A 72,089-nucleotide genomic window follows, 5' to 3' on the forward strand; every position below is an offset into this window, starting at 1 on the left:
CACTGACATTTAGTGTTATCATGACAGATAACACTAAATGGATGGATGGGTGGATGGATGGATGAACGGAGGGATGGATAGGTAGATGATAGATAATGGGTGGATGGATAGATAAAATGAGATAAATGTAGATGACATATAAATGCACTATGTATATCAGATGATACAAAAACCACCTCATTAAGCATGCAATATCTTTTGGAATATTTTTAATATCTGCTATACTCTGAGGTAGGTTGCAGATGCAATTATTCCTAACTTTATAGGCTACCATTTATAACACTGAGTAACCCTAAAAGGTTTCACGACTTACTGATGTATATAGGAGGAGATAGGTTCCATTTTCTAAGACAGAAATGCATTTCACCATAGAATTACTTTAAAAACATAATGCAGGGATCCCTGGGTGGCGCAGCGGTTTGGCGCCTGCCTTTGGCCCAGGGCGCGATCCTGGAGACCCGGGATCGAATCCCACATCAGGCTCCCGGTGCATGGAGCCTGCTTCTCCCTCTGCCTGTGTCTCTGCCTCTCTCTCTCTCTCTCTCTGTGACTATCATAAATAAATAAAAAATTAAAAAAAAAATTTAAAAACATAATGCATTGCTAGAATGCTAAAGAAGTTGAGATATTATCTACCTTTGGATTAAAATTGAGAGCAAAATAATGATCTGAGAGATAAATTTATTCTGTAAGGAATGTACCAAAGTGTTTATTTTGATAACATCAAATTATATTAGCAATATATGCCAACATAAAATAATTCATATAATAGAGATTAAATCTAACCAATAAGATTAAAAAGTAAATGTTTCCTAAGTCATTAATACATCGATTGACTATCATGTATCATGTGCTTTCTTGTCCTATTTCCTGGCATTTAGGGGCTCAATACAAAATGTGTAAAGGCATATTTTACTACAATGTATAAAAATACAATATTGTTCTTAAATGTATTCCAAAATAATGACTTTGTTTTTTTTATGAAGTATTATACTATGAAGAATTCAACCAATACAATTAACAAATAAATGTTCAAACTATGCCACCCAGAAATGACTATTAGCTCTGAGTAAACTCTATTTAGTCATCTGTATGTATTAAACATGAAATGTTAGGTAGTTAGGGATGGGAAGACAAAAGAGTTATATAAAATTGATGCCATGACAAAAGAGATTCCATGCTTAATTTTTGTAATTCTTATTCAGATGTCACATACATAAAACAAAATTTGCTGAAGTTGTTCAATTGTATGTGCTTTGGCAAATATATAGAACAGTGTAAATAAACCCCACTACCATCATGGTATTGATCACCTTTTATGGCCTAAAAATACTCTCTCGTGTCTTTGCTGCCAGTTCTATCCACTGGTCATCACAAATTTGTTTTCTGTCTCTACAGTTTTACTTTAATATAAAAATTCCTATATAAAAGAAATCACACAGCATTTTGGCTTTGTGTCTGAGTGCTTTACTTAGCATAATGTATTTGGCAATCACTCATGTTGTGTGAATCCATAGTCCATTCCTTTGTATTGTGGAATATTGTTCTATGGTACAGGTGTACCATACATCTATACATTACAGAACAGTTGATGGATAGTTTGTTTTCAGTTGTTGCAGTTTTTATCAGTTTTAAATTATTATGAATAAAGCTGCATTTGAGAAGACTGTGTGTGTGTGCGTGTGTGTGTGAGAGAGAGAGAGAGAAAGAATATTGGGGGCATTGGTAATACTGAATACTATTGAAACAGTAGTAATCTGAGTTATATGGTATATGTATATTTAATTTCATAAGACACTGTCACATTGTTTTTCCCAAGTGAGTATAAAATTTGCTATTCTACCCAGCAATGTGTGAACTCTATTAGCTCCACATCTTTGATAATATTTAAATTCTTTTATTTTTGTGAATGCATAGTGGTTTCTCACTATGGTTTACTCTGCATTTCCCGAACGACTAATAATTTTTACCATCTTTACACATGCATATTTGTCATTTGGATGTGGCTATTTTTTGTCCTACTGTTGGGTTGTGTATTGGTGTTCTAGGGTTGCCATAACAAAGTATAACTAACTGGAGAGCTTAAAATATCAGAAATGTATTTGTCTCACAGTTTAGAAGCTAGAAGTCCAAAATCAAGGTGTGGGCAGAGTCACACTCCCTCTGAGGTCTGTAGGTCAGAATCCTTCCTTCCTTCCCCTTAGCTTCTGATGGTCGGCTTATTGCTGCGGCACTTAGGTCTCTGCCTCTAATGTTGTGGTGCTGCTCTCCACCCAGTCTCTGTGTCTCTTCTTCTCTTATAAAGACATTAGTAATACTGGATGACAGGCCCACTCTACTCCAATATGACCTCATTTTAACCATTCCACATAGAAGTTCTGATTTCTAAATTAGGTCATATTTTGAGGTAATAGGAATTAGGACTTCACAATATCTTTTGAGAAGTAATAATTCAACTCATAAGGGTTTTTTTCCTTATAATTAAGGCATAGAAATTCTTCATAAATTATAGATTAAAGTCTTTTTTTCACTTATCTATGTTTAACCTGACAGCTATGAGATATAATCTTGTTTACTGTTGCTTTATATTAAGTCTTAAAATTAAGCAGTAAAGGTCATCCAGTTTTGTTCTTCTTTTCAAAATTATTTTGACTATTCTAGAACCTTTGCATTTCTATATAAATTTTAGGATGAGCTTCTCAGTTTCTCTCTCTCTCTCTCTCTCTCTCTCTCTCTCTCACTCTCTCTCTCTCTCACACACACACACACACACAAACCCTTGTGAATTTTTTTAAATAATAAATTTATTTTTTATTGGTGTTCAATTTACCAACATACAGAATAACACCCAGTGCTCATCCCGTCAAGTGCCCCCCTCAGTGCCCGTCACCCAGTCACCCCCACCCCCTGCCCTCCTCCCCTTCCACCACCCCTCCTAACCCCAGAGTTAAGAGTCTTCATGTTCTGTCTCCCTTTCTGATATTTCCCACACATTTCTCCTCCCTTCCCTTCTATTCCCTTTCACTATTATTTATATTCCCCAAATGAATGAGACCATATAATGTTTGTCCTTCTCCGATTGACTTACTTCACTCAGCATAATACCCTCCAGTTCCATCCACGTCGAAGCAAATGGTGGGTATTTGTCATTTCTAATGGCTGAGAAATATTCCATTGTATACATAGACCACATCTTCTTTATCCATTCATCTTTCGATGGACACCGAGGCTCCTTCCACAGTTTGGCTATTGTGGACATTACTGCTAGAAACATCGGGGTGCAGGTGTCCCGGCATTTCATTGCATCTGTATCTTTGGGGTAAATCCCCAGCAGTGCAATTGCTGGGTCGTAGGGCAGATATATTTTTAATTCTTTGAGGAACCTCCACACAGTTTTCCAGAGTGGCTGCACCAGTTCACATTCCCACCAACAGTGTAAGAGGGTTCCCTTTTCTCCGCATCCTCTCCAACATTTGTGGTTTCCTGCCTTGTTAATTTTCCCCATTCTCACTGGTGTGAGGTGGTATCTCATTGTGGTTTTGATTTGTATTTCCCGGATGGCAAGTGATGCAGAGCATTTTCTCATGTGCGTGTTGGCCATGTCTATGTCTTCCTCTGTGAGATTTCTGTTCATGTCTTTTGCCTATTTCATGATTGGATTGTTTGTTTCTTTGGTGTTGAGTTTAATAAGTTCTTTATAGATCTTGGAAACTAGCCCTTTATCTGATACGTCATTTGCAAATATCTTCTCCCATTCTGTAGGTTGTCTTTTAGTTTTGTTGACTGTATCCTTTGCTGTGCAAAAGCTTCTTATCTTGATTTTAAGATTTGTGTGGAATCAGAAAAGACCCCGAATAGCCAGGGGAATTTTAAAAAAGAAAAGCATAGCTGGGGGCATCACAATCCCAGATTTCAGGTTGTACTACAAAGCTGTGGTCATCAAGACAGTGTGGTACTGGCACAAAAACAGACACATACATCAATGGAACAATAGAAAATCCACAAGTGGACCCTCAACTTTCTGGTCAACTAATATTCGATAAAGGAGGAAAGACTATCCACTGGAAGAAAGACAGTCTCTTCAATAAATGCTGCTGGAAAAATTGGACATCCACATGCAGAGGAATGAAACTAGACCACTCTCTTTCACCATACACAAAGATAAACTCAAAATGGATGAAAGATCTAAATGTGAGACAAGATTCCATCAAACTCCTAGAGGAGAACACAGGCAACACCCTTTTTGAACTCGGCTACAGTAACTTCTTGCAAGATACATCCACAAAGGCAAAAGAAGCAAAAGCAAAAATGAACTATTGGGACTTCACCCTTGTGAATTTTGACTGAGATTGCATTGAATCTATAAATAATTGTGGGAGATTAGATACTGTAACAACATTGAATTTTAAAATTCAAGACCAACATATATTTCTCCATTTACTTAGATCTTTAATCTCCTTCAGAAATGTTTTAGCCTTAAGGTAATAGTCCTGCATACTTTTGTTAAACTTATTACCAAATATTTTATGTTTTTTGGTTATAATCACAGGGGTGCTATTGATTTCAAAATTTCAATTTTCAGCTAAGTCTTCTGATCCATGAATATGGTATTCATCTCCACTCATTTATATCTTCTCCAATTTCTTTCAACAATATTTTGTAGCTCTCCATTACAGGTATTACATTTATTTTGTTAAATTTGTTGTCTGGTATCTCAGTTTTTATGTTATTATAAACTACATTGCTCTTTAATTTTATTTTCCTTTACTACTGATGTTTTAGTTTTTCTATTGCTGATTATTATATTACCACAACACTGGTGACTTAAGACAACACTTATTGTACTATATTTCTGTAGGTCAGAAGTCCAGCCCATGTCTCACACAGTGTCAGTTAGGCTGTTCTAGGGAAGAATCCATTTGTTGCCCTTTTTAAAAAAGCTATGAAACTAAGAGATGAATTTAGCAACATCTTAGAGTACAAGTTCAATATTAAAAAATCAATTACATCTTCATCTTATTTCCATGGTAGGCAGAATAATACCCCCCCCAACAATTTCTACACTCTAATCCTTGGAATTTGTGATATGTTACCTTATATGACAAAAGCAACTTAACAAATGTGATGGAAAATTGTCCTGGATTATCTAGGTGGGCCTACTCTAATCCCAAACTAAGTGGGATCAAGATCTAAATCCTTAAAAGTAAAGAGTCTTTTCTGGGTGTGTTTGGAGAGATGTGAGGACGGAAGAAAGGTCAAAGAGATGCAACATTATTGGCTTTGATGATGCAGGAAGATGCCAGATGAGAAAAGAATGTAACCAACCTCTAAAAGCTAAAAAGGGCAACAAATGGATTCTTCCCTAGAACAGCCTAACTGACACTTTTTAAAAAATAGAATTAGGATTTTCTACATAGACAATCATATCATCCTCAAACAGTTTTACATCTTGCTTTCAAATATGTATAGTTTCTATTTCTTTTTCTTGTCATGTAGCACTGGCTAGGATCTCTAATAAAATGTTGAGTAGAGTAGACATCCTAGCCTCATTTCCATTTTTAAGAGAACAGCTTTAAGTCCTTCAACATCAAGTAGGATGGTAGCTCTAAGTCTTTGTAGACTCCCTTAACCACGTTTAGAAAATATCCTTCTAATTCTAGTTTTTTGGTATTTTCCCCCTGAATAGATGTTGAATTCTATGTGCATTTCCTTGTTTACAAAATAAGGACATCTAAATTCACCTTAGAATAGAGATTACAATAAGATAATATATGGAAAAGAGTCTAACTTTTTTGTGAGGCAAAGAGGGCATAGATGCATATACTATTTGTGCCAGTATAAAGTAAAATCATATTTGTTATGAACAATGTAGACAGAAAGCAAAGCACATTTATTTTCTAAGCTCTTATTCTAAATAAAGGATTATTTCAGTGGGAAGAACAGACCAGCCTCACCAGGTGAAAGGCTCTAAGAGGGACACTCAGCATCTATACACCATTAGCATACTGAATAGTGGAAGGGAAGTACAGTGTAAGGGACACTTAAATAATTGTTTAACAATGGGGTTTCCTAAGTAAGAAAGCATCCTTGCTGAAAGGGAACATGTCCATAGTTCAATGGTTAGTATCATCCTTTTCTTTTAATCTAACCCAAATGGCCATGCCAGCCCCTTGGTAAGTTACTGAAAAAAAGGTATAAAAAGTAAATACCTCCTTCCAGGACACTCAAATTTATCTCTGACATTTCAAGTATGCTTTCCATAGTAATCCCCTTATCTCCCTCTTCATCTACTCCCAGAAAATTATTAGTGTAACGCCTACATAAAGCTAAGTAAACAGAACCATTCTAAAAAACAAAGTTATTTGATTGGCACATTTTGTGCAATAACAAATGAATATGGCAATTTATAGCAATTAATAAAATTACCTGGTCTGTATACTTTTTTGGTAATGTTCTACACATGGAACTCATTATTTCATTTTCCCAGTAAAAAGAATGAAGTAAAGAAGGCCAAGATTTCACGCAATTGTTGAGTTTAAGTTAATTAGGCGTTTGGTTTTTGTCATTTGACAGATTTCCTTTATCCTCACTACCTTAATTTGACCTCTTACAGTTTCTTTTCACAAGAAGCACTTCTTTCAAATGAAAACATCTCAGGCAGAGAAGTGATAAACAGGGTGGGAAATGAAATCTATTTCAGTGTCTCCAGATGGCAACATCCTAAGTTTGCAGCCACTGTGACAATGGAAATTCATACAGGCTATGATGGTTAATTTTATGTGTCAACTTGACTGGCCTAAGGGCTGCCCAGATAACTGGTAAAACATTATTTTTGAGTGTATCTATAGGGTAATCCCAGGAAAAATTAGCAATTGAATCAGTAGACTGATTAAAGATTTCCCTCACCAACATAGATGGACATCATCCAATCCATTAAGGGTGCCAATAGAACCAAATGGCTGAGGAAGGGTGACTTTGTTCTCTTCTGAGCTGGGACATTGATCTCTTGCCCTTGGACATTGACACCTCTGGTCCTCAGCCTGTGGACTATGATCATTGGTTCTTCCCATTCTCAGTCTTTTGTATTCAGATGGGGACTAATATCACTTTACCCTGGTTCCTGGGCCTTTGGACTAGTGCTGAAATATATTACTGGCTTGCCTGGTTTCTCCAGCTTTTAGAGAGCAGATTATGGGACTTCTTGGCCTTCATAATTATATAAGCCAATCTCCTTATGTATATGCATGAAAATACATGTATAGACAAACACATATATATGCAAACGTATATATAGAGGGACAAAAAGATATCCTACTGCTTGTATTTCTGTGGAGAACCCTAACTAATACATAGTCCAAATTAACATTACTGTTTAGGAAATACCAATAAAGCAAGAGAACCATCCCAAATCATAATTCTCTAGCTCTGTATCTCCTGAAAACTTCTGGTGAGTGAAAAAATTGCTTCTCAATAGATTGAATTTAAAAATCTTTCCTTAGGATTAGGAAAACATTACAAAGTTGTGTCCTTTCCTCCTCCTTCCCTTCCTGCCTTCCTCCCTTCTTTCCTCCTTTCCTTTCTTTCTTCTTTCTAGCAGCTTTTTATTTTGATATTTAGGAGCGTATATATTGTTCTAGTGGCTGTATTTATGCTAATACCCTAATATAATACTTCAGTTCCCTATATTATATCTAACTAAAGCTGACACACATAGCATTAATTATTATCAAAGCATCAGTCATAGAGCATTTTTAAAGTTGTGATAATTGTTAAGCAGTCAAAAGTTTTTCTGAACAGAAGCCAACTTTGGAAATCTTTTTTAACAGTTTTAGATGGTGATCACCAAGGAGTCATAATTATATCTCTTGCTTTCATGATCCATTTTTATGAGGTGTTTATACATTGCAACAAACCATATTAAAATTATACCATTCCCCCCTTTTACATTTAACTGAATAAAAATATTTCTTAGAGAAAGAAAAATCTAATTTCAGGTATCTCTTCACATGCCTGCTCACATGATTGTGTATGTAGAGCTCATGTGATCATATTCATCGTGGCCCTTAAACAGCGTGTTGTACTTTTTTCATACAGTTCAGCATAAAACAATTTTCTATATTCAAAGCATTACTTTCTATCGACTACCTTGAACCATCATTTTAAACCAGAATTTTGTCATCTTAATGAATTTAAATCATAATTGAGAGCAAAACAATTCTAATTTCACAATCCTTTTATGGTGAATCTAATAGCATTTAAAGGTCCTCAGGCTTGTGTTCTGCTTTTATTATCGCAATACTCCTGGAGAGCAATAGTAAGCCCCCAAAGCTTTTGAAATACGATGGAGATTTCTACTGACCTCAGATTGCCTTAACACTTGTAATTTCATATGCAAGGTAATTGCTTTCATACTCTTTGTTGGTACTTTTGCTATCCTTTACATACTGAGGCCTCCTCTAGCATGTTTGTCCTATGATGCCCACTGAATCAGACAGCCACAATGCCATGAGAAAAAGAAGACAGTAAGTCTGAGGGCAAAAATGCAAGCCAACCTGAGATTGGTGACAGAAGATGGATTTTCATATTCTGGGCACTGAGATCTTGGCTGAAGAACTATTTGGTGGTGGTAACAGAGGCAGCATAGAGAAAGGTTTTTGTACAACAAGGGAAGAAAATTTTGAATGTTAAATTTCTTTTCTCATCTGCCATACCACAGTACCTCCTGAGAGTACCTCTGGCAGGCAGTCCAGCCCAATTTTGCCTGTTAGTTATAGTCCTGACCAGTCATCAGAAGGGATTTGGGGTAGCTGGATATGAAATTAAGAGTAGTTAACTGAAGAGGATAACCAGGAAGATCCTCAATGGCATTCTTTCATATTGTGGTTGAAAGTAACATTTCCCCACCAAAATATGGTGGACTATATTCTTAAGCGAAGTGTCATGAAGAAAGCTGTTTCTGACCAAATGGCCAAATATATTTGACAAACATAATTCCTGGTTCCTGACACAGAGCTCCTAAAAGCTTGTAAATAGGGGCACCAGGAAAATCTTTTGATTTAAAATTTAGGCTTTGACCCGCTGGTTACTGATGGAGAAATCCTAAGACTTTTACAATTTCCTGAGTGACAGGACCATCTGACACTAAGCTCATAAGTCCCTTGGTATTTCCCGGGTGAAGGGAATGTCTTTTGTTCTAACCAGGTGACTCTTCAATGAGGGCTCATCATTAGAAAGACCAAATCAAGATAAGAACCTCGGAACTTTCAGACCCACCACCTATTCTCCACAGAGGGACTGGAAATGGAGAAGACAATCAATTTGCGTATCTGATGAAGCTTCCATAAAGTCTCAGGTTGGTACCAGGAGGGTGGTGCACTCTAGCCTCATGGGGACAGAAGCTCCTGCGCTTGGGGCCCCTCTAGACCTCATCCTATGTATCTCTTCATCTAGCTGTTTGTCTATATACTTGATCATATTCTTTATTATATAATAAAGTGGTAAATAAGTGTAACTGTTTCTCTGGTGGAGTATTCTAGCAACTACTCAAATCTAAGGAGGGGGTGTCATAGGACCCTCCAATTTGCAGCTAAATTGGACAGAAGCTGTGAGGACCTAATACTTGTGGCTGTGTCTAAAGTGGGGAACAGTCTTATGAGACTGAGCCCTTAACCCATAGGGTCTTTGCTAACTCTGGTTAGTATCAGAATTGAATGGAATCGTAAGACACTTAACTGGTACTGCAGAGAAGTGCTTGATGTGTGGGGAAAACCCCATACTCCTGATGTCATAATTATGTGGATGTGAGTAAAGGAGAAATAGGGAGTTTTTTCTAGATATGTCATTCTTGTATTGTGAATTCACAAAGTACATGTCTTCCTGACTACTTATGCTGAAGAAATCAATGTTGCCAATTAAATCTACTAACTTGTGTTCAATTTATTTAACCACGCAGTGTAGTTTTTCCCCTCCATAGCCTTTTTAAACCTCCCATGGAACTAATATCATGCAGAACCTATTCTGTAACATGCTGATCTGAAGATTTTCCAAATGTGTAACTTACTTAAGTTTGTGGAGGCATCAGATCCCTTTGGGCATGTGGTAAGTATAAATTAAATCTATAAACCTTTAAAGTTGGTCATTCAAGTGCCTAGAGGAGTGTTTCTACAAGTGCCAACTAAATAAAAGAAAATAGCAATAACTGAGTTTTCATCACTCCCAAGTCCACAGAGTAAATCTTAGCTTATACATATGGTTAAGTATCAATATCATACACCTTCATTGAAAAGCATAATATGTACGTCAAAGTTAGCACTTGAGCTATGCTGGATTTTGGCTACTGTGAAGGCTAAGATTTAATGATAATAATTAACATATAGTGGGAATTACAAATTTTTCCCCCTCAAATTATTTCAGAAAACCCTTTCAACAACACAGTGAAAGTAATATGACGGTGATATTATTGTATCTTTTAAAAATTCTATCTTTTAAAAAAATGATATTATATTTTCTTTTTTGACCCTAAGGGCCTGTGCTAGTTTTATTTGTGCATGCTGTATATATGTTGTATGTAATAGAATAATTCTGTGTGTGGAATAACTCTGTACCACAAGGACCAAACAGAGGTCTCAGTGTCTTTATCAGTCACGATCCTAACATTTCACGATGTTATGTATAATACTACCAAGTACTTTGATGTCATTTTCTAAGACAAGGTTGAAATTATATAGGCTATCATTATCTGCTCCTTTGGAAATATATACAATCCCATCCAAATATGTTATTACTTTTTTCTGCCCTTTTGTACACTAGTGATATTTAAGATAACTCATCATTTTTTCTTCTGTCTCTCAAAAAAAATGTTACAATCTTTGGGATAAAATTGGTTTGCTTAGATTTTTGGGGTTTTATTTTGTTTTTTTGTTTCATGTTCTCCCCCAGAAACCAGGGTAGCACTGGGTACTCCATGAAAACTGTGACTTCCTCTCAGACCTAAGGCTCAGGACTCTCTCATAGACATCACAGAATTTACAGAATTATATTCAAACTGCTACAAGAATGAACATCTTCTTTTCCATCCAGTTTTTCAACTTTTCAGATAAACTTTTTATTGAAGTATAACATAGATAAGTATACAAATATAAGCATCAAGCTCCACTAACTTTTTACAAAGTAGATATCCTAGGTAACCAACACCCAAAACTATAATATTATCTGTTCAAATCCCTTTATGCCCCTACCAGTCACTATCCCCACCAAGGAAACCACTATCCTGACTTCTAACACTACATATTTACATAAGGGAATCATATTGTATATTCTCTTTTGTGTCTGGCTTCTTTCACTCAACACTTTTTTTTTTTTTGAGATTCATCTATGGTGTATGTAGTAGTAGTTTGTTTATTTTCAGTGCTGGGTAATACTCAGTTGTAATTTATTTATCCATTCCACTATATATGAACATTCAAACTGCTTACACTTTTTGGCTTTTATAAACAGTGGTGCTATAAACATTTTTCTACATTTCTTTTGGGTATTTACCCTACAGTGAAATCACTGGGTCTTAGAGTATACAAAAGTTTGTCTAAAGTAAATACTATTGAATTCTTTTCCAGAGTGATTTCATCAATTTACTCACCAGCAGTAAAATATAATTCAAATTGCTCCACATGCTCAGCAACACTTGAAACTGTCACTTTACAAACTTTAGCCAATATGGTGTGTCTGCTGGGTTGCTGTTATTTTTACATTTAATTCTCATTTTTTAAAGATGCAATAAAGTGTACTCACTTAAAATGATATCAAATTTGATAAACGTATACATCTGTGTAATATTCATATCAATAAAAATAGCGTACATTTCCATCACTCCCACAAAGTTACCTTGTGTCCCGTTTCAGTCAATTCCCTCACCAACAGCCACAAGCAAACATGATCTGATTTCTGTCAGTACAGGATAGGGTTGCTTGCTTTTAGACATCCTATAAATGCAAATATATGGTATGTATTATTTTGTGTATACTTCTTTTATTAAAACCAATGTCTTCTAGTTGATCTATGTTTTTATTTGTATCAGTAATTCATTTATTTTTATTGCTAAATTGTCTTCCATTATAGAGATACTATAATTTGTTTATCCATTCAACTTTTGATGAGTGAAGTTGCTTAAAGTTTTTGTTAGGAATAATGCTGCTGTGAACACTCACGTAGAAGTCATTGTGTGGTCATCTTCCCTGAGTGTGTCATATGACAAGTGAAACAACTAAGTGTCATCAAAAGATGAATGTATAAAAAGTTGTGATACATATAATATATATAATATATAATATATATAAATATATATTTAATATATATAATTTATTTTATATATATTATATATTATATAATCTAAACTATATAAAATCTATATTATATATATTTATTATATGATCTAATCTATATATAATCTATATATAATATATATTATATATAATCTTTTTTTTTTATATTATATATAATCTAATCTAATATATATGTATTACTCAGCCATAAAAAAGAATGAGATCTTGCCACTTGCACCAACATGGATAAACCTAGAGTGTATTAGACTAAGTAAAGTCCGTCAAACAGAGAAAGACAAATACCATATGATTTCACTTACATGTGAGATCTATAAAACAAAACAAAAAAATAAACAAAAAAAAAAACAAAACTAGACCCATAAATTCAGAGAACAGTATGGCTGCCAGAAGACAGATGGGTGGGAGTAATGAACAAAAAAGAGTTGAAAGGAATTAGGATGAGTAAGTCATGATGATAAAAGGTACCCAATAGGGAATATAGCCAATGATATTGTTACAGTGTTGTATAGTGACAGGTGGTCGCTACACTTGCGGTGAGCATAATGTATAGAGTTGTCAAAGCACTATGTTGTACACATGAACCTAACATTGTGTGTCAAGTATACTTCAACAAATAATTGATTAATTAATTAATTAAAATATCTGTGAGGGAAAGGAAGTTTGGAGACTCAAAATAACATAATTTACCATTGATAGGGTTATATTTAGCAGACATTGGAAATATTCAGATACCTTTTTGTCTTCAATTATTCAAAATCTTTTCTCCTTTTAGTTATATATGATTAATAATACAGCTATTTCAATATTCCTTCCTACAAAGAGGATATAATAATTTATTAATATTAAAGCTACATATTACCATTTCATTGATGCTATAGATTCTCCTTCATTCCCATCATCATGTTGTCTGTGCAGACTGATTTCATCTTTTTTTAAAAGATTTTATTTACTTATTCATGAGAGACACAGGGCGGGGGAGTGGGCAGAGACACAGGCAGAGGGAGAAGCAGGATCCATGCAGGGAAGCCCGATGTAGGACTCAATCCCGGGTCTCCAGGATCACATCCTGGGCTAAAGGCAGTGCTAAACCACTGAGCCACCTGGGCTGCCCTGTGGAGACTGATTTTTTTTTTAAGATTTATTTATTTATTTATTTATTTATTTATTTATTTATTTATTTATGAGAGAGAGAGAGAGAGAGAGGCAGAGACACAGGAGGACAGAGAAGCAGGCTCCATGCAGGGAGCCCAATGTGGGATTCGATCTCGGGACTCCAGGATCACGCCCTGGGCCAAAGGCAGGTGCTAAACCGCTGAGCCACCCAGGGATCCCCAGACTGATTTCTAAATAGAAAATATTATTCATGAATTTTCATAGTGATATGTTAGCTACATAGAAGTCAATAAAAATGAAGATAATAAAAACGCTATGATTGAGAAATGGCATAATATTTATGTCATACTGTGTTATTTCTTGAACAAACAGGAAATGTAGGATCTTTATTTGCATACAATATATCCCAAGAATCATAACCATCTATTACCAGTTAAATTGTCATTTTGAATTAACTCATGTAAAAGTTAACATAAAAGTTCTCAAACTATATATAAATATTAAATATCTTAACTTTAAATGAGAGAGAAAATTCTTCAGATATATTAAAGAATTTGTTTACTATGGTAACTAATAATGGAAGACTGTAACTTAATTCTATAGATTTCAGTAGACAATGTGGAAAAAACTGGCACTGTAAGTATATTCCAAGACTTATCTACAAATTAGGACCGGTAGAAATGCAGAATTTTGTACATCTTTGCAGTATGCATTGTTTTTCTTTTCATTTTTTTAAAGATTATATTTATTTGAGAGAGAGAGAGAGTACATGAGTGGTGGGTGGGGCAAAGGCAGAGAAAGAATCTCAAGCAGACTCTGCATTGAGTGCTGAGCTTGATGTGGGGCTTGATCTCATAACCTGAACATCATGACCTGAGCCAAAATCAAGAGTTGGATCTTAACCAACTGAGCCACCAGGTGCTCCATTTTTCATTTCATTTTAATGATTCTCCACTGCTAAGGCAGGAAAGAAAACAATAGCTATCAACATCCTCACTCATTAAAGTGTTGAGAAGAAAATAATCCAAAAAACATCTGCTTTTTTCAATTGTCTTAGTCATGAGAGTTTTTTTCCAATTTGTGCTGTGCCATCCTTTTCCTTTATACCCACAAATCCTATTCAACTGGGGAAACAGATGAATTCAAAGGAAGTAAAGAAAATGTTTGACTTGTAATAGTTAAAATTTTAATATTTTTCCTAAAAATGATACTAGACATAAGTGAATTCCAAACAAAGGTAAAACAATTAAAAAATTTTCAAATATTGATCACCTCATCCATAAATATTTTGATTTTTTTTTTGTGCTCAGGAGAAGATAAATCTCTAAAAGAGATTTATTCAAATCTCAAATATGCTAATAGATCTTGGGATGCCTGGGTGGCTCAGTGGTTAAGCGCCTGCCTTTGGCTCAGGGTGTGATACTGGACTCACGGGATCGAGTCCCACATTGAGCTCCCTGCATGGAGCCTGCTTCTCCCTCTCCCTATGTCTCTGCCTCTCTCTCTCTCTCTCAGTCTCTCATGAATAAATAAATAAAATCTTTTTAAAAATATGCTATTAGATCTTGAATCTACACTGCTTCATATCTTGTGGTTGTTATTAAGGCTGTTTTCTTTAAATGAACAAACAAAATCTCTTTTTATGTTCTCTAAATAATTGTCCCATAAAGAACTGACATTCCTAAGCATTTTATTCCTTTGGTCTTGCTTACTACCCCTAAAACATTTTGCCAAATAAATATCATTTTTAAAACAAGGAGAGAGAAAGAAGAAAGAAAGAGAAAGAAAGAAAGAAAGAAAGAAAGAAAGAAAGAAAGAAAGAAAGAAAGAAAGAAGAGAAAAGAAAAAAGAAAGAAAAGAAAAGAAAAGAAAGAAAAGAAAAGAAAAGAAAAGAAAAGAAAAGAAAAGAAAAGAAAAGAAAAGAAAAGAAAAGAAAAAATCCTTATACTCTTTTTTTAGGGGGGTTTACATTTTTTTAGGTTTGATTTGCTGATATATAGTATAACACCCAGTGCTCATCCCATCAAGTGCCCTCCTCAGTGCCCATTACCCAGCTACCCCATCCCCTGCCCACCTCCCCTTCCACAACCCTTTGTTTGTTTCCCAGAGTTAGGAGACTCTCATGGTTTGTCTCCCTCTCTAATTTTTCCCTCTCAGTTCCCCTCCTTTCCCCTATGATCCCTTTCACTATTTCTTATATTCCCCATATGAGTGAAACCATGTGATGATTGTCCTTCTCTGATTGACTTACTTCACTCAGCATAATACCCTCCAGTTCCATCCACATCAAAGCAAATGGTGGGTATTCATCCTTTCTGATGGTTGAGTAATATTCCATTGTGTATACACACACACACACACACACACACACACACACACACACATATATATATATAGACCGCATCTTCTTTATCCATTCATCTGTCAAAGGACATCGAGGCTCCTTCCACAGTTTTGCTATTGTGGACATTGCTGCTATAAACATTGGGGTGCAGGTGTCCCCACATTTCACTGCATCTGTTATCTTTGGGGTAAATATCCAGTAGTGCAATTGCTGGGTCGTAGGATAGCTCTATTTTTAACGTCTTGAGGAATGTCCACACTGTTTTCCAGAATGACTGTTCCAGTTTGCATTCCCACCAACAGTGCAAGAGGGCTCCCCCTTCTCCACATCCTCTCCAACATTTGTTGTTTCCGTCTTGTTAATTTTCAACATTTTCACTGGTTAATTTTCACTAATCTCATTGTGGTTTTGATTTGTATTTCCCTGATGGCAAGTGATGTGGAGGATTTTCTCATGTGCTTGTTGGCCATGTGTATGTCTTCTCTGGAGAAATTTCTGTTCATGTCTTCTGTTTATTTCATGATTGGAACTTTTGTTTCTTGGTTGTTGAGTTTGATAAGTTCTTTATACATCTTGGATACTAGCCCTTTATTGGATATGTAATTTGCAAGTATCTTCTCCCATTCTGTAGGTTGTCTTTAGTTTTTGTTGACTGTTTCTTTTGCTGTGCAGAAGCTTTTTATCTTGATGAAGTCCCAATAGTTCATTTTTGCTTTTGTTTCCCTTGCCTTCATAGATGTATCTTGCAAGAAGTTGCTGTGGCCAAGTTCAAAAAGGTTGTTGCCTGTGTTCTCCTCTGCTTCTTCAAATCTCACCACCAACAGAAACCAATTACTGGCTAAAAGAAAACATTCCCTCATAAAGGGAATAAGAAAATGTCATGGCTTAAAGAAGAAACTTTTAAGATCATTTGCTGTTAAATGATAATCAAAATGAGAGATCAGGGATAAGGTACAGATTTTCCCAGTTAAGATGGCATACAAAATGATCATGATTAATTATGAGATCCAGGTTGTCCAAAAATTTTTTTAAAAAGGCTCAGTAGAGATCCACTTTGATATCTCAGAATGGTGGGGAAGATAAAGATCAAAAAAGAAAAAAGGGTAAGTGTATACAAAAACATCAAAAATGAAATAGAGGCAGTAGATTACTTAAGAGTGTTCTAGATCTTCCAGCCACCATGACATGCGCAGTTTGACCCCACATGATTTCCATTAGCAGTAATTAACATTCAATGATAAGTAATACCCTGCAAGAGGGTCATAGGCACATTCCACAGCATCATATGATCCCAATATAACATATAACTTATCTAAGAAAATTTTATAAGCAGAGAAATAGTACGGTGAGTATAATTCTCCATTCTTTCATTTTTCTATAACACAGGATGGACAAAAATATTCCATCTGCAACAAAGCCAAAGTTCTTGGATAGAGGGTCTCACCATGTCAGCATGTGGAACATGTACCAGAGAACTCCAAGAATGAGGATGTGCCTAATACCATGTTGCATATTTACAGGTAAGCCTAACATGGCTAATGGGGAACATCTAAGTTCTCTGAGTAAAGGGAACTTTTAATGTAAAGGGCCAGATAGAATGCATTTTATAGAGAAATATGGGCCCTATGTTCTCTCTTGCAACTACTCTACTCTGCTGTGGCAGTACAAAAGCAGACATGGACAGTATATAAACAAATAAGCAGGGCAGGTTTCAATAAAGCTTTACTTATGAATATTAAATTTTGAAGTTTATATAACTTTCATATTGCATGCATTATTCTCCTTTGGATTTTTTCAACTATATAAAACAATTCTTAGCTCACATACCATTCAAAAATAGGAAGCAGGCTAGATTTGGCCCTTGGGTTGTAGTGTTTGCTGATCCCTACAAGAAGCAACAATAATACCTCAAGTGATCTCTAGGCCCTGGAACAATGTTAGGGAATATGAATACTGAAGTCAAGATATGCAAACCAAGAACCCTGGAAACAATCTTACATACCAGGAATGCTGACATGAGCTAAAGACCTTGCCTCTCTGCAGACCAGTTCAGTCCACTGAACCAGCTCTCAGCTAAGCCATCAAAAGGGGAAGGCCACCAGGGCCATGTAGTTGTGTCTTTCGTTAAGTAACCACAAAAGCTCTAACAGAAAAACCACACATTAAAGCATGCTTTTTATAGAAGATTGAGAACATTTAAAAAGGCCAATTGAAGAAGAGACATCATGAAAAGAATTATTCAAAGAAACATAGGTAATGTCAGATACAGACTAGATAGTATAGTCACTTTACTTTGTCAAAATAGAAAAAGAGTCACAAATGTTCAAATAAATGAAATATAAAGGACAGAAAGAGTTGGAAATCCTAGATTTTAGGGGAAAAAATGCAAGTGAACAATAAAAATATAACATGTGTACTGAAAGTCACATTAAAAGCACCATATAAAAATGAACATAACTGAAAACAAAGTCAAAAGTATGGTGGATGGGCTGAAGTAAATCACATAAATAAGAGCAGAAAACAAAATAAAACATGAACATGACTATGGAAAAACATGGATACAACAAAAGATATTAAAATACATTCTCCGCTTAATGGTTTGACTTAAAATTTTTTCACTTTACAATGGTATAATGACTTCAGTTAGAAACTGTACTTCAGATTTTGAATTTTGATCTTTTCCCAGGCTACCAGTAAGTGACACAATCCTCTCTATTGATGAGGGGCAGCAGCAGAGAGCCACAGCTCCCAGTCAACCACATGATGAAAAAGGTAAACAAATAATACACTTAAAACCATTCTGTACTCATGTAATCATTCTGTTCTGTTTTCTTACTCTCAGTACAGTCTTCAATAAATTACATGAGATATTCAATGGTTTGATATAAAATAGACCCAGTGTTAGATAATGTTGTTCCCCTGTAGGCTAATATAAGTGTTCTGAACAAGTTTAGGGTAGACTGGGCTTAAGCTATGATGTTCTATAGGTGTACTTTTTTTTAGGATTTTATTTATTTATTCATGCAAGACACAGAAAGAGGCAGAGACACAGGCAGAGGGAGAAGCAGGCTCCATGTAGGGAGCCCAATCTGGGACTCGATCCTGGGACTCTGGGATCATGACCTGAGCCAAAGGCAGATGCTCAACCACTGAGACACCCGGCATCCCTCTATAGGTGTATTAAAGGCATTTTCAACTTCATGATATGTTCAACTTATAATGCATTTATCAGTATAATTCTATCATAAGTAAACAAGATCTGAATATATAAGAGAACAAACAAGTAACACAACATTCAAGTACACAGTTAACCTGTACTGAAATACAGCAGCCTTGAACCTACAGACTGTCTTAGAGTGTTCCTAGGAAAAATGCATACAGAGAAATCTATATAAATACATGGAACTCTGGTAAATTCCTCAGTCTTTAACTATAAAGGAGGAATCACATAGGTATTCACGAATGAAAGAGCAAGTTGCATTCAAAGGGGATGTCAGGTGTCGTTAGAGGTCTCCAAAGAAATGTTCAGTTCTCGAGAAAATGTAGAGGTATCCGTAAATTTCTAAGAATCATTGTTATCCCAAATTTATATGCAGGAAGTTATCCTTCATGTTTAAAGATAGAACTTCTCACTCTTGCATACTGAAATGTAGTCAAACAAGAAATAACACATGATAAAGAGCTTAGGGAAATGGAAACTAGAGAAAAGAATGGTTAGTCAGAGTTGCATCCATGTATGCCAAAACTAAAGATTAAAGAGCTAAAGGAATTTTAATTAAATAATATGAATGTTAATACTTCTTAGAAATGTTAAAATGATAAAATAATTAAAAATGGGAAAAATGGAAGCTAAAAGGGCAAATGTGGGAGGAAGTGTGAGTGGTATCTTCTTCATATTTCTTAGCAGGGAGTCAAATATTTTTCAGTCTTGAAATATATAGTTAAAATAACTCTTTTTATACATACAAATATCAAAATATTACCTCTCAAGTACAATTTCTCAGTAAGTATTACTGAGTGTGCTCCATGAAAAGGAGGAAAAATGAAAAAAGAGATTTAAGACTATCAGGAAACAAGAGATGTGGAATGGATAACCATCATAGGTGACCATCCAATCCTTCAAAATGACAACAACCTAATAAATTATCGTACCATGAGTCCCATCTTACTGGAGGTACAACTAAGAACATTCACTCATTCACCTTGCAGCTGGTTGCAGGCACATGGCCCAGGATCTGGTAGGCTTTCCCATGAGTCTTTCAATTCCAAGGCAAGAAATGTGAGAAACCCAGTTTTGTTTAATTTTGTTGTTGGATTTGGTGTATTGGCTTTGTTTTGTTCCCCTTCTTAAATGGCTGGCCAAATATGTTCAGACTGTGGTAATATTTATTAAGTAACAACTCTACCATCTCAGATATGAATGAGAGGAGTGGTGGTAAGTGATGTTTTAATCCCATTGGATCTTTGATATGGTTCTACATATTCCTCACCGAACATTAGTCATGAACATAATCCTCCAGCTCTCCCACTTACTGTGTAAGCTACATAAGATTTTTTTTACTAACCTTCACATTTTCACTAAAAATAAAATACTTTTATTCTGAATTAAAAGCTGTTTTTAAAATGTATGTCTTGCATACATACACGTGTGTGCGGCACACACACAAGCTTCAGTAATTCTGTAATCTCACTTCAGGTCCTTTTCTTCAGTTAAAATCAATAATATTAAGCTTAATGTTAAGTTTAAAATACTATGCACTATGCACGATGCTATGTCATGTGTCAAACTGTTCCTATCTTTTACACTGCTTGCGTATGAATAAAGGGAGATGAAGTTGATAGTCACCAAAACTGATTGGTGAGTGATGGATGGTGAGATTTATAGTAAATTTTTGTTTTCTTTTCTGGAACTTTCCATTTTGCTTCATTTTTTTTCTTTTTAAATACACATGTAGGGGATCCCTGAGTGGCTCAGCGGTTTAGCGCCTGCCTTCGGTCCAGGGCGTGATCCTGGAGTCCTGGGATCAAATCCTACATCGGGCTCCCTGCATGGAGCCTGCTTCTCCCTCTGCCTGTGTCCCTGCCTCTCTCTTTCTCTGTCTGTGTCTCTCATGAATAAATAAATAAAATATTTTTAAAAAATCAAAATAACTAAATAAATAAATACACATGTAGCTATTTTTTTATAAAGGCCATAAAATAATTATACGACAAATTGCTATAAATTAGCAACTTCATTCAAAATATTTACTGCAAAAAAAAAAAAACTATTTACTGCAAATTTAAGAAATATTTTTCCCTGTGTAGGCAATTGATCATATGTAAGTATACATTGGTGTGTGTATGGATGTGTTTACGTGCATGTGTTATTTAAGGATCATTACAAACTAGTCCAGTATTTAAGTTTTTTGGTATTGTTTATTATGTATTCATACCTCATTTATTACCTGAATAAAAACCGAGAAATGGAGAGTCAGAATTTCATAGAACTATTAATCATTACAGCAAAAATTAACACCTGTCTAGACATATGTATTTGTATATGACATCTATGGCATTTCAGAAAGAAAATAAGACAATTGAACATTCACTGTTCCAATGTGCCAAAGGTTTCCTCCTCACAAAAAATCAGAAATAATAAAAACTATATAGTTATTTTTTTTTCAGATCCAAAAAGTCATGAATATCTGCAGAAGCTGATCTCCTGTAGTAATATGCAATGCTAAGTGCTCCATACCCATGAACAACCTGAGAGAGATTGCACTCTACATAATTATGCAAATAGATTTTTTAAGAAAAAGAAAAAAGCAGAAATGACAATATGCTAATATGGCAGCAGCATTGAATACGATGAGGATTATTAAAATACGAAGTGTTTGTTCATGCCCAGAGCCTTTTTTTTTACTTAATATTTTTTCATGGCACACAAATCTCCAAAGGAAATATTCAAGAAAGAAAGCCCTCAAATCATAATTACCATAATTATACTTTTTCATCTTAAAATCCTCTACACACCCCTAGAATAAATATTATATGTAGTATATAGTATCATAATTAAAGTAAATGTTCAAAGAAATGATGCTTTGATTGCTGTTTGCTACATATTCTATCTAATGAGCCAGAACTACACAGTGTATATGTATGGTTTGTGTCTATTTGTTATTATTATTAGCATGGTGGCTTTGACTAATCTTAATTAAAAATCTGCATAAAATGTTTCTGTCCCATTGTATAGAATATGCTAGAAATATATAACAAAAATTAATATTAGAAGCAGTGAATAATTTAGACTACTTGCCAAAGAAATGTTTTAAAAGAAAGCTTTCAAATGGAGATAAGCCTTGTAAAAGAACATCAGAGATGAGCGGTAGCTGCAAGCTCTTTGCTCAGCCATGTGAATGTATTGCTTAATTATGGATCAAGTTAGTCTTTAGCTCCTTGACCACTGTGGATTATTCTTTCCATTTTCTTCTACAAGATCATGCTGAGCTGGGTGATACATAGATAAAAACTTTATATTATTCACCAGAATATATTCTCTAAAGAACATCAAAAACGGGAGGGGGTGCAGAGAGTCCTTTAAAAGGCTTTGATTTTAAGTAAAAAGAGAAATTCAATTCTTATTATTCTAAAACAAAATACAACTCACTCTGAGCAAAAGATTTAAGAACCAGAGATAATATTCTTTTGTGGAGTTAAGTCCATAAAGAAAAGTGATCAAAATACAAAAATGAAATTGTCCTTTGGCTGCCAACATTCACAGTTCAAAGAATAACTGAATACAGTGTCTGTATAATGGTAACTAGGGGCAAATCACCCCTACGTTTTTGAAAAAGAGAGTGGTAATGAAAAAGGGAAGTGGGGAGTAATTTCTGGTTTTTCGTCTTTTCCCGAATGTCATAACCAAAATAATGGCCAGCTTCCTCTTGGACAAAGCAAAAATATTTTATTTCTAAAGTTCAGAATCTCTGTTTCTAAATAATAAAAAACGAGTAATAATAATCTACTTTTTTTTTCAGAAGGAAGCAATCTTGTGTAACTGAAGGATATTTAAGATGGGAGTAAGAAAAGCGTGGGTGTTAGCTTCTTCTTTGTCACTAACTAGCTATGTCTTTTGGTTAATTTATTGGAGTTACCATTCCACACCTACAAAATGAAGTGGCTAACTAAGGTACTGAGGAAACCAAAAATATCACAATTCTAAGATTTTAAGTACTTGTTTGCAATTCATTTCCCATTCTCCCTTAACCTCTAGACCTCTCACTTTATTAAAAGTGTTCTTGTAAAGATACATAATAATGTCCACATTGCTAGATACAAGGGTCCATTCTCAGTCCTTGCTTCCTGATATCTCTATTGTTTTTCCACCTGTCAACCTGTACTTTCTATTTTCCTTATAGAAGTTGAGATGATCTTTCTCCCCCCGCCCCACTTTGCCTTTTTTTTCCTTCTTCCTGTCCTTCTTTAACACTTTCTAAGAATTTTTTTCCTAAACTTTTTACATTATTTTCAACCAACACTCTACAGATAGGGACTTTTCCAGTGAGGAAGTCTGAGTCAGGTCATATAGAGACAAATCCTTTAAAATGAGCATTTACAGAGAGCTGTCTTGTAAATCAAAGATAACAATTCTTTAGCGATAGAGATTTTAGTGTAGCTCCAAACTGATTTTGTGCCTCCAGTGGCTGCTAGACTCTGGTTTTCACAGCTATCATGGTTGTGAAGCTAATAATTTTCAAGGCTTCCATGAAACTGGGAAGAAGAGGATAGATATAAGGCAAGTTCACATGCCATTATCTTGCTGTTCATACCAAGATTCATTCAGCCATTTTTCTTGAATAAATGCTTCTTGACTGTTGTAGGATTTTGATTAATTAGAAGAGCTCAGAAAAATTTTGATTTTGGCCATTTTGCACTGTTGTTGGTGCTTTTATGGAGGAAGGGACTGTTTAGTGGTTCTTAATCTGCCTTCAAAACTGTTTCCCTACAACTGACTTTTATGGAATTATCCCCCAAAACCCGATTTTAGCTCAGGTTTTCCAGATTGCTGAAATGGTTGGTGCAGAGAAACCCTAGCAGACAAAGTAACAAAACAACCACACCTTAATGTATCTTATTCAAGCATGTGAAAAATCAAAGTCCTAAAGGAAGCCAGAGAGAAAAAAGGAACCTTACCAAAAATGTAACAGCATTTTTCATCAAAAACTATAGTTGACACATGAACAACACAAGGATTAGGGGTGCCCACTCCCCAATTATTACTCGTTTTTTATTATTTAGAAACAGAGATTCTGAACTTTAGAAATAAAAAAAATAAAAAATCCACAGATAACTTCTGAGTCTCCAAACACTTAACTACTAACACCCTATTGTTGACTTGAAACCTTATCGATAACATAAACAGTAGATGAACACATATTTTTGTATGTTACACGTTTTATATACTGTATTCTTAGAGTAAAATAAGCTTGAGGAAAGAAAAGGCTATTAAGAAAACCATAAGGATCAGGAAAAAAAAGAAAGAAAACCATAAGGAAGGGATCCCTGGATGGCTCAGCAGTTTAGCACCTGCCTTCAGCCTGGGGCATGATCCTGGAGTCCTGGGATCAAGTCCCACGTCAGGCTCCCTACATGGAGCCTGCTTCTCCCTCTGCTCTGTGTGTGTGTGTGTGTGTGTGTGTGTGTGTGTGTGTGTGTGTCTCATGAATAAATAAATAAGATCTTAAAAAAAATGAGGAAGAGAAAATACATTTGTAGAACCATGCTGTAAAAAATCTGTGTATAAGTAGATGCCCACAGTTCAACCCATATATTTTAAGGGTCAAACGTATACCAGCCAGAAGATGATAGGATGACATCTTTAAGGCAGAGAAAAAAATCAAAAAGGTCATCCTAGCATTCTATTCCCAGTGAAAATATTTGTGAAAAAGAATAAATAAAATCTTTTTATAACAAATTAGAGGTGAAAAATTCATTATTAGGACCATTGATGAATATTATATCACTTATGAATTTTTTTCAGTCTTTTTTTCCAACTAAACTCTGAGATATATTCACCATATAGTTATAAGACATAATACAGAGAAATCCTATGTACCCTTTGCAAGTTTCTCTGAACAGTAATGCCTTGAAAACTATACTATGTGTGAGATATAGATATGATATAGTCAACATTTAAAAAGTTCCTTTTCCAAAATGATCTGTTATAGCTATAGCCACCTCTTCCCACCATCCCTAAGCCCTGACAACAATTAATTTATTCTTGATTTCTATCATTTGGTCATTGTAAGAATGTTACATAAATGGAATCAAAACACCTTTCAAGATGGACTTTTTCTAAACTGAGCATAATTATCTCAAAATTCATCCAAATTGTTTCATGTATTAATAGCTCATTTTTTTTTATTACTAACATTTTATGCTACAGGTGCATTATAATTCATTTAACCAGTCATCTGTTTAAAGACATCTGGGTTGTTTTCAGTTGAGGCTATGTTGAATAAAGCTGTTAGGAATATTTGTATACAGGTTTTTGTGTGAGCACAGATTTCATTTCTCTGTGACAAACACCCAAAAGGTTGATTGCTGCATTGTATGGGAGTTGCAAGTATAGTATTACAGGGTACTATCAAAGTGTTTTCCAGAGGGATTATCATTTTACATTTCCACTGACATTGTACCACTGACATAGTTTCTCTAAATTCTGCCATTTAGTGTTGTCATTCTATTTCATTTTAGCTGTTGTCCTATTCTGTTTGGTCAAGATGAGGAATGATCTGGGCCACCAGGTTAAGGATTGGAATCTGTACTAGTCACCTTCGTCTGTTGGGTGGTGAAGAGGAGGTCATGAAACACCTTGCCAATTATGTTTTTCCTCTAGTACTGGAGTCCCTAATCAGTTCTCCTTCCTCTTATCTATATTAGTTTCCTACTGAGGCTGTAACAAACTACCAGAAATTTGATAGCTTACAGTAACACAAATTTATTCTCCTATGGTCCTGGAGCTCAGAAGTCCAACACTTCCATTTGGCTAAAATCCAAGTGTACCCTGGGCTGATTCCTTCTGGAAGCTCTGTTTCCTGCCCTTTCCAGTTTCCAGTGGCTGCCTGCCTTCCTTGGCTTGTGGCCCCTTTCTCCATACTCAAAGCCAGCAGCACAGCATCTTCAAATTCTTTATGCTTCCCTCATGACACAGCCTTCCTTTCCTAACTCAGACCCTCTGGCCTCCTTTTAGAAGGATTTACACTGGGCCCTTATAGATGATACAGGACAATCTCCTCATCTCCAGATCCTTAATGTAATCACATCTGCAAAATCCCTTTTACTATGTAAGGTACATTTGGATTCCAGGTATTAGGATGTAGATATCTTTGGGGGACATTATTCAATCTATCCTATCACCTTTCAGAGTTCTCTGATTGTCTCTTGTGTTTCTAGTGTTTGTTGTTGACTTAGTAGAAAGGAGAAAGAAGAGGTGTTATTTACTCAAAGTTTTTATCCCTCTCAAATTCATATGCTGAAATCCTAACCAACAATGTGATGATATTGGCGGGTGAAGACTGTTGAGGTGATTAAGTTATAAGGGCTCTGTCCTCTTGAATGAGATTGGCTCTTATAATAGAGACCCCAGAGAACTCCCTCACTGCTTTTACCATTTGAGGACACAGGGAACAGATGGCCGGCTGCCTCCTAGAAGAGAGACAGTCCTCACCAGAACTTGAATGTGCTGGCATCGTGATCTCAGACTTGGAGCCTCCAGAACTGTGAGAAATAAATTTCTGTTATTTATAAACCATCCAGTCTACTGTTCTTTGTTACAACAACCTGAATTAAGATAAGCATATGCCATTTTACTTGGACTAGCAGTATACTATTATTTTTGTCTCTAGCTTTGTGTCATATTCAAATTTTATAAATACCCATTCAGTTTGTTTTTAATTCAAACCATCAATCAAAATATTGAACAAGACAAGGCCAAACACAGAGTCCTGTAGCACAGTTTGAGAATGTCTTATTTTGGTCCTATTGGAATATGGTTGGGAATTATGAATCCATTTGTTTGCATCATCATCGAGTTTATACCTCTCTACCTTTTCTCTAAGTATAAAAAGCTTGGCAGGATGATCTACTGAAATCACAATGATGATAGCATTTCTTTCATGAATAGATTAGGGAATACTATTAAAAATAAGTTGTACTAGTTTTTAGCACACTTTCCTTATCTAATAGACTCTAAATATCACTTTTTAATCTAAATCATTCCAAGTTCTCTACTTCATAAGGTGTTGTAGTATTATGGCAGAAATAGTCTATCACTGTTCTGAAATACCCCAAATCCGTCTCTTTCCTTTTATGAAATTTTGGGCTAGTACTCTGATTGCATCTCTGAAACCTTTATACTTTGATCTTGAACGTTGTTAATGATGGTTCTAATATCAGATCTGCAGAGTCTTGCCTTCTTGGGATGTCATTCCTCTAGGTCTGTAGAGAGCTCTAATTTAAAAATAACCAAGTTCTTTGATTAATTTCATGTTTTATATTGGTATTGACATTTCTCCTGTAAAACTCCCGTTTACTCCATGGCTTTTCGATTTTCAAAATCACTGTCACCTCCTGAACTCTTCATCCATCCTTTTCCCCCACATGTGTGGTACACTTGATAGGTGACAGGCACTGTGCTCAGCATAAGGCATATAAAGATGAGTAAATCAATTATCTGGTAACATTTTGGTCATCTGTTACCAGTGTACTACTCCTCCGAGCAGGGAGCCTATCCCTTCTCTGCTCACAGTGACTCTGAACATAGCTTACACAGCCTTTTATTATCTTTAGCAGTTCCTCAGGCCTCAGTAACTCTGGCCTCTCATTTCTTGATACTGCTCTTCTAAGTCTATGCAACTCTTTTATTCTCATTCCTTGCTATGTGCCCCTCTTCCACATTTTTTTTTTTTTAATTTCCTGCTTTTGGGAAACCTTCTGCTGCAACTAAATCAGTTCCCTGAGAAATATTTTCTTCTCCATTTGAATGTAGACTATCCAAACTGAAGTTTGTTTTCCTACCCTACTCTCTGAGCAACATTCCCTTTTAAGGCTCATACAAAAGGCAAATCTTATTTCTTCATTTAAGTGCTTTTGAAATCTGTTTTTTAAAATGCCTTAGTCGCATGTCTAGTTATGGTTGGTGCTTATTTCCACTTTAACCACTTCCCATTGTGAATAATTTCTCGCTTCTTAATCAGAATTAGATTCACAGAAGCAGCATCTTAATTTCTTCATTTGTCTTTAGAAAAGTAAAAAAGAATATTTTAGGTGCTCTTCAACATAGTTCCATTTCCAGATGGTTGAAACTTATCATGACTTTACCTTAATAGCGTTTCCCTTTTTCCTGCTGTTTATAGTAAAAAATCATGTTTAATGACAATCTTGATTATTTTCTCAAAACGCCTTTCCTAAACAAAGACATTGAAACCATTCTTCCACTAGTCCCTTCCCAAAATATTATAAAATTTCCACAAAGAGCCATGTCTTTTTTTTTTTTTTTTTTTTTTTTTTTGGCTCTACTTCGAACAAACCAGCTGTCTGCAGAGCTATCAGCAGGGTTTATTTTTCTTGGCCTAAATGCAAACCTCTAGTTATTAATATGGGTGTGAGTTCTTCTTGCTGACAATTTAAGATAAAGTAAATTGGAAGTGACATAAAGGAGTGTGTGTGTGTTAATGTGCGTCACTGAGGTTCTTTCCTGACATTCTGAAAGGTCTTGTCTAGATGGCCCACACCAGCAGCCACTGCAAGCAGCCCCATACTATTAAAGGGTGGGCATTCTCATTGATTTGTAAAAGTGACAGATGCAGCATGTGATTGTAAATTAGCAATGTGAAGTTATTCCCATGAGAGGTCCAAGCAGGCACCCCCAACCTCCATCCCCCCAGCAATTATTTGGCTGTTTCTCAAGCTTTTTAACATTTCCTCCGACTTGCTGCAGTGAGTCCTTTGGGTTTTAGCATATCGTTTTTTTACCTCTTTCTCTCTACACTAAGTCATTCAAAACAAAATAGTTTAAACATGGAAAATTATCTTAGCATTATAATTGCTCTTATCTTTACCTTCTGTAGCTCTGGATAATAATATTGCTTTTGGACACTGTCCATACCATAGTGCTTCAAAAACTTCACTGTGCATAGAAATCACCTAGACTGCTTATTAAAAATGCAGATTTCTAAACCTCCTGCCCAGAGATTCTGATTCCGCAGGTCTGGCAGACAGCCTGTGATTGTCTGTTTACAGCACTCTCCAGGTGACCTTTATGCAGGTGGTCCATGGGCTGCCTTTAAGAAGCAGGAGATTCCATCCTTAATCTCTTTTCAATCTTAAATTATATGTTTCTTTCTATTTTTAGCTGGTTTACATTTTCCTTAGGCAATGTTTTTAATAGTGAAGATTGTCATCTTCAATCTCTACGTTCAGCCAAGTTGAAATGAGCCCTCCTGAGACCTGAAGCATTCCACCGTGTTACAGGGAGAAGGTAAGAGTACAAGAAGCATGGTCACTGGTCCTAGGCTCTGCACTTCATGCTTTCACATATTATGTGTCTGGTGGGGCTTGGTTAGAATGCACTTCAGCCCACCCTTGATAATAGCAACACTTTACTCTTGAGAGATTCCTCGTTTGGATATTGTATATCATATTGGATAGTACCTTTACAGAGCCATATTTTTTTCTAAAAGAGCATATTCATATAAAATATTGAAACACTATTAAATTTACAAGGCAACTAATGCTATAGCACCTTAATCAAAAGCAAAATACCACATGATGAAATGTCATGACTTCAAAATGCGTAGGAACAAACTTTGGCCTAGACTAAATGTCAGCAGTAAAATACTTGGTAATGAAATGAGTAAGACCAAAGGTCAGGCTTCCATAAAAATCCCATTCTAGCTCCAGCTTCGTTTTAAATCATTGCAGATTATGTACGGTAAGCTGTCTATATTTTCTAGTGAGATGTCCTTCTCATGAACTTCAGGCTGGATATTGCACATGAGAGGAATATGTCCCAGCCTGAGAAGCTGTACTTTGCAGTGCTTTCCTTCTTCCTCTTCTCTTCAATTGGTAGAAGCCTGCCTTGGTGCCTAGATCTCTTTTCTAAAGAAGGGCCTGTACTAGTTTACAGAATAAATAAGTGACTTATGGCCTCCCATGTTCTGGTTTGACCAGGAAAATCTCACCTTATAATCTTTTGTAGATCAGTTTTTAGGGATCCTTTCTACTCTCAAAAATGTCCAAATTTTGGTCCATTTCTAGAAGTCTTAAGATGAATGACCACGTTAGATCATTTTGTCATTTTGCTTGGAATCATCTACTGCTGTGGTCCTCCACTTTGAACATGCTTTAGAATCACTTAGAATACCGATTAAAACCTAGAGTATGGGGTTCCATCCCCAGAAATTTTGGTGTGGGTGGGACCTGAGCATTCATATTTCTTATAATTCCCCAGACAATTCTGGTGTTCTGGGCCAGGGACCATGCTTTAAGAACTAGTGACCTGCTGGCTTCTTGTTTCACTCAGAGTACAAGCCAAAATCCTTATAATGGTCTAAAACCTCAAATGACTGGCTTAGAGCTACCTTTCTGACCTACAACCTGCTAACCTGCTTTCTCCACTCTAGCCGCACCAGACTCCTGCTGTAGTAGGAAGAAGCAGGTGGTCTTTTGCCTTGGCACAGTCCCTACTGCCTGAGAGGTCTCCCCAGCTACTTCCATGGCTCACAGATACAATTCCTTTGTAAGTATTTACTCATGGTCTCAGTAAGTTTCCCCTGACCATCCTCCTCAGTATTATAACCCAACTGCCTAGCTCTCTTAGCTCACTCAAGTGTCCCTTTTCTTCACAAAACATATCAATTAAAACATTTTACCCCATTTACTATCTATACCCGAATCCCAACTGTAAGCTCTGCGAAGGGACGTTCTCTGCTTTGTGGAATGATCCTGAACACCCTGATGAGAGCCTAGCATATGATAGGCATTTTATATGTGTTTACTGAAACAAGGAATGCATCACCAATTTCTGTTGTGCCTTTTTATATAAATTAAATTTTATATAAATTAAATTAGTAAAGCATGTGACAGCTAGAAGACTACCACAGAATCCTGAGGTACTGTATGCACATAGGTAAAAAGGATCAGAATTTAATGCCCAAACTTTGGACTTGAGACTCTCTCTTGTCCAATCTTTACTCCTCAAGTTGTAAAGCCTTATGCCATATCTGTGAAATCTTTGTGCTATTCGATTATTCCTTAACTTTATTTCAACACATCTGCTGGTCATACATTCCCAAACTATCTTTCTTGTTCTTTCACCTCTTACTACTACAGTTTTAAAAGTCCAACATTAACTGTTTCTATGGAAACTATTAAAAATGTAACATCTATAATGCACAAGAAAAAGAGGTAATAGGAAAAATTGATCCAGAAGTGTCACTTACATCATGCACTGTTTCAAACTTCTGCAAAAATTGATTCCACAAACAATACTCTTTCTGAGGGTCAAAACTAGAAGATTAGGGAGATCACTGTCATCAGAGGCAATGATTCACAAGTTTATAATGAATTACACTCCATTCTCTTATAAGATTCCTTGTAATCACTATATTTAAAAACCTGTCCTTCGATTTGATGTAAAAATCATTTCCTTTTTATCTCAGAATCTGTGTGGTGGTGGACACCCTCATTATCCCACCATCGCACCAACCAACTCTCAGCAGAAAAGTTAATCTTCAATGTCTGTTCCTCTCCTGTTGTATACCTATGTGTACAGCAAAATTGGGAGCTGCAGTTTTTGAAACCAGCCTTTTTAAAGCATATCACTTTTCTATCCCTTCCATCAAAAACATGTCACTGGAATTCCTCTTCATGTTTCAGAGGAAAAAAAAATATTCTCGTAAAAAACTGTATCCAATCAGAGAAAATAAGCTTAGTAATTACAGGGATATAGGCTTCCTTGAGGAAAGATACATTTTTCTTTAATAGTTCAGCTGCTGTCATCAATTATTCAAAGCCCAATTTAGATGTTGTTGTTCTTTAAACTCTACTGGTTAACTGATTTGGGATTAATGTATTAGCACTGGCCATAAGCTGCATCACCCTGCATTCACTGTAAACTGCTCTCTGCTCCATGGAACCGAGTTCCCCTGGCTCTTCATTAACTACCCTGACCATCCTTTAAGGCTAAGCAGACTGATTAGCCCCACAAGTGGAGCAGCAAACACATTGATGGCTCATTTTTATTTGACACGGAGGTTTAGGGGTCTGTTTCAGGGGTCTCAGTGGTATTTTTTTTCCAAATCCATTCCGTAACAGTTAGAATGTTTTCTAAATGACTATTTCTCCAAGAAGAATAGAAATACAAATATGTCAAAGCTGTCAAAATTGTTGACTCCTAAGATAATCATTCAATGGGAAGAAAACACATTAAAAATAAAACAAAATTCAAGTGACCCCATGGTATCTGCACTATTTTGTCAGATTTCATGATTTTGGACCTGTAAAGATTTTTATAAGATCTTTGAACTATGCTGGGTGCTTGTCTCTAAAGCTTTCCCTATTGTTTCATTTTTTGTGTTCTGGTTGGAAGCTATCTGTTGCCTTTCCTCAGCCTATCCATCCAGTTCCTGTGCTACTTTCCCAAATTGTAAACAAATTATCTAACAATAGTAATATTTTCTAATTTTCTCATCTACTATTAAAAGGAATTATTTTAACACATTCCAGTGGCCGGCAGAGTGCCTAACACTACATACTGCACAATACGTTTTCAGTGAGTGAGTGAAGAATTCTTTACATCTTTGGCCTCTGAAATTCTTTGTGACACTATAGCAAATTGAATAGGACTTTTGGGAATAAACCAGAGAAAATAATTAGGTTACTTCAGTATCAATTATTGTGTGATTCCATGTAATGCTGGCTTGTTGTGGTGGTATAAAATTTATTTGAGTGATCCTTCTGATCAAAAAAGTCTTTTCAAAGAAGTCATGAAGAAAACAAATTAGAAGAAATTAAATCAAGTCCCTCCTGTCCAGATGTTTTCTATAACACATCCAGAGAAATCACTCCATATTTTCCAGAGCAAGGGGGGCTTCACTGGCCTTCACTTTGAAAAGGTTAGCATGTTTCTGGGTTTTTCAGTCCCTCAGTATTTTCATCCTCTGTCTGGTTTCACTACCAACATTCTTTCTTGAGTTTTTCATGATCTAATATGGGTCCTTGATTGTTTTGTTTTGGGGAGAACTGGTGATAAAGAGGTATTGGCTACTCAGGAAGACAAGGGTGATATGTTCGAGATGAAAACATCTTTAAGAGTTTGAGGAGAAAAAAAAAATGATGTGTCTCCTTCTCTCTGTTTTTGCTCCTCTCACCAACCAAGGTGATATATTGTCCTGAAAACAAAGGATCACTTTTGACTCATCTGATTATGTTTTGTTTCCTTTCTCCACTTTTGAGATTCAACAAGTAATTGTAGAGTAGTTTTGTTCAGATAATTATCATTATTGTATCTTATAATCAAGACTCTGAAAGTTTTCTTCTAAACATGAGTAGGGTCAACCTTTTTTATTCTTACCATCTATTTTTCTAAAGGACCATTAGAACATTAATCACACATGAAGAAACCACACATTTTCTGTCAATAAGCCTCCCAAAGAGGCAAGTGAGTAACCAAACTCTTCCACCTTTATTACTTCTAGTACTTTTATTCTTTCCTTCATTCACCCAATAAGTGGCATGAAAACCAAGGTCTTTGGTTTATGGGGATTTTTTATGATAGTTTGTCTACGACAATAAGTTTTGGTAAAATGAATTAAAATCCAATATATTTAAGTATTAATAAACTTTATAGAATCCCTGAATAGATATCTTATTTCACTTTGTAAATTAGAGCTCAGGAGCCAAACAACTCCTATATAATGAACTAAAACCTAAGCAGAAGTAGAGGGGTAGTCTTTACACAATGATGGGCAGAGAATCAAAATTGATAGGAAATTGAGAGATGTACCACATCTACAGATGTAATATAGATCCACATTTTTCGTATAAAGAGATGGAGGCCAATAATATTAGCTTTAGCTATGAATTGCTAATTATCCTGTGATTAATAAAATAAAAATTCTGCTGTATGCCTATTTTAAAAAATAAAATTCCCCTAATCTATGATTGCTTAACTCTTGCTATTTTTAACTCAAATGGCTCAACACTGAGGACATATTTTGTAGCAGCATATTCTTAGCTCTCTATAATTCATCCTTATAACACCTAATGTGATATAGGTGTACTTGTTTTAAAGATAAGGAAACCTAGTCACAAAGACTCTATTTAAATTGCTCAAAGTCCCCCTACTGAACCAAGATTCAAACCCAGACAGGCCAGACCTAGAGTATGTAATCTTAATCCCTATACCTCCTTTAATCACAATTAGTGAATATATTAGCCTCTCATTGCCATTATAGCAGGTTACCCACAATCTAGGTGGCTTAAACAGCACAGATTTATTATTTTATAGTTCTAGAAATTAGAAGTCCAAAATGGCTTTCACTGGCTAAAATCAAGATGTTGGCAAGTCTGCGTTCCTTCAAACACAGGGGAGAAGCTGTTTCCTTGCTTTTTCCAGCTTCAAGTGCTCCTTTGCATTCTTGGGCTTGTGGCCCCTTCCTGCATCATCAAAGTCAGCAACGTAGCATTTTCAAGAATCTCTTTCTCTGTTTCAATCATCACATCAGATTCTTCTATAACTGATTCTCTTTCCTATCTTGTAAGAGGGAGGACCCTTTTAACTACATTGGGTGCCCTCAGATAATCCAGGAAAATCTCTCCATCATGAAATTTTTAACTTAATCATACCTGAGAAGTCCCTCATACTATGTAATGTAACATGTTCACAAGTTTATGTGAACAGCTTTGTTGGGCGTGGGGGGCGGGGATTATTCACCCTCCTGCTGTGCATCAAAATTATTGTTAAAGAAAAGAACCTGAATTGTATATGGGAATTAGAAGTGACTGTTGTGACTCTTGATCCCATTCTCTAATACTTTTTCACATCTCAGTTATGAATTGTTTCTCAAATAAGACTAAATCAATAATATCTGTTTCATACAGGAAAAAATTGCTTTGAGGTCTTCCAGGCGTGTATATACTTCATGATTATGGCTGCAATTTTAAAGATTATTCTTTACTTGCTTCTAGACACACACAGACACTAAGTCAAAAGGTATACAGCCAAAGGCCTGACTGTATGTGGAGTGTCTCCAATGTGAGAATCATCCGTTATCAGCCTAGATTGCACTGATATGGACCCAAGTGATGCTGAATTTGTGAACAGCCATGATTACAGATGGCAGGTGGATGGACTAAAGACAGCTCAAGGCAGAAATTCCCTCTTTATCTCCTTACCATTTTCTTCTTTTAGACACAGAAAATTTGAAGCATAAATTTAAGAAATGGGGTAGTGTGCCAAGTACTTAGCAGATCTCCACTGGAGGAAAAAAAAACCTAAATTGATATCTAAACCCAATAGATATTATTAGAAATTTCCTCCCTCATATGTAAATTAAATATGATAATTACTTCCCTTCATGTTTCCCTCTGCAGAGAATGGAACTGTAACAATTATCCAAGTGGAAGAAGTGGCAGGGGGTGACAAAGAGTCACATTATGAGATATTGTCAGAAACATTTCATCTCTGTGGCTTCTGCATAGACTCCTGCAAGCATTCTGGGCAAGGAGAACAAGAGAACCCTGGCCAGCTCAATATTACCAAGACCTCTTCTTGACAAACATCTAAAAACTGTGGACTGTACTAGGAAAAGACTAGCTTTATATATACATATTTAATATATACACTGATCTCTGTTGTGCTTCAAAAGCATCCATCTTTCTCATATAACTTAGCATTTCAAAACACTATTTTTTAAAAAAAGATGGAGGGGGGGCCGCCAGTCAGTTTAAGGAATGGACAATTTGAAATCTCCCCTGATATTTTAACATGCCTCTTTTGGAAACTGCACACAATTGCAATCAGAGCAAACAAAGACAATTTGCTTTTACAATGAAGTAGCTTAATGCTTTCCTTAAAGGTGTAACTTGATTAATTTCTTTTATGAGGCTAAGCAGGATGATCCAAGAAGAAAAATGTCATGTAGCCACAGAGTATTATGATTCATTATAATAAAGGCCAGGATAATAACAACCTAATAATAGAATACGAATAGACTTTAAAGCAACAATGCAATGGAATTTATAGAAAGCAGCAAGCAGCTCTAAAGAAAAATAGGATGGGGACTTCTCATGGCAAAAAAAAAAAAAAATGAATCTTGTTTGTCTCAGGAAAAATGAAATTCAAACTGGCTATCTTTAAGTCTCTTTTCCAGCTTTACATTTACCTTGGCAAGAGAAGCTCTGGTCTACAGAACACCAGTGTCCTTTCCCAATGGATGAAGGAAGAAGTTACTCCTATCAGCTTTTGTTTAATGTTATAAATCTGACTTACTTGTCAGCATCATGATTCATAATAGCAAACAGAGAGAGTGTGAAGCCCGCATTTCTGTGGGTTGGGAATAGATTAGAGTATTTAGACAGCTTTCATGTCCAGTCTCAGCCAGTCTTGCTGGACGTAAAAGAAACTTCAGAAAATTCTCCAGATCTACTACAGACTCAGAGTAAGATCCAGGGAGATGAATCATTTCTTGCTGAAGGTAAGTGTCATGAATATATCAGCGAAGCTTACACTAGCAACATTAGGGGAAAATGTTGTTCTTGTGTGTGAATAAAAAATGCATATTAATCCATACTAAAATTAAAGATACGTGTTGGGGAGCTTTTCTATGTCTTTATCCTCATGGGCTGGTGAAAAATTACCTAAAGGAGGGGGCATTTAGATGTATGTGTATTATGCTTCCCAGTTGAAGTAAGTGGTGATTTCTCTCTACTCAACAACAAAGATATCCACTGGTGGTATCAACTCTGCACTTAGTGACCATACTTCATGACTTAGCCCTAGATGTGCTCTCTCTCTGGTTACTCAACACTTTTTAGGCAACAACTGTGTATAAGGTGCTGTGCTGTGTTACAGAGATACAAATTTAAAAGACAATCTGAGTTTGAGAAAACTGAGTAAAAAAAACTTTAGACATTCTCCCCTAGAAATGTTATCACAGGTTTTGTAAGCATGCTGATGGAAAAAAGGCATTTTCTGAGGAGGTCTGATGGTCAGAGTGTCAGAATCAGAGAGTCAGAGACTGCTTCCTGAAAAGATAACACATGGATTTAATTTTGTGGGATTATTAAGCACTTGACATTTTAGAGACAAGGGGAAAAGAGGAAGTATTTTGGCTAGAAGGAACGGAGTGGACAAATCATGGAGCAAAAAATGAAGAAAATGTTGTATTAAAAGACTCTCTACTATACCATAGTGTTGGAATATGAGGCTTCTCACTCAAGCAGAGGAGGCAGGGCTGAAGAACCTAAAAGAGCTGGTTAAATCTGCTGTATTTTAAAGTTCATTATTTATTTATTGTGTTTTCTGGTGTGTTTAAGTTGATATGTGGGTTAGAAATAGAATGTTAGTGGAACATGGCTTCCACTAACTTCAAAATATTTTGTGATATAAGTAAACACACACAAACATGGAAGACCTTGTGTTTATCTTAAATCACTGTGTAAACTCAGTCTTTTTAGAGAGGAACATAGTGGAGGGGTAGAAAGAAAATAAAGAACTTGACTGGGAGCAGATTGAGAGAGTATGTCCAGGTGGAGATGTCCAGAACCATACTGAACTTGGACTGAGCATAAACTCTCAGCTGAATATAATGGTTTGGGAGTCAGCATGGTAGTGCTTGTGTTTCATGCCAAGGCTATTAAATAGACTCCCCAGAAGCACATGTTGGAAGAGAAGAATGTGGAACAGACACCAAGGTAATGAATGCTAATGAAGTATGTGTTCATTTTGCTCCTCTAAGAAAATTTCATATCTAGTGATTGTATGTGGAAAGATAGAGCACTTGACCCAGAGATGATGCTGAGTCCCCCAACTCTCTTGGGCTCACCATGTGTCTTCTCCTCTTATCCATTATAAAAGGCATACATGTATATCAGCCTTTAGTGAGGTGTCCAAAAACATGAGATCACAATATAGAAAGAAAAGATTTTGAATCTTTCATAATTCAAAGGAAAAGCAGTACAGAAACTAAACCCTTCATTACATGTCTTCTCATGATTGCCCCCCAGTTTTTAACTTGGCTTCTTATCCTTTCCAAAAATCCACCCTGAAATCTGCTGTATGAATTATAAGCCATCTTTTAAGGATAAAACACTGACTTCTCAAAGGGTCTGGTCTTCTAGGTTTCTTCCTTCCTAGCATTTCTGTATATCTGGATTATTTCTTCTAGAATAACATAGCTCATTGAGCTCTAGATAACATAATTCAGGGTGGCTGTTAGGACTGCAGGTCTAGTGTCCTCAAGTTTTTCCTGTGAGAATGTGAAAATATTTTTTTGAGTGTCCAGTGGATAACTGTTGGAGTACTAGTATACTTAAATCTTTATTATAGTACTATTCATACTATACCTATGAGAAATTGATGTTGACTAAATAAGCCTGGTCCACATAGGATGATTCAGGTTAGGTGACCTTAATGTCAAATCTGGGGGGTTCAGCCAAGCTTCCAACAACTCTAATATGACCCTCCCTCATTCATAGATACAATCATCAGCAATTATGTTCCATATAACAGGGAGACAGAGGATTGCCCTATGTCTATCCCCATAAATGTTTCTGGTCTTATCACATATCCCAGTGTCACTGACTCCCTCCTGTTTCTATAGAACAGATTTATCTATGTGGAGTGTGTGCCAGGCCTCTTTATCCATCCCAGCTTCTTGTTGACTATTGTTAATCCAGGGAAAGCCATATTATAATGGCGGTGAAGAGTCATTGGAACATGTAAACATGGAAATGGAAATTGGCAGTCATGAGGAAGGGAGTGAGGGATACATTCAGGAAAGGGAATTTTAGGATAAGAAAGATTTGAGAACATTTATTGTCTGAGAGAAAAACCTAAGTAGGGAGAAAGAGATGCAAGACACTTGAAGAGATGGTATAATTGACCATTCAGGAGCCCAGAGAAGGCGAGAATTTGGAATGAAAGTCCAAAATAGATTGCTGACTTCTTTTCCCCTCAAATGATAGAAATGGACAAGCACAATGAGAACATTCCTATGTTTGTCTATCACAGGTCCCAGACTAAATGAAAAGTCAGTTAAGGACAGAAGCCTATTTCCTTCCCCAAAGGGCCTGTTGGTCCTTGTTTACACAAGTGTAAACTGAAAAATGGTGAATTGATTGCCGACAAAGAAGCCATGCTTCTGTTGGGAAGAGAGAACAATAAACAATTATGATAAACCAATATACATGTTATAAGTAATTATAGCAATTTTGTAATAATTTCCTAAATATGGTCATCTTGCTCTTGTACTAAAATAGGAAGGGACTGAGAAGTCTCTTACAAATGTGATAGCTTTTCATAAGAAAGAAAAAGTTTAACATAAAGAGAGAACTAACCTACAATTGTGGGAGAATGGAAAATCTAATTTTGTAAGATTATAGAATTAGAAGTGTTTTGTTTCTGCTTTTATTTGGATCACTGCATATCAACTACATTAATTTAAGATTTGTACATACCAGAAAAAAATTGCTAGCAATTTCAGCAGTTTCAGAAATGTCTAGTTGAAATTGATTCTAGCATTAAACACAACAGTAAATATGGCCATTATACCAAAATCACCCAGGAATCCAAGAAATACCAACAAGTCTTGGAGTATAGGAAGGTAGGAAAGAATTTTGGATCTCACATTGAAACTCGGTACCCGAACCTTATCAATAGGCATCATAAACAATCTATTTCTTCTCTCTTTCTGTGTCTCTCCCCCACTTCATCCCATCCTCACACACACACATAGAACAAAAACATTGATAAAATTCCTCCCACAGAAAGAAACTGTGGGATGTTTTCCATAGACATTTGCAATTTGCATACTGTTCTAACTGGCTGGAGAAGCTGTATTACATTCCTAGCTCCAATAGGACTCTGACTCCAAATTATCACACTGAGAAGTTGCCACAATAATATTATCTTTAAAAACCCTTTAAAGCTCCAGAGAAAACTGTCTTATAATTACCCAGTGATATGTTATTTAAGTTGGCAAACCAGGACAACAGCAATGTCATAAAGCATAAAATAGTAAAATAATAAATGATGGCCAAGAATGATACTGGAACATTTCTGGGCATGAGTCTTTGTGATTATAGAACTTAGTTGATGGTCAACCACATGACAGATTTTGTGACAAAATAAAGATAACTTTTCCTATTTTAACCAGAAAATGTATATGTTTCTCATCTGTTTCTCAGATAGAAACAATCTTTATTACTTCCTAAGAGAATAATTACTTTATTCAGTGCAAAAATTGCCTAGCTCTGGTGATGTGAAAGTTATTCATGGCAATTAGAGATGACCTCGTGACCTGCTTCTAGCCAATGAGATCTGAACAGAATCTTAGCTGAGAAAAGTAGCATCACAGAAACCTTTCTATGTAAAAGAGGACAGATGAGACAGGTTCTGTTCTTTGCTGCTTCTTTCTGTGTCCCTTGCAGATGTAATGGCTGGATTTGAGCAGATATCTTGTGACCGTGAGACAAGCATGGATATGAAAACCAATATTCCAAGATGTCAAAGCAGAAAGGAAAAATGACCCTAATATAATCCTTGAGCAAGGAAACTGATACTACCAGCAGGGAAACTCTGGATATCTTGTTACGTAAATAAAATACATTCCAATGTTTAAGCTAGTTTTTATTAACATACTGGCTTTTACAGCCAAATATATTCCTAAATGATACACCATTGGTTTCACTGATTAGATTGTCCTTATTTTCTGGCCACATTCGTGTTTTGTTTTTCTCTGGCATTTGGTTTGAAGGAGAAGCCCAACCTAAAGTCTCAAAACATCCTGCCCCAAATCTTTATCCATTTCCTTGTCAACTATCATTACTACATTCTACTATCTACTGCTTGCCTACGGCTTCTGTCCTAGGACCAATCTCATCTCCCTTTCCTCTGTCTACAAGTTGAGTATGCTTAAATGAGTCCATCTCCATATTACCTCTACCTCCACACAGCTTTCTTCACAGAAGGAGGTATTACTTACCCATTTCTCCCACCACAGCCCCACCTCAAAAGCTTGTCCAACTCTATACCATGACTAATCTCACTTCATCAATATTTACTGAATCCATGCTGCACATACAGGATGTAAACAGAAAATATAATCATTGAGTGTGTGGACTCCAAAGGTAGAGCACCTGGCTTCAAATCCTGTGCTATCAGACAATTTTTTAAAGTTTTTTTGTTTAAGATTTTATTTATTCATTTGGGGGGGGGCATAAAGGGAGGGGGAGGGGCAGAAGAAGAGGGAGAAACAGACTCCCCATGGAGCAGGGAGCCCAATGTGGGGCTCCATCCCAGGACCCTGGGATCATGACCTGAGCCTGAGACAGACACTTAACCACCTGAGCCACCCAGGCACCTGAGAAGGAAATCCTACTCTGTTATGTTTTCGTATCATGCTTCACTGTTACAGTTCAACCATTTTAATACATAGCCTCCCGCCAGGGAGCCCAGCAGGTTAAGATTTGTTCCAGGATCCACTACAAGCTCCCTTTCCTTATATCATCAATTCCCCCATTTATGGCTATACACACACACATTATATATATACATATTATATGTACACACATATTTTATATATATATACTCACACATTATATAGATATATGCACATGATACATACACACATTATGTATATATACACTTATTATATATACACATATATATACATTCAGACATATATACACATACATACATTATATACACACATATGTACACACACAGTATATATATACACATACTCATTATATATACATACACATAAATATACAAACATACACATTATATACACACATTACACACATATATACATACATATACAGTATATATACACAACCATATATACATTATACAAATATATACACATACATGCACATTATATATACACACATTTTCTATAGAGATATTGGCTACATATCTACACATATACATATTTTAATGTTAATATCCAAAATATATGCACATGTTAAGGGAATAATATAAGACTTTTCACATACACTTTACCTAGCTTCAACAATTATAATCAATAAAGAAGTTTTTAAAAAGTCACTCAAAATACATGTGTCTTAATAGGCTAACACACATGACAACTTGTTCTATATTTATGTAACTATCTAAATATCTATGTAAATAAATATTTATAAATATTATAAATACCTAAGTATTTATACAAATATTTGCTCTATATTTATATAAGTACCCTAGTAGCCCTTCAAAGAGCAAGGAACACTTGTCTCAAGGTCATTTTCTGGGGTACCTGGGAGGCTGAGTGGTTGAGCATCTGCCTTTGGCTCAGGGCATGATCCCAGGGTCCTGGGATGGAGCCCCACATCGGGCTCCCAATAGAAAGCTTGCTTCTCCCTCTGCCTAAGCCTCTGCCTCTCTCTCTGAGTCTTTCATGAATAAATAAATAAAAATTTTTTTTTTCAAAAAAAGGTCATTTTCTGTCTTCTCCATCATCTGGAATCTCATCATCTGGTAGGAACCTCCCTGGTTAGAGGGAACATGCACACACACACACACACACACACACACACACACAAAAGGACAAAAATTTCATCTGTGGCAAGACACCAGATTATGCGTTCATTCTTACTTGCTGGCTCACACAGCTTTAGAATCCACCCATATCTACTGGCTTATTTTACCCTTAAATCTCCTGACTCTTCCATCATGCTACTTTCACCTCTCCACCCATACTGCCTTTGGACCCAGAATTGAGAAACTGCTTTCCCTGTGTCCCAGCCTCAGGGCTGCTCTGAGTTAGTGAGGTCTGTTTCTTGCAGCTCTCATCCTCCCTCTGCTCTTTCCCCTACATCCTTGGTCACCTCCCTGCATTAGTTAAGCCTGTATGTCTCACTCCCACAAGATTGAATGTAGGGACACAATATGTTCATCGACAATTCATCTAGAACAAAATGCATAGATAGAGTAGCTGATCTGTGTCTTAAAAAGCCTAGTTCAAAGATCCCTCCTGCCCACATTCCTATAGAAGAGAAGCTTTAGACACAAAATCATAATTGCTCCCTGTTGCCTACTGTATCTGACTGACATGTCTCAACTTGGCTATAGGGGCCTTCTGCCCAGACTCCTGCCTTTCTCATGGATGGTATTACTTTTCTCCCATAGAATCCACAGAAACCATAGAATTCTCCATAGAATCCCATAATCCAGTTAAAACTCAGCGGTTCCCTGTTCCTTATCCAGGACACACCCCTTCCTCTGGCCTTAGCACATTGTGTTCCTTCTCTCCTGTTGTCTCCACCAGAAGGTTTTGAGATCCTTCCAAATAACCCAGACACAAAGGAGGAACCACTCACCTAACCTCCCTTTGTCTGCTCAGGAAGGCTTCTGGCCTCACACTCTCCCTTTAAGTTTGACTTCCCTTTTTCTTCAGCAAAGATTTTGCTCAGGAAGGACTCACCTGCTCCACCTGGGTTGTTTATTTTCTTTACTAGACCCAGACCCTTGTTGCTTTTCCATTATGCTGGCTGAGCCTAGTGCAGGGCTCTTCATCAGGAACATAGTTGATAAATGTCATTGATCAATATGCAGTAGTAAACATTTTGTTTTGTTTTGTTTCTGATAGCAACTTCCCCCACAAAAAGGGGATGGACTTCCTAACTTCCAACTTGTTATTGTTTTGAAACAGGCAGCACAATTATACATTCCTAAGCTTGTTTTCCTCCATGTTTCATACGACTTAGACTAATGGAAAAAATGCATCCTTTTGGGTCCTTGTTTCCATTGTGATATACTAGCAAGTGCTAGGGGAAAACAAAACAAAAAAATATCAAAAAAAAAAAAAAAAAACAACCCTAGGGAAAAAAAGAAAAACAAACCCTAGGACTATAGGGTGCTCCTTGAAATAAAAATATCTGCCCTTTCTTTATGATGGAAAAAAACAGAAAAGAAAAATACTCTGTGCTGGCAAGGGGCAAGTTCAGGCATCTAATGGATCTTTTTGTCAGCTGTCATTTGTTTCTACCGAGTGCTACATACCCTTTAGCGGAGATGAATACTGCTCATGTCTACAGAAAGACCCAGGGTGGCTTGGGGTGGGTTGTAGGCATTTCAAAGTTATTCTTCTTCTACATCTCTGCCTGTGTTGTTCAAGTGCCTATTTTCAATTTGCAGTTGTGCCAGGAAAACGTTTTGATTCTTGATTTAGAATGTGTACTCCCAGAAGGTTCCAAGAAGGTTTCAGGCAGAGAGATAAAGCCTGTCTCTTTATGCTTCTTTGCAGCATGTGCTCTGTGGCAATAATACATACCCCACACTGTGCTTAAATCCCTGGTTTTATGAAAGTCAGTCCAATTCCTATTTGGTGGGTCTTTTGACATGCAAGTACTGTTCCCTGAGGAAGCAAGCCAGTTGCAGTGCTTTCTCTCTTCCTTCCTTTGTGTTCCACACTATACATGATCCCTAGGAAAATTGTAGTGTGAAAGGCACAGGAGAAACTGACACTGCAGTGAAAAAGTCAGTTGTAAACATATATCTGACACTGTTGTCGACAGTAAAAAGACCCCCCCACTTTTTTTATGAAGATAATAAGGCTCAGGTTCTGTGCTTTGAGCAAGGGTCAGACCAACATGCAGGCACCAGACAGCCGAGTACCAAATTACCCATGCCAACTAAAGGCCTGCAAACTCTTTTTCCCAGGTAATATAATCTGCAAATAAATCAAGTCCAAGAAAGCTGAGTGAAAGTTCAAATACATTATAAGCTAAGACTGTTAAGCCAAGAACATACAATCAGACTCTGTCTGTAGCCAGAGGGGTTTGATCTCACCTCAGAAACAGCCTTCCATCTAACAAAATACTAAAAAAAGGCTTCCAAAAATTGTACCGCTCTTGCCAAAATGTGTCTCTCATCGCGTCAGCGAAGTGCTGTAAGCTCCTTGGAGAGGAGGTTCTATATTTATGCAGAATGTTGTCATCTAGATGCTGGTATTTACTAGATTTTATTTCATAACATTTTTTTTTCCAATCAAACTAGCTGGATTGAATTTCAAGACTGAGCTTTCCTTTTGGTGGTGGTGGTAGGGAACGGGGAGGTTGAAGAGCATCAAATCAAAATCTAATGAAGTTTCTAATGATCAAATAAATAATCACTTGACATTTATTGCCATGCTTGGCAATCTGCAGAAATGGAATAGAGCAGAGATGCCTAAAGCCCCATTTCCCATAGATTTACATTATGCTACCACACAGAATTAAGCTGACATAAGCTCTTTAAGACCCACTAAAGCAGCAGATTTTGCACAACTTGTTTAGATTTTTTTTTCCTTCTCCATGATCCCATATTCCCTGAATAACTCTTTCTATCCATTTTCCATTCCTTGTTCTTTTGAGAGGCCTGCTGGAGCCTTCCCTTCATGTCATTTCAGGCTATAACCCTGCAGTTTGAGTTTATCTTCGCTGTAAAATGCAACAGTAATTTATATGCTCCCTTACCCCAGCCTCCTCTGAGGCACTGGCTGCCAGCTGTCTACCCAGCAGTTTAAAGAAAGAGTGGTAATGAGCCAAAGTGCGGCGGGGGGGTAGGGTGTGGGGAGGGGGGGCACATCAGAGCACTTGATTTCTGCTTCCTGAGTGAGCACTGGATCCACATAAATGGCATTTTCTGGTGCTGACTGACAGCGAACGGCATAACCTCCTTCCTCCCCTGCAGCCCCACCTCCCCCCTCCTGCTTCACACCAGCCTTATGGGGGACAAGTTTTCTTGTTTCTTCCTTTCATTTCTGAGGCATGGAGAACACAGTGAAAAGATGAGACGAAGCCTGGGGCAGCCGTGATGTGACATGGGGTGTGAGTTTTGAGTACAAACCTTGCCCCTCTGTACCAAGAAAATGCTCTTGGAGCTCTAAGACAAAGCTGTCCAGTGGCTTAACACACTTGACACCGTTAGATTTTAGCTGGACTATTGTGGGTCTGTTTTTTGATGCGATTCAGTTGAGGTTTCTTTTCTTTTTAAAAAATATTCCAAGCAGTAGACTTCTCTGCCCTGTATATTTCATAAAAAAATAGAGCACCATCATTTTTGTCTCAAATTCAAAATCTACCTCCCCTAAACTCTCTCTCTCCTATTTGGGGACAGGGGCGTAAAATATGCCCCCTTTCATGCACAGTAGCACACACAACAAGTTCAGGGAGTGCAATTCAGTATAAGGCAGCCACAAAGGATTTTTCCCTTATACTGCTAAAACCATATGGTTCTGTTTTGCCAGTCCATTGAAAAAAAAAAATCCCACTCCACAAAAGAGAAAGAAAAGGTTTGAAACTCTCTGTATATATGTTCAGTATTAAAGCTGCCACTGTGTAGAAGATAGAGATAGGCCCTGGCATATCCAATCCCTTTTCCATGATATTTCTGAATGTGTTGACTATTAACATCTCCAAGGAAGACCCTGTCACTTTAGGGTTCACATCTCTCACATCTTGCTTTAGCTTCATGTAATCTCAATTTTTGTCCAAAACTGATAAATCTTGGCAGACACTGGCAAAGCAAAAGCTAGGAGCTGTATTGAACAGGCAATAGGCTGAGCTCCAGATCAGTGGGATGCAATATGAAGGAAGGAGGGAAGCAGCACTTAACTCTTGCAGGTGCTGGTCACAACAGAAGGTCTTTTTGTATCATTTGTCTTTCTTTAGGTAAGTCCATTGGCCACAATTGTACTTTCTACTGAGAAATGATTCACCAGTCTGCTAAAGACTTCAATATCGTGTGTGTGTGTGTGTGTGTGTGTGTGTGTGTGTGTGTGTTTATAACTGGAAAATATAGGAAAGATTTCCATGTTTAGAAAATGTAAATTTCCCTGAGGTTTCAAAGTGAATAGCTTCTTTCTGGCTGTTTAACATAATAGCTTTGTGATGTTTCATTATAACTACAATTTGAGAGGAACTTACAGAGAGAAAACAAGAGAAAGATAACAAGAGGTTATTTTTCTCTATGTATCCTTCTATACTTTCAGCAAAAGATAAACTGGAGTCTTGACAATATTTCTTCTTATTTACCTTCCAAGTGGTACTAGATTTATGATGAAGGAAAGTAGATCAGAAAGACCAATGTATTTCTGGTGTTTTCTAAATGCAAAATTCACACCCATTCTACTATTAAGGAATTGTGGTGTGACTGTACTTACTGGTTCTAAGGCCTTTGAAAAGTACAAGCTTCCCAGAAGCTAATCCTACTATAAAAAGTTCTCCAAAACAAAAACACTTTGGAAAGCCCCCAAAATATACCCTATATCCTACTTATATATTGACCTGGAATCAGAACAACTTTCCAAATCCAAAGCAATATGAAATATAGTGACTAGAAAAAGGGTAAGATGAAGAGAATTCAGACAGGCCAGATCGACTAGCTTTATGAAAATTCTAAGCATAAACCATTAATCATAGAGCAATCGTACCTCCCATTTTTTTTTTTTATTGGTGGAGGTTTGGAGGAGTAAAATGGTAACAGTGGTATGGAATCATTTCGCATTTAAACTAAGAAAGCAGGTGAATCTGGAAGTTTTTGTATGTGATGATATATTGCCAGGGGCATTTTAAGAATGCAGTGTTTTGAAACCTGGGATTGATTGTTGATCCTTCTAAATCAGCATTTGCTTTCACTGATACTCAAATAGGGCTGACTTACTTGAAAGAAATTATCTTTATATAGAATTAACTGTGCTTTTCTGTATGTAAAAAGTTTAATCCATTTTCATATAATAGACTTGGATACACTATAAAGTAACCCAATTAACCAAAACCAAAACAAACATAAAATCTTCAACTCCCTATAAAGGTGGAGATTAGCACAATCACTACTTCCTAGCAGAAGGACTCTGTGATAAGAGCAGAAGTTTAAAAAGGAAAAGGATGCAGGATAAAAGAGTAGAAATGATTTAAAAGGATGTCAGGAGCAGACTCTGCTGGAGAGTGACTAGCAGAAGGCATGGATTTATCTACTCTGAAGCATGCTCTTGCCTTTCGTTCTGAGCAGGATCCCTAGAGAAGCTGAATAGATGACTCAAAGTAAAAGGCATCAACCCTAGAAAATAATACATAAAGAATTACGGTGTAGAGGTTGGGCAATAATTGAGATGACTATTTATATGTCTTTTTTTTTTCAAATTTAATGTCCTTTGAACTAACTGTGGTTTGAGGTTAATCTTAGGGTTAAAAAAAAAAAAAACTACTACAATGTATAGGTAAGATCAAAGTCTTTTAGCATCCCCAGCCCTTGGGATTAATAAATCACTTTTAGAACATTCTTACTATATTTAGTAGTGAAATATCCATTGTGATAGTAGCATAGAAAATGCTGCCATCTAGACCCAAATTTCATTTCACTGGGGCTGTTATCACCCTTCCCTAAATTACTAAGTACTAATTTGACCTGATGATGTGTCATTCAGCACAAGCTTCTTTAAAAAATTCTGCAATTTTAGTTTTTTAACCTAAATACATACATTCAGACTATTTACACACATACACACACAGCCTGACTTTGACTGAAATGTTCTTCTTTAAGATGGAAATTTCATTTTGCACCTGAGTTAACTGAAGAGCTACATGGATCAAATGTTTTTCCTCCACACAGAAACGTACCAGGTAATAAAGCTGTCTTTGTAGTAAACTGAAAACTCACTACGTAAAAAGCACTAATTTGGTGACTATGTTAAACACACATTTATATAAAATAGTTCCGGCCCTGGAGGCACTTAGAACTAGTGAGGAGGGAAAAAAAGCTTACAAAATTTGGAAAATTGCCAGCTACAGTCAGCAATAAGTGCCAAGTGAGTGGTGTAAAGAATAAAGGCTCTCAGATTTCAGAGGAGGAAGCATTGTTTTCCAGTGGGGTGGCCTGGGAAACGTTTGCATAGCTGAAAAGTTATGGGTTTTAAGGTTGGAGAAGGAAAGGGTCAGGCATCCAAGAATGATGGGAAAGATCACCAAGCAGGATAGAGAAGGATGAGGGCAGAGAATGCTATAGATAAAAGCCGGGATATGAACATGGGAGAAAATAATCTGTTAAAGTGCACGGATGCACAAATGTTTATTAAGATACTACAGGTACCTAGCACTGTCTTATGTACTGGGGATATTAAAGTGATAAACTCTTTGACACCCAGGGATACTTCATAACAAAGGCCAACCCTCTTGGGCAGCATGATGTAAGAGCCCTGTGTTCCATCCTGGCTGTGTCTAAACCATAGCTGAGGGATCCCTGGGTGGCGCAGCGGTTTGGCGCCTGCCTTTGGCCCAGGGCGCGATCCTGGAGACCCAGGATCGAATCCCACATCGGGCTCCCGGTGCATGGAGCCTGCTTCTCCCTCTGCCTGTGTCTCTGCCTCTCTCTCTCTCTGTAACTATCATAAATAAATAAAAAATTAAAAAAAAAAAAAAAAAAAAAAAAAAAAAAAAAAAAATAAATAAACCATAGCTGATGTTACAACTCATCATGTCTTACAAAATAATAAAATATACAACCACATACATCATGGGGACCAAATAAACTCAACACAAATTCACTGAGCACCAACTATGTGCTAGGCACTGTGCGGGGTTAGCTACAGAATTGAGAACATAGCTAGTGATTAGAACAAGGAAGCAGTCTTTTTTTAAAAATAGGTCCCATGCCCAATGTGGGACTTGCACTCACAACCCTAAAATCAATAGTCGAATGCTCTACAGATTGAGCCAGCCAGGTGCCCCAAGAAGGCAGTATAGAAAAGCTTGGAGCTTTGGCTGTGAAAATTTTTGACTTGGGTTCCAGCTCTTTGATTTACTAATTTGCAACCATGGACAATTTAACCTCTTTCAATCTCAATTTCTTCATCTTTAAAATAGAAATAACAATAACACCTACTTCCTGGAGCTCTTTTGAGAAATCTCTAATGAAATTCATGAAAAGCACACCTAAGTGCTCAAAAATAATGTTAGCTGTTACTAAGAATGCCCCATGCACCTAAATTCATTCTGCAATCCATTCTCTCCTGTCCTTTCTCTTTTATGGATTGGGCAGGCTGATTTCCACTTTGCTTTCCTGTTTGGAATGGGTAGGGGCTAGGGAGGTAAAGATAATCAGGTTAACAGTAACAAAATACAACAAAATTTGCTAAAGTTATTGACTAGCACTGTTCTGAGCACTTTACATGCATGAATTCATAATAATGAATGTATTATTACAGTAAATTATCAGTACAAATTGTCATTCTAATAAACTGCTATATGTCATTCTAAAAATTTCTAACCCCAAATAATATTGGCATAGAAAAAGTTTGGCTGTGTGTATTAAGGGCAAAGCAAGAAAACAAGAAGTAGAATCTACGTGTATTATTAGCTATATTATTTCTTTTTGATTGTGTCCGGTAAAAAAAAAAATTAAGAATGAAATACATATCTGTACTGTAAGAGAAACATTGTGTGCCAAACAATTTCAGCCAGTAGTTTATATGCAACAGACACAGGAAACATGTAAACCAATAGAGATACCCAAACTCCTAGTTTTAACACTGGACATTCCCTACATTGTGATACGTAATTAGCTATGAATTAAACATCAATGAGGAGCACTGTTTTTAAACAACTATGGCATTTTTAAACTTTCATGTTTGATGTATGTAATGTTTACCTTTCTCAACAAGTAATCAGAAATAAAAAAGCTTCATTCAGGAAAGTGCATGACTGTGATCAAAACTGCACAGTTTTTTTCTAAATTAAGGTTTTTGCAAAATGGAAACCAACACATTGGAGAAAATATTTAATTGTATCAGTAAATGCATGGTTTTTAGGAACAGTTTTCTGGATTATCATAAGTTTGCTTGGAAATAACGTAGCATTTTAGATGTTTGAATTGCTTTTTTTTTAACTATAAATTTGGACTCACAACTTGTACTGATCCCATAAGTACTGTGCAAAACTACAGGACACAATTTCCTATCTCTTGAACTAGGACTAACAAAACTGTCTGAAATACCTCTGAACCTCAAATATTTACCAAACAATCATATAGCAAGTTAAAAGCAAATTAATAGGAAATACTTAGCAGGTTTTTTTTTAAAAAGAATATGGATAGCTTTAAAAATAAGAGCCAATTTGCTTGGCAAAATAATACGGTTTGGTCCACATCAACACCCTAAATCACAAAAGCCTGTTCTGTGAGAATTGTGGAACTCAGAGAGTAATTCTAATTCAATGGCTATGTCATGTAAAGTGACTTTTGGAAAATACACTCATTGAATGATCTAAGTCTTACAGGCCCCAATATATTCTGTGTTTAACCAGTTACTACTAGCAGCAAAGAAATGTGGTCTCCATCCTCAACAGGGAATTTTCTTTCTTGGACAGAACTTAGAGTTCAGTGTTCAAGCCAGAGATAAATCAATAAAAGTCTCTACACTAGAATTTTCTTGTTAGAGAAAAAAAGTGGAGAAAAATGAGGTTTGGGATTTCTTTTCTTCTTATACTTCTATTTTGTCTTTTCTAGGCTATTCCTTCCTTCTCTTCTTTTTTCTGTTTTCTCAAATATCCACGTGCAAAAATCATGTCCAAAGCCTCTCCAATTTCATTAATTTCTCCTTCATCATATTCTTTTTCAAATTCTCCCTTGAATCCTCCTCCTTTCTAGATTCCGAGATCCATGTGGGGACCTAATGGGTGTGTGTATGTGTGTACGCATTTATACACACATATACAGATTTGCAATTAATAGTAACTTTGAATGGTAGGAGTTAGGCCAGGGTGACAAGGAAGAGGAAGGTCGTGGTTTTGGTGTCTAAAAGCCATAGTCTATGGATGAGGAATTAGAGACCTAAGAATTCTATCAGTCTTAAGTCATCTAGGGGCTGATTGCAGAGCATAAATTGACCCTAGACCTCTTGACTGCAAGGACCTGCCTGGTATTCGAAGCTGGAGAATCTTTTCAAAAACATTAATAGGCATTAGTAGAACGTTCAATATTAGTTTTCAATGCTGTACTTCCAACACCAATTCACATGTAGCATGAATGCTTAAAGATAAATGAGTTTACAAAGTTTGATGCTCAGAAGAAAAACAAAGGAAAGGAAATGAATACTTCAGAAGGAGTCAGATCATATTACCCTAGATTCTTAGCCTTAGGTTCAAGCAATGCGGAGGAACCACTTGGTTTAGAATGCCTCTGAATTCCTTTAGTCCCTTAGGCCAGTTAAAGAGAAATGATCTGACTGTTGTGCATCTGCTAGTGATTGAAGGAAAATGGGAAGCATTGCTTTAGTTCCCTGTTCAAGAAATACATAGCACAATGGCTATTGTGAAAGAAAACACTGTAAGTCACAGAGGACCCAGCCTGACTAATGAATGTGAGACACCGCCAACATATGGGGAGCTACTGCTGAATAGAGACAGAAGAATTACCAAAAATGTGCCAGAGAGAAAAAACAAAGTAATATATTGCAAAGATGTGTGTGTGCTAGTTCCTATGTTATTCGCAATATTCAGTCAGCTATAAAGTGGAGAGAGTTGTATTTCCAACGAAATGTTCTTGAGAACTCTCCTCCCCTCCCCCCTGCTTTAGTTCTCTAAACATTCTTCCCAGGAAGCCTATGTGATGACATAAGAGAAGTCTGATTATCTAGGGAGACTTTACAGGCATTTAAACCAACATGACTGCCATGTAGCACTGGAAAGATTCTCATATAGATTTGGAATCAGCTGTGATTAAATAAAAATAAAATTTGTGTTTCGTAAGGGGTATGATATTTTACAAAAGGAGGTAAAGTAAGACCAAGCTATTTGCAATTGACAGAGCAGATTAAAGTATAAATTACGGTAAAATGGAATTTACCCTTTCCTAGCATGCCCATTTTAATAATGCTTGCTCTTGACCTCTGAGAACTAGAAAGTCAGGGAATAAAAGTATGTAGGCGGCAGTGGTATTTGTTTTGGTCCAGCAGGATTTCTTGGATCTAAAGGTTGAATGGGAATCTTCTTTCTAAGCCAAATGTGTCCTAAGCCAGAAATTTCTCAGGCTCAACTCAAACTTAACTTCAAACTAAGGTTTGCCAGAAGAGTTAGAAAGAGCCAGGAAGAGCCCGAGAGAGCCAGAGAGAGAGAGAGAGAGAATAAGAGACAGACAGACTCCTTTAAGAAAACAGGTTTAATCTATAAAGAATGAAGTCATAGATTGTAGCTTTTGCATTTCTCACATGCTAGGTAAAAAATAACAGATTAACTTAAAACTTATTTTGGTATCGTCTTATCACATGACTCTTCTCAAACCACTAAGTACCCAGCATAATACCCATACTTGCTTCCTAATATACAAAGACAGACCAACTCCAACTTTTATTCTTTTGGTACTGTTATTATTTTCTCTGTGATTAACCCTAAAAAAAGGTTTGTGTTTGGAAAAAAAAAATATTGGCTCATCCTCAACTCTGAACCTGGGAACCTCTAAGAGTTGACTTTTTGCACAATACTGTTGCCAGATTATATTTTAGATAATTTAATGAATGATGCCAAAATCACTTTTTTTTCTAGAAAAATGCTTTTATTCTAATGTAAACCCAAGACAATAATAAATACTTGAATATTAACTGTTCTAAAAATAGTGTTTTCAAAATGGATACAGTGGATTAACCTTAAAGAAAATACAGAACTCTAGAGTGTTCTGGAATGTTCTGCATTTTTTCCTAAGCAATTTGAAAAACCATGGCAAGTAAGTGAAGAAAGAGTAATAATAAAGGGATTTGTTGCATTCATGTTCATGTCACATTCAAGAGCCTGTGAAATTATTTTGCACGGAAATCTAAAATGCTAGACTAATTCTTGGCATAACTCAAAAGCAAGTACTTACTTGTTCACACTTCTTGGTCTCTTCCAAATATAATAAGAACAGCTTTGGAGATGCTTCTCCAAGCAAAATAGCTTTGTGGGGGAAAAAAATCTTCAATGTAGTTCTAGCTGTAGGACTTAGATTAGTTTGTGGAGGTCTGAGTCTTTTGATAACAGTATATTCTTACATATGAAGTAGAAATTTCAATTTGAATAAAAGAAATATGTGACATAGAAATCTGTCTTGTTTTTAAGAGAAAGTATAACAAACAATCCTCTTCTTTACAGTTTAGGATCTCCAATACACGAACAGTGAAAAAAATCTTTGTAGCCAAGAAGAACCCAGTTGTACTATACCCAATAAGTGTCAAAACTAGTTCATTTAACGGTTAATAGTAAATAAGGGTTAACTTGTAGTTAATAGTCAGACTGACAGGGTTTTGGTCATACTGCCCAAGGAAGCTGGGAAAGACAGTTACTGGGATGTTTAAGCACCATCTCTCCAAAGTACTTACAGGAACTTCACCAAACATAGGAAGGGTAGTCAAATGGTTCTGGGCAACTAGCAAACATAACAAATGTCAACTCAAGCCTAGGCTTTGGCTTTGTCCACATTAATATATTCCATCTTAAACATCCCCATAACATGCCAGTGCTTAACACAAATTTACTTTTCTTCTCCCCATAGAGGCACAATCAAAATTCTCATCAGTTAACAAATCTAGCACTCTCCCTCCAGTTCTATCACTACATAATGACAGAATTGAAACTAAAAGCTATTGTGATATTAATCATCTCCAATATACCCTGCATAAGATAGCGAGGAAAGAAGAGAAGAGAAGGTAAGGGGTGGGTGGAGAATCACAGCAAGTATTGTAAAAACAATAATCTTTATTTCTGGGATTATTTGGGCGATATAGCTGGCACTAGTAAGTTCCCTCTTCCGCTACCCATTCTATACTCATTTTCCTTCAGTAGCACCTCGGCTAATTTGAGATTCTTTGCCTGGTGAGGTTATTTAAAACTTCATTCATAAGAAATCTGCCTGCATTGGATATTATATAATTTCTAAGAGGCAGTCCCTGCCCAAGGGAATATTCTTCTTTACCATTGCTTAGCAGTTATCTTATTTTTCTTGATAACTAGGAAAAAGTGCCCCAGTAAGTATAGAAACTCCCTTTTTGCCTATTTGTTCAGCGGCCATGGGCAGACTCAGCTTCTTTTTTTTTTTCAAGATTTTATTTATTTATTCATGAGAGAGAGAGAGACAGAGACAGAGACATAGGCAGATGGAGAAGCAGGCTCCACATGGAGAGCCTGATGTGGGACTCAATTCCAGGACTCCAGGATCATGACCCGAGCCAAAGGCAGATGCTCAACCCAGGTGCCCTCAGACTCCACTTCTAATTTGATGGAACCATTGTCCCCTGGTGGAAGCATTCATACATTAAGCCCTAATATCTCCACATCAGTAGAGTCTAGGGTAAAGATGATGTGGAACAAAATTTGGAAAGTGTATCATTGACTGTAAGAGTAAGTAGTTACTCTTGCTTCTGTCCCTTTTTTGCCCAGACCCATGTGTTTTGGCCATAGGAGAATGATCACAAAATACCAGCCACTGGTTTGTTCTATGCCAGATTCTAGAGAACAGATGCCCATCTCACAAAGTCCTCCAGAAATTGCAGAAATCAGGTTTCAAAAGATCTATCATCATTTCATAAGGCCAAATACTTCATATATGATGATAAACAAGCCATTTAATAAGTCCACAGGTAGGGTCTTCAGCGGAAGCATGGTAGACAAATAAAGGGAACATAAATACATATAGTCATCTATTCCAGAAGAAGAAGGATATATTTGAACTATTGTCATATGGCTGGCTGACTCATCTAAGGTAGAGGACTGTATCCAGTCTCAGCCTTGGTCACTGTTGTTGGCCAACTGGTCCTCTATGAATGATGATAATCAGCCTCAGTGACAGTAAATATCTATTGGTGAACTCATGCAAAATTTTATTCCTCATACCATGGCTACATTGTTTATGACTCTTTCAGAAAACACTGAAGCACCTTTTCTGCCAGGAAAGAAGTTGACTGATATACATACCGTAGTGTTGTATGGATGTCACTATCTACCCAAGTGTTGAAATTCTTTTCCACACCAGAGCCTCATCATGATCACTCACATGGAAAAATACGTATTTTTAAACTCAGAAGCTCACCCAGATCATTCTTACACAATCTTCTTTTTCACAAAATAACACCCTCCCGCCCCAAATTCTACTCCTTCCACAATTACACAATTAGCTGCTGCTCTGTATCAGTGAAGATATGTAGCTTCAGACATCTCTTTATCAGACAAAATGGATAATGAAATTCACCACTTGGAATTATGCCCACAGGGAGGGTGACCTTTTCCAGTGTTTTTCAGACCTCCATAGCTACAAAAGTCTCGATAACCTGCCTCTGGCTGTCAGCATGTAGTGCAACATTTTCTGTTATCCAAATTCAGAGACATCCCCTTCAGGTCATGGAAACTACCTATGAAGCCATAGGTATTGACTGGGGTAGGGATGGCAATCTGAGAGAAGTGTGCCCATTGGGAATGCTCACATAAGTTATCTGTGCTTTTAAGCTAGGTCTCTGTATATCACTATAATTCATAATAAACTGTTGCTAGCCTTCTGACTTTATTGCTTCCTGGAAAGTTCAAAATGGAAACCTCAGATTACATAGGCAGCTGTTAACTGATGACCAGGCATCCAGTCTACATGTGTGACCAGGGCAAAGCCAGGAGCTGTTTTTCATAAGGAGAAGAGGCACGGCTTTGCTCCAAAATCATTGGGTGTCCATGGTAAGTATTCTGCTGTGTCTTTCTACCAATTCAGACAGCTTCCTAATCTCCTATAAACACCCTAGCACCATCAAGTCACTGGTTCAGAGGACACAGTGCCTTGCCTTGTAGCCCAGACCAGCAGGAAGCATTTCCCAAACTCTGTTCATCTATCAGGTATAAACTGATTCCAAACATCAAACAGATCTACAAAACATTCTATTGTTTGCTTGTTTATTTAAAGGGTAGTGGATATAAGATATAGCAACCAACTTTCACTTTAAAAAGGCACTTTGACATAAACAGGGTCCAGAAACATCATCTAGTTCCCAGAATTCTAACTATTTTAATGGAATTTATTTTCTACTCTCTAGCAGTCATGTTATCTTTCATGGATTCTAGAATACACACTACTTTCCAGGTCCTATAGACATATCACTATAGCTGTTGTGGCCTTCATGTGATTGACGAATCTAAATAACCATCTGCCAGGTAAAAGTCATGGCTTCCGATATTCTTTGCTCATTGACGTAAGTGTTAAAAAAGGAAAAAGATTTTCCAGCTCAGCAGCTGTGTAACAGTTACCAGAGCCTGGGTTGATTTGCCCACATATACAATAACAGCTGCAATGGAAGATATGGCCTAATTAAGCTCATGATAATCACTGTCATTGTGCCAGACCCATGTGCCTTCTGCACAGGTCTACCATGTGAGTTTAAGAGATTTTGATAGACATCATCATTCAGGCAAACAAACCATTTCCAACACTTAAGCCAGGACATAATTTTTGCGTCATCTATCTTATGCGTACTTCCCTAAAACTTTACACTGATAGAAATCATGGTCTTCCTTCCCTCAACCCACCTCCTCAGCACTCCTTGTCAAACACATTTTCCAAATGTTTGCTGATATACAGAAAAGCAATCTCTCAATGGCTTTGATATGCAAGCTATCATCTCCCAGATTTGATTTTGTACTTGGTGTTACAAATTTCAGTCCCTCTAGAGCATTCTGTGTGATGTGACTTTTGATACAGGTCTGAGGACTGGTAGAGGTGGAGCTTGAAAAGTCCTGATTTTCACTTCAAAGGTGACGATTCCAGGTAAGGTCAATCTGAAGGCTTTAGGCACAAACGGGACAGCCTGAGCAAGATGAGGGGGCGTGGTGGGAGAGGGTTATTGCTTCGGACAACGGATCATCAGTGGAATATGAGGCACTGGGGTATCCAATACTCCCCTCATATGCTTTCATTACATTATTTAAGTTATATGATGCTATTATTCAACCTATAGCAGCATTTCAGAGAGAAGAAAAGAGCTAGCCAATTATGTCACTGAGATAAGGGCTAACAATAAAAGTGATTAGTGACAGAAAACTCAGTTCTACTGAATAGAAAATTATTCCTCTGCTCATCAGACAATTTTTCTAAAAACATTTATATAGTAGGCAAAACCCTCCTTGACTGTTCTGTTTCTGTTTATGTAGCAAGTGTAGAAATATATAACATATTCACACCATGGAAGCTAAATGCTGCTGACTTTTCCCCCCTTGTATGGCAAATTAATTTGAAAAAGGATTCTAACTGTAAGAATTATTTCATGCAGTGGAAGAATACAGAGTGTAAATTCATTGGAAAATAAGGTTTAAAAATAAAACTCCAAATTAAATAACCATTTTATAATGACACTAGGTGACTCTAGGGCATGCTTTACTGGGCTATTAATACATGCCTCAAGCAGTTGAAGGCACCCAAGGCGTGCATTAATAGACACTAAAACACGCCCTGTCATGCTTTAATGCTAAATTAATTAAGCAATAACGTGACCTGTATGAAGGTCTTTCTCGGTCCAGCAATTACTGAATGGAAAGAGATAAAGGTATTTTCAGACACGACCTGGCCAAACAATTGTTAGTTTGCATATATAAACAGAACAATGTTTTTATAAATTACAGTTTGTGGGGGGTTTGTCCCCAAAATAATTTCAGAGTTCTGTTTAGGACAAAGAAAAGCAATTTTTAGCTCTCTTAGGCCATAGATCTATCTGTTGTTTAAAGCATTCCCTTTGAGCTTACAAATACAAATACACATTTAATGACTTTGGTTTTGCATATTTGCTGTTTGAATATCATTTGATTGGTGAGTCACAAAAATAAAAACAGAAGCATATTCAAAAGACACAAATACTTGCTATAGGAAGCAAGTTTATGGTCAAGAGTTTCTTACTGCACTTAGAAATTCTATCAATCATTGTTTTCATCTAATTCCTTTGATGATTAATTTTTCTTTTTTTTAATGCTGGAGTTTTCTAAATTTAACTTCAGAATTACAACTAGTGAGAAAAACCTCTTAAAACATTTTAAATGATAATTGCTTTGTAAATACAGATGCCACCCTTCACATGAAAGGAAGATAAGAAAATTATACATCAGGAAATACATTTAGCATATGGTATGGTATAATTCAGCTTTCCCCCTGATTTTGAACAAGGACTTTTGTCTATTTCATACACTGATGTATCTCAAGTGCGTAGAAAAATATTTGGTACACAGTAGATCTCAGTAGGCATTTGTTGTGTGAATGAATAAATGAAAGAATGTTTGCTCTGAACCATGTAGCATGTTAAGGAAACCAAAGCAAAAACATGTGGTTCTTGCTTTCAAGTTGTTCACAACTTCTCAAGTAAAGAATGCTTTTGTAACTAGCTGTGATGTAATTTTGGTTTTTTTTTTTTTTATTTTTATTTTTAAAAATCCATCTTGAAGGCTATTTGGGAAAGGTTCAAAGTGGCCTTTTTGGAAGTACATGTTTTTACTAGGCTGGATGGGATGCTGCTTCAGGCACAGAAAAAATCACAAAGGAATGAACGAATGGAAGTGCATTGTAACAGGGGTGTTAGGGCTTGAAATGTGGGGAGGGGCCAGGGAATGTAGAGGAGGATAGACTGGAAGCTTGAACATAGATGGTAGATGACCTTGAATACCTGCCAAGAGGTTTTTTTTTTTTTTTTTGGTAAAGAAGAGAGCAGTCAATTTGTATTCAATGTTGCTTAGCGGTTCAATTGAGAACATATTTAAAAAAATCCATATTATTAATAGGGGTTTCTTGATGATTACTGCAAAAATGTGTTTTAAAAAAATAATGGCCAAAGAAATCAGATCAGAGTGAATCAAAGAGTAAATATAATGGCAAAGATAATTTTCAAGAAGGAAAAGAATGGTGGACCACTCCCTCATAATTAAAATCACAAAGCTATACCAGTCAACTCAGTGAGGTATGTAGAATTAAAATGAACTGGATTAAGGGCCAAGAAACAGACATACACATATCATATAACAAAAAGTGATATATGAGGGAAATGCCATTCCAAATCACTTGGAAAGAATGGACAATTCCATAACTAATGCTAGAATAATATAAAGCCACAACCATATTTCACTCTACAAATACAAACACACATATACACAAATCTTAGAGGGATTAAAAGCTGAATACTAACAAGTAAAACACAGTAAAATATATGTATTATATGAGTAAAGTATTTCTTTTTAAAAAAAATTTTTTTAATATTTTATTTATTTATTCATGAGAGACATAGAGAGAGAGAGAGAGAGGCAGAGACACAGGCAGAGGGAGAAGCAGGCTCCATGCAGGGAGCCCAACGTGGGACTTGATCCCGGGTCTCCAGGATCAGGCCCTGGGCTGAAGCCGGTGCTAAACCACTGAGCCACACAGGCTGCCCAAGAAAAGTATTTATTTATTTATTTGTTTGTTTGTTTATTTATTTATGATAGTCACAGAGAGAGAGAGAGGCAGAGACATAGGCAGAGGGAGAAGCAGGCTCCATGCACCGGGAGCCCGATGTGGGATTCGATTCCGGGTCTCCAGGATCTCGTCCTAGGCCAAAGGCAGGGGCCAAATCGCTGCGCCACCCAGGGATCCCCAAGAAAAGTATTTCTTAAACAAGACATATAAAGTGCAAATCCATAGAAACTATTGTTATATTACATTACAAATTAAAATATAAAAAATCCTCATGACAAAAGACACTATAAACCAAGTTCATAGACAAGTCAAAGTTATTTGCAATTTAATTGATTTAGAGCTATACTTAGAATATATAAACAAATCCAAAAATCAATATAAAGAATCCAGTAGAAAAGCAAGATATATAAAGATAGTTTATAAAAGAAACTTGAATATTCCAATGATCATATGAAGAGTGATTCATCCTTGTGGATTCTCAGTACAAATTAAAACAAGGAAATACCATGTCATATTGATTTACTTGGCAAAACTGAATGGGTCCAATTGCTTATGGGAATGTACAGCTACATCTGAGAGAAATTTGACAACACCTATTTGAATTCAAGATGTGCAAACCATAGTACTCAGCAATTATACTTCTATATATATTCAATGTGGAAAATCCAACACAAGTACAATGAATCATATGTAAGGAGCATAATTTTAGCACATATTTCAAGCAAAAAATTGGGAAGAATTGTTCATTTATGGAAAAATGAGTGAATAAGCTACTGCTGATGCTTATGCAAAGGGGAATACTTTAAAGTAATTAAAATACAGCAATACAGGGAAACCCAAAACATAACACTGAATGAACAGAGTAATTCATCAAAGATTATGGAAAGGATGATAATATTTATGAAAAACTGTAACTATAAATACCCTATATTTTTTGACTAGATATATGGCAAATGTATAGAATCACATTCGAATATAAAACACTCTAAATTTAGGACAGTAGTTTTTGCTAAGAGAGGCGATAGTAATAGGAATGTAAAAATAAAGCTAAGACTACCGTTTTATGAATCAAAAATGTCAGTTGCCTGGATGGCTCAGTTGATTAACCATCTGCCTTTGGCTCAGGTCATGATCCTGGGATCAAGTCCTGCAATGGGCTCTCTGTTCAGTGGGAAGTCTCCTTCTCCCTCTGCCTTTCCCCCTTCCTTGTGATCTTTCTCTCACTCTGTCTCTCAAATAAATAAATACAATCTTTTAAAAAAGTCTTTTAAAAAATGTCAAAATGATAACATCTTTTAAATCTGCAGAAGAGTACATGAGAAGTTGTCACAACATTTTGGGGTTAAATAATACAGAAATATAAATTAAAACCTAAATATACATAATTAGAGTTTAATGTAACAAGTAGTATATCAGATGTCAGCAAAATATTTATAAGTAAACATTTTATAATGTATTTTACACTAAAGTTATTTTAAAATTTTATTTATTTGCTTTTTTTAGATAGAGTGCATGCTTGAGAGGGGGGAGAGGCACAAAGAGACGGACAGAGAGAATCTTAAATGGGCTCCATGCCCAGTGTAGAGCATGTGGGGCTTGATCTCATGACCCTGAGATCATGACCTGAGCCAAAATTAAGAATCGGATGCTTAACCACTGAGCCACTCAGGTGCCCTAACATTACAGATATTTTAAATTCCATGAGGGAAAGAACTTAGATTACAGGATAGATAGTATTTTTGTGCAGCTATGTGTGGAGTTATGGCAGACCTGGCCAAACAAGTATACTTGATTAATAGATAATTAGGGAAAAGATTTGATCTCATTATTCATTCATTTAACACTTATTAAGTATGTACCATATTCTAAGCAACAATCCAGATAGTGAAGATCTAAACAGACAAAAAATGCTTGCCTTTATGGAACTTAACTATTAGTTGGTGGAGATAGGAAATAAATATAAAAATAAGTAAAACAGAAAACAATATGTGCAAGGAGAAGAAAGAAGAGTTGGACAAGTGGTCAGGTCTATCAGTGTTAGGGAATAGTGGTGGAAGAAAGTGTGGTATTAAAGAGGGAGTAGTAAGGTTAGTCTTGCTAAAAGCCAACTTCTGAGCAAAAACTTAAAAAGTTGAATGGGAGAAGACACATAGGTATATGGAGAACTGGGCAAGGAGAAACAGTCAGCTCAAAGGCCCTGAGGTAGGAATGTATCTGGTAAATTCAAGAAACAATAAGGAAGCCAATGTGGCTGACATGAAGTGGAGTGGAGGGCAAAAACTGGGAGACAAAACAGGAAACAGATCCAGACCATATAGGTCTTCGCAGGCTGTTGTAAGGATTGTGGTTTAGTATGGATGATTTTGAGCAGAAGAATGATGACTTTCATGCAAAAAGACATACTGGCCACCATATTGAGAGAAGAAAGTATGGAGAGGACAGAATCAGGAATATCAATTAGGAGGCTGCTATAATAATCCAGGCAGAAGATGATGTCTCAGAAAGATAGATTGTGGATATATTTAGAAGTTAGAACCAACAAGATTTGCTGAGGAAATACACGTGGGGAGTAAAATAAAGATAAGAATCAAGAATGAGGGACTCCTGAGTTTCTGCCTTCGGCTCAGGGTGTGATCTGAAGTCCCGGGATCTAGTCCCACATCAGGCTCCCCCCATGAAGCCTGCTTTTCCTTCCTCTTCCTATGTCTCTGTCTCTCTGTGTGTGTCTCTTATAAATAAATAAATAAAATCTTAAAAAAAAAAAGAAATCAAGAATGACTGCAAATTTTGTGGCCTGAGCAATAGAAAGAAGAGCAATAGAAATTTATTGAGTTGGGCTTGAATAGCTACAGCATGTTTGTGAAGAAAGAATAGTTCAGTGTGTGACACAAAAATTCAAAATTATACCAAGAAATATGGGCTCATTGAGGAAAAGGAATCCAAGAGTACGTGTTGCTTGGAAGTCAAAAGAAAGTCTGTCAATGTGGAAAAAGTGACACAGTGATCTCTGTTAAACAGATGTGGGTAAAAGCCTGATTGGACTGGATTTAAGAGGTTAAGAGGCAAAGAAGAGTTGGAGTGGCTTCACATAGAGAACTTTATCAAAGAGTTGTGGGGTGTTATTGTTGTAGTAGTAATTTAAAAAAAAATTTCTGGAAAGAAAAACAGAAATAGTGTGATGAGAGAAGGGGACCGTGTGGGGTGGGGATGGAATCCACCTTCTAGTGACCTCTACTTGCTTGAGTGGGGTCAAGAAAAGAAGATTTTAATAATGAGGGAAATTGGTTTGTTTATGTATTGATAGGAAGGATGGGAAGGGAGAGACAGAAGGAGAAAGAGAAAGAGAGAGGAGACTGTGAACCCATGTTGGATAAGAGAAGGGCGTTTGGTCTACCACAGCACGAGGAAAAGTAAAATGTGTAGGTGCATATTCTGTGAGTTACTGATCATGAATTTAAAGCGAAACTACAGCTATGCATTATCCACTAGTCATACTAGAGGATATCACCCATACTGTATGGGTGATGTTTATTTATTTAGGGTTGGTTTTGCTTAAGAGGTTATGATGAAACAAAATAACAGGAAGTAGAATTGTAGATGTTTGCAAGAAAGTAGTTAAAACGATTGTAGAATTAAGTTGGATAAGTAAGAAAGAGAAAATAAGATAAGTACGGGATACCACAAAGGATAGAAAGATCATAGGTTGTAGGCACTGATAGTTGAGATTGCTCAAGTTGGAGGATTAGAAATAGAAAAAGAGGGATCCCTGGGTGGCGCAGCGGTTTAGCGCCTGCCTTTGGCCCAGGGCACGATCCTGGAGACCCGGGATCGAATCTCATGTCAGGCTCCCGGTGCATGGAGCCTGCTTCTCCCTCTGCCTATGTTTCTGCCTCTCTCTGTGTATGTATGACTATCATAAATAAATAAAAATTAAAAAAAAAGAAATAGAAAAAGAATGAACTGGAAAGATGGAAGGTGTTACTTGGGGAGTGGATACTTGAGATTGTGAAGGGGAATCAGTTATTAGCAATACCATGGTTAAGATATTGACATGACAATCATTAGCATGTAGACTACCCAAGAACAGCAAAGAGAAAGAAAAGTATAGAAAAATGTTACCTGCATGGCACAGTCGGTTAAGGGCTTGGCTCTTAGTTTCAACTCAGGTCATGCCCCTGGGATCCTGGGATCTAGTACTGTGTTGGGCCCCAAGTTGGGCTCTGTGCTCAGAGCAGAACCTGCTTAAGATTCTCTCTCCCTCTCCCTCTGCCCCTCCCTCTCAAGCTCACAAGTGCATGCTCTCTCTCTCAAATAAATAAATAAACCTTTAAAAAAAGAAAAACATTTGCTTCCTTTCACACTTCTCTGTGGGAAAATATAAGCTCCTCTACTCATCCAACACTGTTTCTCAGATCTCTCTGTTCACATTTTCCTCTCTTCCTCTCTGATGAAGGTGCAAAACAGTAGCAATGAAGATTTCATATCTAAAAAAAAGGAGAGACACAACAGTTGGAAGAATGAAAGACCACTAATGTCTTATGTGTAATTTTTTTCCTGCCCCCCTCACTTTGGATGCCACAACTGTGCTTTCAGAACGCAACTTTAATTTTATAGTTATTGTAAAGGGCTGGTAAAATTGGGCTTCATCCATAAAATGTCCATTTCCAGTGTCTTTTCAAGCACATGTATGTCAAAGTGGCCACAAAAAGAAAACTTTGGAATTTGTATACTGGGAAGAGATAATTGCTATATCCTTTGAAGAAACATTATTTGACTGGGGGACCTTCAGACAAGCTCTTTTGAAATGACATGGCAACAGCATTTCATTCTAGCTGATTAATCCACATTCTTTTCTAAGCAGATATTGGTACCTTAAAGCTTATGAAAAGAAAAACTGTATTACTGCTGATATGACCACTACCTTGGTGCACAAGCTTTAACCTTCCAATTTAAACTTTAGTTATAACTCCACTTTCTACAAGCATAGAAATGTCAGGTGCTGGGTTTTTGTTCACCTCTCTAGCATGCTCATTGAAGAGGCACTTGGGTACATTTTGTTCAAAGTCAATGGGACTTCCATCAGTGAAAGATTTCAGCAGTGTCTACAAAATGAACATTTGGTCTGATGTAGCGTGCTGTGACCCACAGCTGTAACAACCAGCTGTGTCTGCTCAAACTTCAGCCATCAGCCAGCTCCATCGTGTAATGGAATCTTAGTCACAGAATGGCTACATAACAATGGGTTTCACAAGGTCATTTTAGAAAGAAAAACTATGGTTAGTATGAACAGTTGCTAAAAATACAAGGTTATACGTATGACAAACACAAGAGATACAATAAGAGATAGTTTTACATACACTGAATGCATATGAAGCATAAAAAAGTAAACTTGCCTTGCAATTGAATCGAATACTATTTTAAAAACATAATATATAATTTTAATACATAAATTGTGGACTAGCAAATGGAATCACTATGGACTCAAGGAATAATGATTAGGAATATAAAAAATTGTGATATATAGACTCCATTGGTTGGGATCTCAAAATGTCACAAAGTGGATGATATTTGTCACCTAAAGAAACTTCCAGGATATGACCAAATAAGACAAAATTTGGTAATATGTTGAAAATGAAGATATAATTCATCTTAGAAAATATGATTTTGAAGTCACTAAATATTGAATATATAATATAATCTTTATAACATAATAACTATAATAAAGTATGAAGTAACTGTGTCAATAAAAAATGTTCTGTTAACTAATGGATAACCCTAAGAGAGAACCAGATGGTACAAATTATTCAATATACAAATGAGAAAGTGCTCTAATTCTAAATTATTAGTCCTGGTTTTTATGAAAAATATCCCAGAACTGGAGATAAAATTTTTCATTGAAGGACCATACCTTACCAGCCTTGATATACATAGCCTAGTGAAACTGACCAAAGTCAATTTGTTCATTTTCCATTATTATGTGGTTTTTCTTTTTAGTAGATACCAGATTCCGTAGTAGTAAGAGATAGGTAGGTGCTATAGGTCTCTTCCCCTACCACCTTGATGCCAGGTGAAGGAACACAGGAAAGTAGGACTCAGTCCAAGCTTGGTATTCATGTAAACAGTTATTAGTAAACAAAACAAAACAACAAAACAATAACAACAACACAGTCATATGACAAGTTCCAGAGGCTCAATGACATTTTTAGATGCTCTGATAACAACTCTCAAGAAAGAATCACAGGAGGCAGATTTGTCCTGTTTATTGCTGATGTAGTAGATCAATGTGTTCTGCGGGATATCCAGATGGTCCTGATCTCTTTGGATTATGTTATGGCAGAGGGCAGGAGAGTTAACAGCACTAGAGCAAATCTACAATTGCATATTGTTTGCCTCTTCCATGTAAACACAAATTGTAATCCTACTTTCTGACTGGAATGGATAACAGGCATTCGCCAAATTATTATCCTCAGACCATGGACTTGAGGTCATGTTAAATGACTCTACAAAAATAACACATCTGGAATAGCAGCTGCAATTACAGATACCACTTAGCTGAGTGTTCAGTAGCTTTCTTTCGTCTTTTAGGACTCAACAGGTTTTTCGTTGTTGTTTTGGGTGTTTTTGTTGTTGTTGTTTGTTTTTGGAGAGAGAGATGAGAGAGAGAGAGAGAGAGAGAGAGAGCACGAGGTAGGGAGGGGCAGAGGGAGAGAGAGAATGTTAAGCAGGCTTCATGCCCAGCTTGGATATGGGGGATATTTACCATAGGCCAGTTTTTTCAGTGGCCAAACCAGTGAATTAAATAGAAACAAGATGAAACCTCCATCCTGCATCCCTTAAATCTGTGTTGTTCAATAAGATGACCACTAAGTACATGTAGCTATTTACATTTGATTCAATTAAAGTTAAATAAAATTACGAATTCATTTTCATAGTCACATTAAGCATGTTTCAAGTGCTCAGTAACCATTCCCATCATTACAGAAAGTTTTGTCAGACAGCACTGCTCTAGATCCCCTCCCCCACTCTGGGACGCTTGCTTTTGATTTACTATTTGACAGGAGGAGGGGAGTAAAATTTCACAGCCTTCTATTTGGACTTCCTCAAATTAAGGGTATTTACCACAGCCCAAGAATTTAATGTGAATATTAAGCCAATTGTGACATATGTCCATCTCAATTGAATATTTCAGGGCCAGAAAAATGACCACTGGATAGGTCAGTTGTCCCAATGGACCCACTGTAGCCAGACATTGGTCAAGAATGCTGTTATTGGGATGCCTGGGTGGCTCAGTGGTTGAGCGTTTGCCTTCGGCTCAGAGTGTGATCCTGGAGTCCCGGGATGGAGTCCTGCAAGGGGCTCCCTGCAGGAAGCCCGCTTCTCCCTCTGTCTGTCTCTGCCTCTTTCTCTGTGTCTCTCATGAATAAATAAATAAAATCTTTTTTTGGTTTTAAAAAAGAATGCTGTTATTACTTGGCCCTTAAATGCTTCCACTCTTACAGGGGAGACATGATACTTCATTTTTCAGGGTATTGATGTCAACTTGGACACAAAGCCCAACACTCCCAGAGATGTTTCATTTTTCCTCTTTCCTCAGTGTACAGTCAGTTGAGTAAATGAATATGGATTTCTTTAAGAAAGGGTTGAAAGGATCACCACAGTATATTTGTGCTATAGTGTTGAAGCATCCTTTCTTTTGGTTCCCTGTCTGAAAACCAGTTTGATTCAGAAACTGAACAAGGGATCACGACTCCTTAAGACAAGAACCTTCAGCCTCTGGGTAATCTATTTTGGCTTTTTTTCTGATAGTTCATGCTGCATAGTACCCATGTTAGCTACACACATATTTTGTCCTAGGAATGTTCCAAAGCATCCCCATAATTCTCTATGCATCAGGCCCCCCTGGCTGTCACTCCAATCCTGCAATTAGTCATGATAATTGCATCCATTTGATTTTCTACATGTAAGAATTGCCCCTTGGCCTTAACTATTTCAGGGTCCTTTCTGTTCTGTAATGCCTATTCCTACTATCAACCTAACAGAAAGAGCCACCATTTAGCTTTTTACAGATATTTGTGCTCCTATCACATGTGCATTTCCTGAAACATAATCATCTGGTAGATTTTTCAGCTTTATACACCACATCTACTTGAGTACACCCACCTTCCTGAGTCTTTCAATTCCTTTCTCCACCATTTATCAAGACAATTTTGGCATTTAAATGGCATTTAATGTGGGCCATCACTTTTTCATGTTTTTATGAACCATCTTAATCACTAGTTTACTACCCATCTCCTGGGATCTTCCTCAGGATATTTAAATCCTATGGATCTCAGAAGAGTGCTCCCATATAAACACTCCTCAACCCAATCACATGATCTCATCTCCTTAACCAAGGAGTCTCAGAATTTAATCCTTTCCATTATATGTTGACTAATTATGACAGCTCCTTTGGAGTTTTGTCTCTTTCTTTCCTTATTAGAGTCACATGACTCTAGCTGGATTATACAGTGAGTTAACCCAAGTTAAAAGCCTATTAACCAAGAAGCAGTCAGAAGACAGATCGTGAGGTTGCTGTTATCCTCAAGTAAGGGGGAGAGTGCAAGGGATTGCTCTCACTCACAGAGAACTCTCTTGTCCAAAGGATTGTCCTTTTCTTGCACTCAAGAATTGGTTAAGTAAGGAATATATATATATAAAGAGTCATCACAGTCATCACAGCTGCAGAGCTTCCTGTGGTCTTCTAGGTCTCAGGAACAGTTGTCTTGCAGTTTAACTTCTCTGTACAACCTGGCTCCTTTATGCTTTCATAGACAGACACTGCTCCCCAGGGTACTCTCCAATAACCTTCCTGTATGCATGCTTTTGTTTCAGGGTCTGTTTCCCAAGGAAACCTGAGATAAGAAAGTGTGTGAATTTGATTTGTACACTCATTGTCCATTGTATACCCCTTTCATACAATCCCACCCAAAATACGGGCAAAAGTGCCGAAATTCATTTGCAAAAAGTAATATCACAGGCCAAACAGCAAAAATAAATTAACACATGTTTAAAATACTGAGAGTGAGAAAAAAGTTATAAAATGTGTCCAATGAGATAGGCACTAACAGAGTGTGTTTATTTGCAAAAAAAAAAAAAAAAAAAAAGATGAAGGGAATAGTTGGGGGCAGAGTGTGAAGGAAGGGGAGAGGAAGATGGGAGGATATTTGACATCACAAAGGTTTATGTGAAAGAACAACAGTAAAACTGAAGAGAATGCAAGAGGAAGCCCAATCAGAGGAGTAGGACCCTACTAGAGGTCACTCAGGTAGGCACATAGTAAGATACTTCTGGTCAGGAAAGCTCACCCGTGTTGCACACAGTATATTTAGCCTAGATGAGATTGGATGGAACACCTGGTGCTTTATACTCTTGGCTGAGCCACATCACACCTCATTAATGGTGTATCTATTCCCTTTCTTCCCTCAGAAAAACATTAAAAACTTGAGATGAAAGCATGTCATTCTAAAACATATTTGGCTCAAAGAAAAAGATGCTTCCCAGGACTACAAAAGATCTTTCTTTAATGAAACTTTAATTAAACTTTGCTTTAATTTGGATCACAATGAAGAAAATAAGGGACTTTTCATCTTGCCCCGTGTGGAAAGTGTCAGTGTCTCCCGTGAGTAAAATGCTGGCATTTAAATCTCTTGCAATCTTTTAGCACTTTTTAGCTCCACTGATAACTAACCGTGACAACAAAATCAATTGTTCCCAATTTCATCTACAAAAAGATATATCTTTATGAGGGATACAAGTACCAGAACTGTATTTTTACAAACCTCTAACGTCATAAGAGCAATGGTAATTAGAGGGAATAAAGACCAGGAAATAAAATTTGGAAGAAGCCACAGCTCCATCCTTTAGGGTTAATGAAATAATCATTGGCATCACTTAGCCCTTCTCAAAAGCAGCCACCAAATGGCAACATGAGGTTAGTACGAACTAATACTATTCAGAATGGTTCTTAGGTGATACATATTTTAAGTTAGCTATAAAGAATACATATTTGAAAAAATCAAATTCTGATAAGACTCAAGCTCGACATTTGAATGTGTCATGTGCAGAATCTGGTCTGTTACATAGAGAATGTTCTGTCAATACTGGTATCTGTTACCTCTCCACTGAGAAGTACTCCATATGTCTCAGATCCGGTCTTGACCACAGACACTTGCCAAGAAGAGGCAGGAAATGTGTCCTCATTTGTACAGAGTCAAAGAAAGTTCATAATTTTTTAGAAGAAGAACTTAAATGCCTCCTATGTACTGAGCATTCACCGGGTATATGAATTACAAAGTGGAATGAGAAATGAAGCCTGGTCCTGAGAACTGAGAAATGTTGTTAAAGGATTTTTCTCAAACACACCTTCCTTAATCATTTTGCTACAGCAGGCCAAAAAATTGGGAAGGGGATGCTTTCACATCTAGGGCAGAGGTCGCAAACCATAGTCACTGGGCCAGTAGCAGCTCTCTTTTTTTGTAAATAAAGTTTTATTAAGAACGTAGTTAGGCTCATTTGTTTATGTATTGTCTATAGCTTCTTTTATGCTACAAAGACAATGTTGAGTAGTTGTGACAGAGATAGCCTGGCTTACAAAGCCCAAAATATTTTCTGTCTGGCCTTTTGTAAAACAAGTTTGCAAATCCTTGATCTAGGGGAAGGAAAGCACATTTGAAAATAGATCGTCTCTATCTCCCAACACCTTGTACCAGTAGCAAAGCAGCATAATAGCCGAAACAGTTACTAAAAGGCCTAGCCATATGTCTCTTATAATTTAGCTTAAATTTATGAAAGCTTTTGCTACAGGGTAATTCCTTTAAATGTATGTCCCATTCCTTTTGGTTTGGTTGTTACATGTATATGCTGCATGTATAATTATAACTTGCAGTGAGATTAGTGCACAATCACCTTACTGTCACCATGCTATTAATTTTCCACACATTCTATTAACTCCCTAATGGTAGTCACATTGGTTCTCTCCTATGCCCTAAGTAATTTGTTGAGCTTTAAAATAATGAAAACCTGGCTGAATAAGAGGGAAAAAAAGGAGTTTCTAGTAAAAGAGCAGAAGATAAGGCAAGTTTAGAATGCTTCTGCTCAGAATTCAGGAGCCATTCTGTAAAGTGTAGACTCTGTTCCCAGAACATACTAACAACTAGCCTTCACTTAGAAAGTTTTCCCCTCCTTCCCTAGTTAAGAGGTAGGATGAATGAATTCCTGGTCCACAGACCTATAGTTGCTAGGTTTGGGAAAGAGGGGACTCTGGAATACCAGATGTGTAGCCAAGAATGAATGATCAGTCTTCATGGGTGATGCATCTCAAGATGCCTACAACTCATAAAAGAGAGGGGAATCTCATAGGACAAAGAGTCAAGTCCTACTGGCAAGTTAATTTTTCTACAGGTTAATTTAATACCACTCTTTAACAGGTTATTATTTTGAGGGATTAATCAGTAAAATGCAGAATGTGTAGACCTCATACTTGAGTAGTAGGAATGACAGCAGAGAAATGAGGACCAAAAGAGATGAGTTATATTTTATGGCTGTCCCAGGATTCAGACAGTGACTAGGAGCAGCCCCTGCTCTG

General features: G+C 36.7%; 1 long non-coding RNA gene across 2 annotated transcripts; it reads left to right on the plus strand.

The window, feature by feature from the left end:
* Positions 1–9,897: 9,897 nt before the first annotated feature.
* LOC112650398 (uncharacterized) lies at positions 9,898–36,159 on the plus strand. Of its 2 annotated transcripts, none has more exons than XR_003130134.3 (6): positions 9,898–10,098; positions 17,182–17,315; positions 18,482–18,567; positions 29,192–29,317; positions 30,462–30,577; positions 35,434–36,159. It is a non-coding gene; the product is annotated as an uncharacterized LOC112650398 (long non-coding RNA). The 2 variants fall into 2 exon arrangements; XR_007401033.1 differs by lacking the exon at positions 9,898–10,098 and adding an exon at positions 16,537–16,746.
* Positions 36,160–72,089: the final 35,930 nt, after the last annotated feature.

Source organism: Canis lupus, chromosome 11, assembly GCF_003254725.2.
Source record: "Canis lupus dingo isolate Sandy chromosome 11, ASM325472v2, whole genome shotgun sequence".
NCBI lineage: Eukaryota > Metazoa > Chordata > Mammalia > Carnivora > Canidae > Canis > Canis lupus.